The sequence below is a fragment of the Liolophura sinensis genome, chromosome 6 (genome assembly GCF_032854445.1).
Source record: "Liolophura sinensis isolate JHLJ2023 chromosome 6, CUHK_Ljap_v2, whole genome shotgun sequence".
Classification (NCBI taxonomy): domain Eukaryota; kingdom Metazoa; phylum Mollusca; class Polyplacophora; order Chitonida; family Chitonidae; genus Liolophura; species Liolophura sinensis.
Window position 1 is genome coordinate 8,452,904 of NC_088300.1, and position 72,089 is coordinate 8,524,992.

General features: G+C 41.8%; 2 protein-coding genes across 2 annotated transcripts; one reads left to right on the top strand and one right to left on the bottom strand.

The window, feature by feature from the left end:
* The first annotated feature begins 4,393 nt into the window (after window positions 1-4,393).
* On the top strand, window positions 4,394-33,185 carry LOC135468809 (N-acetylneuraminate 9-O-acetyltransferase-like). The gene is made up of 10 exons (XM_064747239.1): window positions 4,394-4,515; window positions 8,708-8,885; window positions 9,222-9,389; window positions 10,955-11,065; window positions 11,743-11,794; window positions 13,333-13,404; window positions 14,234-14,324; window positions 16,094-16,208; window positions 24,605-24,659; window positions 32,526-33,185. The coding sequence occupies exons 3-10, from the start codon at window positions 9,234-9,236 to the stop codon at window positions 32,552-32,554; spliced, it is 681 nt and encodes a 226-aa protein (XP_064603309.1). The 5' UTR covers window positions 4,394-4,515; window positions 8,708-8,885; window positions 9,222-9,233; the 3' UTR covers window positions 32,555-33,185.
* LOC135468808 (N-acetylneuraminate 9-O-acetyltransferase-like) lies at window positions 31,688-52,296 on the bottom strand. The gene is made up of 9 exons (XM_064747238.1): window positions 52,173-52,296; window positions 49,233-49,410; window positions 46,611-46,782; window positions 45,570-45,680; window positions 45,055-45,106; window positions 44,594-44,665; window positions 44,004-44,094; window positions 41,957-42,062; window positions 31,688-32,252 (listed from the first exon to the last, which is right to left on the bottom strand). The coding sequence occupies exons 1-9, from the start codon at window positions 52,255-52,257 to the stop codon at window positions 32,175-32,177; spliced, it is 945 nt and encodes a 314-aa protein (XP_064603308.1). The 5' UTR covers window positions 52,258-52,296; the 3' UTR covers window positions 31,688-32,174.
* Window positions 52,297-72,089: the final 19,793 nt, after the last annotated feature.

Genomic DNA, 72,089 nt, shown 5'->3' on the forward strand with positions numbered 1-72,089 from the left:
AACCTATACCAAAAGCTGACCCCTCACATACAGATTACGACTCAGATCGGCTAAGTATGTAGTGTTGACAGCTTTAAAGTTATAGTAAAAAGCACTCTAATAATAATAATAACTAGAACTGCAAAGCGGTTTCGGTCGGGGTCCACGTCGTTTGTTGTCAGAGTTATATCAGTAGGCTTACACTGTCAACGGTAGACAGAATAGCTATATTTTAGTGCAGAACGGCTTTGGGAGATCATTTACAGTGCAGCAGAAAGCAACAAGTCAATAAATTATATACCTGATAAGTGGCCGTTTAATTAAAGAACAAAACAATGGCGTTAATATCTGTTTCTGAAAAGATTAGCGAGAAAACTGTTCATCACAGCTCGAGAATTGTGTGCATGCTAACTCTAATAATTGTCGAGTTACATGCAAGATAATGAACTTTAAAATTTGTGAACATTGACATATTTCTACACTAACGCTAAAGACTAGTCTCGTTAACCATCCGCAAAAGGCAACTGGCTTGTGATCCAATCAGCGTCCTTTGACTCCAGTAAATATCGCCTAACGCCAGTCAAAGAGAAAGAATCGGACCAGTGTAAACATAGCTACTTAAAAATTGTCTCCCTTACAAGTGCAATGACTGTCGATAGCTTAGGCACTATCAGTTGTGAGCCCCGCAGTTTTAGCCCGGGTTAAGGCCGTTTGTTGTTGTAGTTATTCTACGCCATCAAACAGAAGACAGCATAACTGTATGCCATCGTGCAGCTGTTTCGGGAAATCATGGACAGTACAGGAGAAAGCATTTCGTGAAATACCATAAACCCAGTCCAGTTCTCATCTAACTGCATGTAAAGCAATAGAATTAACATCTATTACTAACCAAGAAACGGTGTTGTCATTTAAACGCTTCTAGCGAGAATACTACTGATCGCAGATCAAATCCGTTGACATATTTCAGAAAAGGCATGTCTTGGGCTACAATCTGGGGCAAGTTTCACGTTTCTAGCGCCCATAGTTCTCGAGTTACAGGTCATTGAAATTAAGTAACAAAGTTTTAGTTTTTTGACTATATCTCATAAAGTTACAAAGATATGCAAAAAATAATAGCAGAATCGGAATCAGTGGTTAAAAATACACCAGAATACGTTAAAAAAATTTAAATTTCAAAACTTTTTGTGACGTCATAGTTTCGACCAGTGGCGAAATTCCAAAGTTTTGACCGGAAGTGAACGATCTGCGCGATCTGACCCCTCACATACAGATTACGACTCAGAGTGGCTAAGTATGTAGTGTTGACAGCTTTAAAGTTATAGCAAAAGCAAAGGACTGAGAATAATAATAATAATAAGTACAAGAATAATATGCTTCCAAGCTTATAGCCTTACCATACCTGGTCCTTTTACCCCGCCGAACTTACAAAGTCACACAAGCTGGGACTGTGGTTAGGAACATGGACACTGGCCAAATGCTACGTTTATTTCAATACGTTAAACATCCATATATTAATCGTCGTCATATGACTGAAACACTGTCAAGTACGATTGTTAAACCCCAAGCATACATTTTTTCATTCTATATATTGACATAGAAATATTACTCTTAAAGGAAGAACTATCGATCAAAGGCCATGACGAGGTCATCACGCATGACGGACAAGCTGAGTGACAATAAGTTGAAAGACGAGTGCTTTACATGAGAATCGTAGCAGCTTCTTTACAAATACCACAAATATCACAATACCATGGCTCTAGGTTTATGCTGACGAAGACATTCTGAAATGAAGTACTAAGCCACTTAAGAATTTAGACTGGAACACAAGTCATCGCTTTAATATGATGAACTATAAGCCACTGAAGAACCACCTAAGCAACGCTTTTTGACATCTATTAGTAATGTCGGTTACGCAGGGAATCATAAAATGGTGGACTTTAATGCCTTCAATCTTTTTTTCTGATTGGCCTAAGACTGGATTAGATATAACGAAATGGGTGATACTATTTTCGGGAGAGGAATTAATCGAATATTTCATAATAACCCAAACATAACGGGTACATGCTTGCTTTATCAAAACAAAATCTGAATAACAAAAATGAGAGGTCAGCGTTTATTTTTGAATGTCAGTTGAGCTTAGAATTAGTTTTGGGCAACATTGCCGATGTCTTTTCTGGAGAATGACAGCTTAAGGTTACTCCTCATGAGTATATTGGTTTTACGTTCTCTCAAAATGTCTCTCTTTCATGCTCAGAAGTATTTAAGAACGGGCTTCATTATCCCGTCACGATTGAGCACGAGGGTGAAACTTATTTTACATGTTCTTTATGTGACAATATGATTATCTCTTATTATACCTTATTATGTTGAAATGTTGGTGTAAAAACGATGAGAACGAGTAACACATTCTTAAGTCATCAACACGTTCTTACACGTTCTTAAACATCTTTAAGAACGAGGGAATGCTAAAAATTAACTAATTCACTCTGTGCACATTTTGTTGATCAGGGTCGGGGATCAAAATGGAACCAACAATAACGTATCTGTGCGGTAATACCCGGAACAAATGAATTTAAGACAAGAAACTGTTGGAAATGAACATATTAATTTCAACCGGCATACAGCTTAAGTGTGTACCAAAAGTTGGTCGTATACTGTATCGAAAATTGGCATGGGAATGGCATGTCTACGTGAAAAACAAATAATACGCGTAAGAACGAGCAATAAGTATATCCAAAGTGATAGTTGCGTTAATTAGGCTTAATTGGCTTAGTACATGGGCTGAGAAGATAAGAATTGCTTATTAGCGATCAGGCTGCCATGAGGAATACATAAAGTTTTATTTTCATCCTCGTACTCAACGTGACCTATCTCTTGTTTTAAAGTAATTTAGCCCATACACTGATTTTGATCCGTTCTTAAATGGTATTGGGCAAGGAGTTTTTAAAAAAATGTTAAAAAATCATTTTATATTTAGCATATCTTTAGGTATCTTTTGGTAAAAAAAATTTAAAGGTTGAAAGGTAAAAAAAGTTATCAGGTTGGTTATTTAGGAATGTTACAATGAGTTTCATCCTCGTACTCAGTCGTGACCGATAAAATTAGTTGTTGGCGTACTGTCTACGCTGCCCTTATGAGACTGTGCACCGGTGCCGCACTGAAGAATCACCATTTTGTAGTTTTTACGCATGGTTCTGTATATTCAGTGTGTCTAACCTTTCATGTGTGACCTTACTTCTGCTAGCTGGCGGACTAACAGGCCCGTCATGGGCCGTCAGTACCATCTAACCATGCATGGTGTTATAGTGATAACCTGAACAACAATAGGATTCATCTTAGCTGTGTATAGGCAGCCTTTACCTTATTGCATGTTAAATGACAGTGATGACAATACAGTATTTTGAATCATTCTCGACCCGTCCGGTGACATGTAATAAATTGCAGTTAAAATGACTGCATTTTTAGTTAATTCAACCTAAACCGCAAAGCGTGTATAATTTGCTGCTGTTTAGCATTTACATGAACAGGTAGAATAAAACCCTAACTGAGGTAAATTGACAAGAGGCCGTGTTTCACAGGTCACGTTTACCCGTTTTGCCAGATATCACCATGTCAACGGGGTTTGTTTTGCTCCATGTTTTACGTCTTTATATCGTACCATTATTAAGCAATCTCAAAGTATGTGACCCAAAGTTTGGTAAATTATTAGAAGTGGCATGCCTCCTTCACAAGTTAACATTTTGGATAGGATATATACATAGCGTGGCTTTCTAAATGAGGTTAACAACTGTGGGATTAATAAAGAACTTTATTTGAAAAGGAATATTCATACACATTTTGAAAAGATGACCAATGAGTGGCAGTAAATTTATAATCATATTGAAGTGAACAACTCTTCGCAAGGTATATATCGATTTAGACTTGTGGTGGGAACATGCCTTGACACGTAACGGCTCACAGCTGCATCAATAGCTATTAGAAAGTGAGGGGGTACTATATGAACATATCGATTGTTAACACGCGGCTTTGTGTTAGTCCACAAATTACCATTAGAATAGGAAAGATCTTACATATAAAGTCATCCGTTTCACAAAGCGATCGTAACGTGCACCGAAAACAAGATCTAACCATGGCATAGATACAGATTAACATAAAGACACCACCGCTTCCAAAATTTCCCCTAAACTAAATTTTATCTACATGGATATGCACTCGTACTCCAGTACGCCGGTATTCCGAATATCGTTTCCTTCTAAAATATTAACAGAACTGTTAAAATGTGCTACATATCCTGCAACATTTGTAACAGTTGGCGCAGTTGACCAATCATTGTCATTAAACGCCTGCCAATCAATATAGCCTTAAGTAGGTGAATGAAACGTGTATATCTTTGTCGGATAAGGCGTCTTCGAAAAGCCAGTGTAACATTTAACACCGCCACACAAACCATGAAACTTCCCTTCACATGGAGCAGGAGAAAATTGCTGTTGTGTTTGGTTAGTGTTGCCACTTTGTTACCAGTGGTAATCGTTTTAGGTAAGTAAATGAAGCCAAAAGCTTTACCGGCTATAGAACGCATAAATCCTACCCATCTTTTACTGGTTCAAAAATACTTATTCTTGAATGGCTTTGTGTATGGAAGCATGTTGCGGAAAAATCCAGCATATACTTATACTTGGTTAAATAAGACGGCAAAGCGACATTTTCTGTTAAAATGTTGCCCCTCGCAGTGTGACGAATAGAGAATAACTACGCCATTTTTCCGTAAAACAGAGTAACTGACAGCTCATGTGGTTTCAGTTATCAAGTACCGGTACACTGAAAAATTAACCTGGCTGAAAAGATCTAGCCGATTTTTTTCCCTGAGCATACTGGACTCGGGAACTTAGAAGGCGACATTTCAGAATAAATTATCCTTATTATTCACTTAAATCTTTAGCTAACGCGCCAAACCGGCATTTTAAACTTAAGATATTTTCTTTCATGCTTCAACCCCATGCCCATCAACACAGTATGCTAATGTAACCCTACGCATACAAAAATGTTAATATTGTATAAAGCAAACGAGTAAATTACGTGTAGACTGATATTCCGTTTAGTGGAGCTGTAGCCTGTAAATATTTTCAAAATATAACCCTAATTAAAACAGCACATAGTTTACGGAACACAACACTAGCAACAAACGAATTTTTACGTGTAGACCAGGTATCAGAACTAACTTATATGGGTGTTTTCATAAACAAAGTTAACAAGTGTGTTGAACGATAAAAGTCATCAGCTGATTAGCAATCAGCCCCTTCTGTCATATAGTGTATTTGTGCTATAAACTTGTGCTCTTCTGCTTACTTATGTTACCTCCAAGGCTGTGTGACCCAATATCATGGACATAGTGGAGCCTCATTTGGTGGTATGGGTCATCATTTTAGCCTGAAAAAAGAACATGGTGGATCTGTGCTGCTGAACGTGTGTCACCTTCTCTCTGAATCAATCCACGGATTCAATACATCTACAGGTCCTGCAGCAACCTGCGGATGGTCGTGCGTTTCCGCCGGGCTCTGTTCGGTTTCCTCCCACCTTTATGCTAGTCACCGTCGTATAAGTGAAATGTTCTTGAAAGCTGCGTAAAACATCAATCAAATTAATAAATAAATAATACATCTGCAGAGGCCATTAAACTCTTCAAAAGTATTTATAAAGTGGGTGACCATCCTGTAAGAGTTTATCCATAGTAATATTTAATATCATGAGCGACCAAAAGGGGTAAAAATGTATCTGAATTCGAATGCGACATGAAAACAATGAACAGTGCTCTGTCGACACCAGCTCAAACCATTCCGTCGCTTGAGAAACAGTATACTGTGTGGGACATCAACCACACATAGTAAGTGCTTTGCTCAGCTTCGTTTCAACTTTAACTCAGAAATTCAAACATCAAGTGAAAAAATATTGGATGTAAATAAGCGTGTGCGTGAAGTCGAAGGAATGGGCGAGGACGTGCTTGAAATTCAAGAAAATGATCTCCCCAATATCAAACAAGGAATAACTTTTGAAAGAAATGAGTGGCTAAAAAAACTGGATTTATGATGACGAAAGTGGAATTATTATTACGGTTATCCGTGGTAAAACTGGAGATGATATTTCTGTTATTCATGAGCTGGTACGATCGGCATTGCTGATAAAATAAATCTGCGACCAGAATAAATTAAGCAGTCCGGGGGATCCGATTACCTGGGGATCCACATGGATGGAAAAACGTCACTGTGAGATTAGCTCAACTCCAGATTCTCCAAAGTGCTGGGAAACTGCAACTGGAGTGCAATTTCAATGTTATTCCTGACCTGCCATCCAATGTAAGCGCAAAGGCGCTATGATATTGTTAAAAAGTTAAATGGCATGCCTGGAGAAAGTTGTCTGGACACAAGAGGCCTCATACATAATTCTGAGGCCGAAGTGAAAGCCCATGACTGTGATTGCCGTAACCTGATAAATTTCTTAAAATAATACGCCTCTACAATTGATCCTGAATACTGTCTGTTTTCTTTCTGGATCATATAGCGGCTTGACACTTATATATCTGTTTATCTTTTTCATCCTTGAAAAAAATAAGCAATGTGCCATCTTCGTCGTATTTCTGATTCTATTAATACGCGCTGCAATTTCCTTCACGTCCGAGCTCACAAAAACTTTTTACAGTTTTAAACGCTGTCTGTAAGTAATAATACATTCTGCAAAGGTGTTTAATGCAAATGTAATAGAGGTATTTATGTAAATTATGCGCATGAAGAATTTCTACCTCTTTTTCGGGGAACTATATATTGCGCGGAAGTGCAAGGCCTTATAATGCGGTCCACGAAGATTTCATAGTGACTGCATGAAGTGACAACAATGATTGTAGCAGACGGCATGTACAACAGTAGTTCCAGCAAGGTGAACTGTGAGTCATGGGTCAAAGTCTCCAGCAGTGTAATAGCAAAATGTAATAACAAAAGTGATATCTAACTAGCGTAGATATCATTTTTATCAGTGGAGGAAATACTGGAATTTGAATATAATAAATAATAAAAGTAATTTCTGTAGCCGGTATGACTGAGTTTACAGACAGATGAATAAAGGCGGCTCTCGAAATGAAATAGACTATAGTCATCCGATACAGGCAATCCAATTTTAAATTATATTAGTTCAATAATCTTGAACAAAACTCCTGCAAAATCATGTCACATTTAATGGTGAAATATTTGATATATTCTATATATTGGTTTTGCAGACAAAAAAATATCCTAATTAAAAAGACCAAGTCTCTCATCAGTTCTATCATATTCCAGTTCAGGGAAGAAGCAACCGAGGAGAGATGTGTGTGCCTACCAGTAATTATCTCTTGCCATGTATTAATTTTAATTAATGTGCTTCCGTCTGCTGACCACATAGTTTTATTTTGCTATCTCTTTCCATGTTTATGTTCATTAGCATATATACGTGACTTAGTAAATCTTTTCAGTAAGTATATTAATGGTCAGTTCTCATGTTAACACCGATACTGCGAATCTGAAACAATTGTCTCTTTGTTTTTCACTACCGGTACTGCAAACTATCAACACTAAATCCAACCAACCACTCCATTTTGATGAATTCAAAAAGTTATCATTTAACCCTGTAGAACTTAACTATTTAGGATTGAGCCTAATAGATATGATTATACCCGGTAAAAACGTCGCATCAGTATGGGTGATTTTAAGACTCAACCATGGTGATTCAAAAACAAAAAACTATGATGCCATACTATCTTTTCCCAGTGATAACTAAACCCAATTGAATAGCATCTACGGATGTTAGCCTTATTGATTACACATGCTGAAGAAGCATTTACTATGTTCTCTGATAAATTTGTATCGGTCTATGATGACTGCTTCCCAGGAATAAATGGCAATATGAAAAACAAAACAAAAAAAAAACCACATATAATATTGGGTGATGGTTGGATAGTTAAACGCGAGGCAAATGAAGTGTATATTTAACTGTTCACATACCTAGATGACAGATGTTTTTCCCTCAGTAATATTGCTTACATATAAACGGTTTTTTTTCTCCTCTTTTGGGCGGAGCGGAAGACGACTGACGAAGAATAATTGGTTGATTAATAGGGTAGTTTTTCCGCGCAATGGCGACCCGGGTCCAAGCTGTATTGCCTGTTATTCTCTTACAATGAATGGTTGTCAGCTTACACCACACACTGATTTGTTACAGTATTAGCTTTTTGTAATTTGTATTTTCCCCACTGAATTACACGCATAGACAAGATGGAAATCAGCAGATCCACATAAAATAACAGTCTTAAACATTCACGCCGTTTTTGATGGCATGTAAATCTTCCAATCCATCACTGATGTAGTCTATCTTACCGCCAAAGCCAAATGAATGAAAGTGGAATCTGCTTCTCTTTGTAGATCACAGGTCTTTTCTGAAAATACAGGTCTACAGCCTGACGACTGCACATTTCAAGACGAAAACAAGTGTCAAATACGCCGTTCACACGGGCAAATTAGTTAAGCTGGCTTAAACGCGAAAGAGGCTTTGGGCCAGTTTGACGTCGCTCTTGTGAACGCAAAACTGGGGCATTTAGTCCGGTTTAGTCCGATATCCCCTGCTAGCGACATGGCTTTAAAATCCACAGCTCTAAATAATAAGCTGTTATCATAAACGGCAACAAGACTTGTTACTTTCTCCTTCACAGGTCCTTACTCTCATCTCAGTCTCATACCAAGACGAATTGTCGAAGCTCTGTTATTTTCAACTGACCTCCAAATCTCTTGTGCCGAGAGTCTGTTTCAGGAGATAACGTTAGTCGGGAAAGGTCACGGCACTCACCTCCTCCATTCAAGTGGCTGTAAGCTACGCAATACTACAGCACAGTAAGTTGTCTTATCTTTGCTTTCTGAAATCACCAGTTAATTATTCCACTTTGTTGAGGCCATACCACATTTTTTTATTAGATGACCCAAGGATCGTAGGGTGCATAACGAAGACGCACACAGCGGCCTCCACTTGTTGTAGAACCACGATTCCTGCCATTACACAAAAATATTGAAATCAGTTATTTAGTGCGTATCATATGCAGACATCGTTAAGAATTTTATAAAGGCCTTGAAAATCCCTTTGTCAGCTTTTATCGGAAGAATTAGATAATACCTGATAGTGTGATTGGGAAATCTTTGTATCTGTAATGATGATTCTTGAATACTTACCAGACTTGAGCGAAAATGCATCAAGCCGGGATTTTACATCGTGTTTATGGGCGACTCCAGGGTGAGACAACTCTTCGCTACATCCGAGGTATTTGGAACCATACAGGGACTTACTGCAAATTTCAGAAAGACGTATTATCTGAACTGGGTGGTGCAAAGCCCACAACTATGGTGAGTTCATATTTCTCTTTTTTAGCACTTGTTGTGGCCATGTTTTTCCCAGGGTGGGGTGCTGCGAATCAGCCATTCAAAATTATTGCTACTTAAAAGACGAGAAATTTGATTGTAAATTACGGCGTTATCCTGGATATGACGTATACATATTGGCGTTATAGAATTTATTTCACCGTTCAGCAAAATGTATGGATTTCAGTTCATTTTTCAAGTTAATGATAAAAAAGTATCATTGCTTTTTTAATGATAAAATGCTATTAAAGGTAAAAACATTTCGAAATACCACTAGTGGCTCACCGCACGATTTAAAGTGTACAGAAAAGCGAATTTAACGGATATCAACACAACTGAACAGGAGATAAAATCAGATAGTTTTTCTATACGATGATAGCATTTTCTCGCGAAAAACGATGGAATATATATTTGGTTTGATTGTAGCTTAACGTCACACTCAAGAACTTTTCACTTAACCGATGGTGGTTGCCCAGACGAAGTTACTGACGAACTTTCCCACATGTGACATATAGATGTATACACCATATTGGTGGAAGAGATGTGGTCTTCAAGGAACGTTAGACAGCGTCTCGGGCATAATAGCGATTCTGCAGTGTAATAGTTTACGTCTCAGCGGAAATGTTTTACTCGCGATTAAAATGATTTCTCCGGGATGTAAACGTTAAGGTTTTCTGGACAGTTTAAATGATTTTTTTTTCTGCGATGTAAACGGTTTCTCCGTTTCATACAGGTTTTCTCGGTGATGGTGAGGTTTTCTTCACAAAGGAAGGAATTCCTCGGTGGTGTAAATGTTTTCTCCGCGGGGAAAAGCTGTTTTCCACAGAATAAATGTTTTTCCCGTAGTTTACAGGTCTCTGTTAGATCAAAGGTGAGGAATATCTAAGACTGAGGCAAATGCTATCTTGTACCCCATGCGGAGAATACCATTCTATCGGGAGAAAACATTTACAACGCAGAGAAAAAGCTTACAAAGCGGGGAAAACATTTCTAATGCGAACAAAACCTCTCCATAAGTATTGACACCGCAGAGAAAACCTTTACAATGCCAACAAAACCTCTCCATAAGTATTGACACCGCAGAGAAAACCTTTACAATGCGAACAAAACCTCTCCATAAGTATTGACACCGCAGAGAAAACCTTTACAATACGAACAAAACCACTCCATAAGTAGAGAGAGAAAACCTTTACATTCCTGTTTTTCCAAGTATACAGTTGCATTTATTAATTTTATCTGATTGGTGTCTATGTTTGTGCAATTTCCTTTGTTATTTCTCCATACTGGTAAACTTTGACGGAAACATCGTTCAAGCGTTGTAAGGTTTGATAAAAGCGTAAATATTTCAAATGACAGTCATGGGGTACCGTTGTACTCTCGACTCTCATAGGCCTATCTTCTTTATATTATCTGTGTTGTTTGACTTGTTTGACACGAAAACGTGTCATGGACTATGTAATGTAAACTTTATCTAAGAAAGCACAAATAGTTATCACATTGCAATAAAAATGATTAAAGTTTTCCATTGGTCATGTTTGTGCTTTTGACAGGATTTTAAATGGAGACCCCGTGCGGACAACAAATTGATAGCTGACTTTAAAAACTGGTTATCCCTAATAGCTGAAGCCAGACCTGACGTCATCATCGTAGGAATGGGAGTGGTAAGAAGTGGGTCCAATTTCACAAAATTTTGTAAACCAAGCTTTCCAAATTTTTAACACTAGAAATCATACAACGCGATGGTGGCCCGTGGGCAGGTCTTTCAAAAATGTATCAAAATTAACGGCTAATACTTTTACAAATAAGTTAAATGAATGTTTGTTTATCGATGAATACCTCATATTCTATTTCTAGACGTTACTTCTCTTCACAGCATCGTCAGATAATAGTGAATATGGTAGGGGACTGAAAACTAGCAGTTATTATTAATAGTGAAATGTGATCCTCCGTGTCCGTGTAATCTTACTCTTTGGTAATTTATGTCGCGGTAAGCCTACTCTGTGATATCTAATATCCGGTGATCCACTTGTGATATCCCATGTCGGAGTGATCCTACTTGTGATATCCAGTGTCGGGTGATCCTACTTTTTGATATTCGATATCGGGGTAATCCTACTTTATGATATCTGATGCCACTGTGATCCTACTTTGTAATATCCGACGTCGGATTGAGCCTTCTCTGTGATATCCAATGTCGGAGTGATCCTTCTCGGTGATATCCAATGTCGAATGATCCGTTTGTAATATCCGATGTCGGAGTGGTCCTACTCTGTCACCTCCGGTGTCGGAGTGATTCTACTCTTCGAAGTCATATGTTTTCTCTGATTATAAATTTTAGTGGACCATGCGTGAAACCAATGCAACAGTGAAGGGGCAACAAGGATACAAAGGTAAGTTCCTGCGTAACACGGCTGCAATAGTACGGGATTATAGTCTCGCAATAGCTTCTCTGTTGTTAGTGTTTATAGTCACTGGTCAGGGATCCTTAAAGGGCCATTTCAACCAAGATTCTTTTATTGATGAATGGGAGAAGACAGGTGTCCTGTCCAGCAGAACACGCGTTCATTTATATACCATGCATGAGTTTTCTCAGATCTTTAAATAATCCTACTGATAATACCGAGTGCTCACAGAAACAAATTTTACGGCCATTTCCCTACAAATTCCTTTCGGGACGTCATTTTCCTTTCGGGACGTCATTTTTCCTGAAGTGACGTAATCTTTTGCACAACGGTGCGTAAATTTAATACCAGACATAAGCCTGACTGTAGGATTTAAAACTGATCTTAACTTTTAATACAACTTTTGAACAACCGGCCCCTGAGTAGGAGACGTCAACTGGAGTTTTTGAACCCACAGTAGCGTCAAATGGGGTAATATGGCGTCACACCATGAATTTGCACGGAAATGGCCGAACAGTCTGTTTTCTTGCTTTGAATTGCTACATAGCCTTTGAATTGCCCAGGAAGCTTAACATATCTTTATGTGATAACTGTTTGTACATAAACCACTTAGCAGGCACAATTCTTCACATTGTGACTGATTCGTGGTAAACCATTCAGCCGGCACCATTCTCTACATTGCTCTGTCTGATTCGTGGTAAACCACTAAGCAGGCACCATTTTCAACATTGCTGTCTCTGATTCATGTTAAACCACGTATAACGCACCATTCTCCACATTGCTGTCTCTTATTCATTGTAAATCACTTAGCAGGCGCCTTTCTCTATACTGTTGTCGTTGCTCCGCGGTAAGTCACGAGTAAACCTCTCAGCGCACATGTTCAGTGACTGGTTATTCCTGAAACCAATGTGTGTTTATCATGACCTCAAGTCTGTCAGCAATGCGGTGGCTGTTAGTTCAAGTACAGCTCATACAGACTTCCTCTCTAGTCGTAGGTTAGAAAGTCGTGAGTCTCCCTTGGACCCTGTCCGACTCCCACCCACTGTAATGCTGACCACCTTCGTATAAATGATATATTCTTCAGTGCGGCGTGAAACACGAATGAAATAAGTAGATAAATCACGTCCGCATAGTCTTCTCGCGTAAGACGGGTACTCTTATTGGGGAGAGCAGCTGCTTCGCTGTAGCACTTAATTGACTGAAATGTGCTACATGTATTTGAACTTATGTTGATTTATCCACCAAAGAAGCCGGGGTTAAACCTGAATAAATTAAGAGATACAACCTCTGACATAGCCTTTAACTGGGAGTCTGTATTTACCAGGCAACACTGACTTCATAGTGGTAATAACATAGACAGTCCAAGAATAATGAACACTGAAAGTTGGCGGTATGAATTATTGCTAGTGGCGGATACAACCTTGCTGTTTACAAAAAAGGAAACCCATGCCATTTTATTTTAAGCTTTTTTGTACGATTTGTTTTAAGTCACAGAGGAGCGCTAGTCGTTGTGTTTCATGTTCCAGATAATCTAACAGCCATTGTACCCTATATAAGAGAATTAAGGAAGCACAGTCACGTGATGTGGATACCTCAAGGTAAGAGCCGCATAAAGACCGGCAAAATCGAATTTCTTTCCAACAAGACCCTGGGGCACAGTATGTTTGTCATGCATATGTGTCAATCTAGTTTTCTTTTGGTTTAAAGACGAAAAGCTTAGATGTACAGCAGAAAGTTGTATGATCACGCGAACAGATAGATATCACTTAAGTAGTGGTTTTTAGTACAGTTGTATATGAAATAATGGAATCTTGAACAATAAAATATATGCTTTACCCCAAAAGAATCTTTCCAAATAACGTTTCACTGTTAGTGAAATTATGTGCCCGGTTTCCTACCATAATGCTGGTCGCCGTTGTATATGTGAAATATTTTTGAGTCCGGCGCTAATCCCCATAAACAAATTAATATCGCATTTATCTTGCAAAGCGTTCCTATGTACGTTTCGAATTTATCAGGCATCGTTTCAGTAGAATGGGACTTATTTCGCAGTCCTTGATATACATAACGCAGTCACTGATTGGCTCATTATTTCTGTCTAACCAACAATACTAAACCGGATTTGTCTCATACTCCCACTTAACTATCTCGTGTCCCGTGTTAATCTACTGCTTTGTATGTTCTCTATACGGCTTCGCAATTTACCGCATAGATCAACGGCAAAGACAATATTGGAGATCTGATTTTATCGCCTATTTCTTAACCTTCGGAGTTGAAAATTGGCCCTCCTATCAAGTCTTAAGTTAAGACATAGGTGCCGCAATGTGGATTTTTTGTATTGTATACCACAGAGGTCGATAAAATCCATCAGGATGCTTATCACCAAGTAACTAAATAAATAAATTTGATGAAATTCTTTATCTGCAGACCCTATAGACGAAGCAACTTTGGATGACCGAAGGCGTATGCTTTCCAACAAACTGGTGAATAAATACAACAAGATTGCAAAAGCTGTCTTGTAAGTGAAAGTTTTTCCTGGTGTTTTCAATCAGGTTCCGGGGGGCCTCCGTGGCTCGTTGGTTAGCGCGTTAGTGCAGCGTAATGACTCAGGAGGCTCTCACCAATGCGGTCGCTGTGAGTTCAACTCCAGCTCATGCTGGCTTCGTATTCGGCCGTTCGAATTCGTCTTCCAGCAACCTGCGGATGGTCGTGAGTTTTTCCCGGGCTCTTCCCGTTTTCCACCCACCATAATGCTAGACGCAGTCGTATAAGTGAAATATTCTTGAGCACGGCGTAAAACACGAATCAAATAAATAAATCAGGCCCTTGATCGTCAGTTGAGCAAGAAAGTTGTACTAGTTTTCATCAGTGTATATTTCAAATGTACTGAATTAACATATAGTGAGGATAATATAGCTAATAATAATTTCTAGAGAACCGGAGGTCGGTCAGGGTGTGATATAGGCCCATTTGTGTCTTTTTGTGATTATTCCATGTACTGAACGAACTTAAAGTGAGAATAATATAGCTAATAATAGTTTCTAGAGAACTGGAGGTCGGTCAGGGTGTGATATAGGCCCATTTGTGTCTTTTTGTGATTATTTCATGTACTGAACGAACTTAAAGTGAGAATAATATAGCTAATAAAAGTTTCTAGAGAACCGGAGGTCGGTCAGGGTGTGATATAGGCCCATTTGTGTCTTTTTGTGATTATTCGTGGGAAAATATTTATTACCCACACAAGAGTGAAAGTTTTCGGCATATGACAGCGGATATAGAGTCGGCCTACGACTTCTTAGTGCCCTGTCTTTCCAAATACAGAACAGTTAGCGACACAATGTAGGTTAAAATGTCTCCTTCTAGTTATAGACCTCACATTTCAGACTGTATAAAATGTTGAAATTTTTTATTTGAGCCCCGGTATATCACTTCATCACTAAACGTACATTTGTCTGAAAGACAATCTCAGTGAAATGGAAGGTCTAAGACTGTATGGTATTTTATATCCTGTAAGGCTAGTTTTTTCATATTATGTATGTGTTCCATTTTGCGAAGCGAAAAGCCATTTTAGTAGATTCTGCTTGTGGAGTTGTGGAGTCATACCTGCGCTCTGCAGGTAACTTCGGACATGTTTGGCCTAGAATGCTATGTATGTATGTTTAACATCGGATTTGTCGTTTCAGTATAAATTATATTTATTTATTTTATTTATTTGATTGGTGATTTACGCCGTGCTCAATAAGATTTCACCTATACCACGGCGGCCAGCGTTATGGTGGGAGGAAACCGGGTAGAGCCCGAGGGAAACCCACGACCATCCGCAGGCTGTTGCCAGAACTTCCCATGAGTCTAAATTATAGCTTTTGTCTTCAGTTCACAATGTTCAAACTATACAAACTGTTTTTCTAATACTATTCGTGAATAATTGTACACACCTTATGTGCAGTGTTTTCGTGCACAGGTATATTTTGCATGACAGCCATGATGGTACAGCATAAGAAGAGCTGAGTCAGTGTACATCATTAAAGCGGCTTTCTGTGAGAATAATGCATGATATATCCCGTTTGTAACCGATGATTAACATTTGTCACAGACATGTGCTTTCTATCTGACCTTGACCTTGTCTTCAATGGGTCAATTCTTTGTTTTACTGTGCCACCTTCTATATGTCAGAATCAGGACAAATAAAGACGTTCATCCATTTATTTAAACCGTATCCTATTCTCTGTGACTTAAACTGTCATAAGGATAAAAATTGTTTTACTTTTTGTTGTTCTTTGTTCACAGTGAGACAAACGGAATTCCAATATGGTGGTCATCGTTCCAAATTGCCCATCATTTCCGTTCATTTTTCGTGCCAGGAGACTGTATTCATCTCAAGTCAACCTTCGTGGATAAATACGTAAGTAAGGAATGGATTTAAATCCTGGGTGTGAAATTTTAACCCCGAGACTCTGGATTTAAATCCGTATTTGCTGTTGTCTCAAGAGTACCACGACTGTGCACGACTAAGCGGCATTTTGCATCGTGTGCGTCCACTGTTAAGTCATAATCTAAAGAGGGATACGTCACATGGTGTGTGTACACTGTTAAGACATAATCTAAAGAGGGATACAGCGTCACATGGTGTGCGTACACTGTTAAGTCATAATCTAAAGAGGGATACAACGTCACATGGTGTGCGTACACTGTTAAGTCATAGTCTAAAGAGTGATACAACGTCACATGGTGTGCGTACACTGTTAAGTCATAGTCTAAAGAGGATACAACGTCACATTGTGTGCGTACACTGTTAAGTCATAGTCTAAAGAGGGATACAACATCACACAGTGGTGATAATTCAAGGTCACAGTAAAGAGGGATACAACATTTTAAATACTGGGCTATAGGTTTTCCGTACCGCAAATTCATTGTGACAAGTTGAGATAATATATCTAGTCTCCTTCCGTTAGCTTGCTTTCTATGTTTGCCGACAATTATAATTATATATGGGGCACTGTAGGGTGCTACACGTGGGGCACTGTAGGGTGCTATATGTGGGGCACTGTAGGGTGTTACATGTGGGGCACTGTAGGGTGTTACAAGTGGCACACTGTAGAGTGCTACATGTGAAGCACTGTAGGGTGATCCATGTGGAGCACTGTAGGGTGCTACATGTGGAGCACTGTAGGGTGTTACATGAGGGACACTGTAGGGTGTTACATGAGGGACACTGTAGGGTGTTACATGAGGGACACTGTAGGGTGTTACATGTGGCACACTGTAGAGTGCTACATGTGAAGCACTGTAGGGTGATCCATGTGGAGCACTGTAGGGTGCTACATGTGGAGCACTGTAGGGTGTTACATGAGGGACACTGTAGGGTGTTACATGTGGGACACTGTAGGGTATTTCGTGTGGGACACTGTAGGGTATTTCGTGTGGGACACTGTAGGGTGTTACATGTGGGACACTGTAGGGTAATACATGAGGGACACTGTAGGGTGTTACATGAGGGACACTGTAGGGTGTTACATGTGGCACACTGTAGAGTGCTACATGTGAAGCACTGTAGGGTGATCCATGTGGAGCACTGTAGGGTGCTACATGTGGAGCAGTGTAGGGTGCTATATGTGGGGCACTGTAGGGTGTTACATGTGGGGCACTGTAGGGTATTAAATATGGGACACTGTAGGGTATTACATGTGAGACACTGTAGGGTGCTACACGTGTTACCGTAGGGTGTTATATGAGGGACACTGTAGGGTATTACATGTGAAGCACTGTAGGGTGATCCATGTGGAGCACTGTATGGTGCTACATGTGGGGCACTGTAAAGTATTACATGTGGGACACTGTAGGGTGTTATATGAGGGACACTGTAGGGTATTACATGTGGGACACTGTAGGGTATTACATATGGGACACTGTAGGGTATTACATGTGAGACACTGTAGGGAGTTATATGAGGGACACTGTAGGGTATTACATGTGCGACACTGTAGGGTATTACACGTGGGACACTGCACGGTATTACATGTGAGACACTGTAGGGTGTTACCTGTGGGACACTGTAGGGTGTTACCTGTGGGACACTGTAGGGTATTACATAAACGACCGAGCAGGGTGCTACATGTCTGACACTGTAGGGTGTTACATGTAGGAAAACACTGTAGGGTGCTACATGATGGACACTGTATGATGTTACATGTGAAGCACTAAAGGTTGCTACATGTTGGACACTGTAGGGTATTACATGTGGGACACTGTAGGGTATTACATGTGCAACACTGTAGAGTGCTACACGTGTTACCGTAAGGTGTTATATGACGGACACTGTAGGGTATTACATGTGGGGCACTGTAGGCTGCTACATGCGGGACACTGTAGGGTGTTACATGTGGGGCACTGTATGGTGCTACATGTGGGACAGTAGGGTGTTACATGTGGGACACTGTAGGGTATCCCATGTGGAGCACTGTAGGGTGCTACACGCGGGACACTGTAGTGTGTTACATGTGGGACACTCTAGGGTGCTACACGTTGGACACTGTAGGGTGCTACATGTGGGACACTGTAGGGTGCTATATGTGGGGCACTGTAGGGTGTTACATGTGGGGCACTGTAGGGTGCGACATGAGGGACACCGTAGGGTATTACATGTGGCACACTGTAGGGTGCTACATGTGGAGCACTGTAGGGTGTTACATGAGGGACACTGTAGAGTGTTACATGTGGGATACTGTGGGGTGCTATATAGGGATACTGCAGAGTGCTACATGTGGAGCACTGTAAAGTATTACATGTGGGACAGTGTAGGGTATTACATGTGGGACACTGTAAGGTATTACATGTGGGACACTGTAGGGTATTACATGTGAGACACTGTAGGGTGTTATATGAGGGACACTGTAGGGTATTACATGTCCGACACTGTAGGGTGCTACACGTGTTACCGTAGGGTGTTATATGACGGACACTGTAGGGTATTACATGTGGAGCACTGTAGGGTGCTACATGCGGGACACTGTAGGGTGTTACATGTGGGGCACTGTAGGGTGCTACACGTGGGACAGTAGGGTGTTACAAGTGGGAAACTGTAGTGTGTTACATGTATGACACTGTAGGGTGCTACACGTTGGACACTGTACGGTGCTACATGTGGGACACTGTACGGTATTACATGTGGGACAATGTAGGGTATTACATGTGTGACACTGTATGGTATTACATGTGGGACACTGTAGGGTATTACATGTGGGACACTGTAGGGCATTACATGTGGGACACTGTAGGGTATTACATGTGGGACACTGTAAGGTATTATATGTGGGACACTGTAGGGTATTACATGTGGGACAATGTAGGTTATTACATGTGGGACACTGTAGGGTGTTACATGAAGGAAAACACTGTAGGGTGCTACACGTGGGACTGTAGGGTGTTATATGTGGGACACTGTAGGGTGTTACATGAAAGAAAACACTGTAGGGTGCTACACGTGAGACTGTAGGGTGTTACATGTGGGACACTGTAGGGTGCTACATGAGGGACACTGTAGGGTATTACATGTGGAACACTGTAGGGTATTACATGTGGGACACTGTAGGGTATTACATGTAGGACACTGTAGGGTGTTACATGAAGGAAAATACTGTAGGGTGTTACAAGTGGGAAACTGTATGGTATTAAATGTTAGACAGTGTAGGGTGCTACACGTGGGACTGCAGGGTGTTATATGAGGTACACCGTAAGGTATTATATGTGGGAGATTGTAGGGCATTACATGTGGGACACTGTAGGGTATTACATGTGGGACACTGTAGGGTGTTACATTTAGAAAAACACTGCAGGGTACTACACGTGGGACTGTAGGGTGTTACATGAGGGACACGGTAGGGTGTTACATGTAGGACACTGTAGGATATTACATGTGGGACACTGTAGGGTATTACATGTGGGACACTGTAGGTTGCTACATGTGAACATTGTAGGGTATTACATGTGGGACACTGTAGGGTGCTACACATGGGACACTGTAGGGAACTACACGTGGGTCACTGTAGGGTGCGACATGAGGGACACTGTAGGGTATTACATGTGGCACACTGTAGGGTGATCCATGTGGAGCACTGTAGGGTGATCCATGTGGAGCACTGTAGGGTGCTACATGTGGAGCACTGTAGGGTGTTACATGTGGGACACTGTAGGGTGTTATATGAGGGACACTGTAGGGTGTTATATGAGGGACACTGTAGGGTGTTACATGTGGGATACTGTAGGGTGCCATATAGGGATACTGCAGAGTGCTACATGTGCAGCACTGTAAAGTATTACACGTGGGACAGTGTAGGGTGTTATATGAGGGACACTGTAGAGTATTACATGTGGGACACTGTAGGGTATTACATGTGGGACACTGTAGGGTGTTATATGAGGGACACTGTAGGGTATTACATGTGCGACACTGTAGGGTGCTACACGTGTTACCGTACGGTGTTATATGACGGACACTGTTGGGTATTACATGTGGAGCACTGTTGGGTGCTACATGCGGGACACTGTAGGGTGTTACATGTGGGGCACTGTAGGGTGCTACATGTGGGACAGTAGGGTGTTACATGTGGGACACTGTAGGGTATTACATGTGGGACACTATAAGGTATTGCATGTGGGACACTGTAGGGTATTACATGTGGAGCACTGTAGGGTGCTACACGCGGGACACTGTAGTGTGTTACATGTGGGACACTGTAGGGTGCTACACGTTGGACACTGTAGGGTGCTACATGTGGGACACTGTAGGGTATTACATGTGGGACACTGTAGGATATTACATGTGGGACACTGTAGGGTATTATATGTGGGACACTGTAGGGTGCTACACGTGTTACCGTAGGGTGTTGAATGAGGGACACTGTAGGGTATTACATGTGGAGCACTGTAGGGTGCTACACGCGGGACACTGTAGTGTGTTACATGTGGGACACTGTAGGGTGCTACACGTTGGACACTGTACGGTGCTACATGTGGGACACTGTAGGGTATTACATGTGGGACACTGTAGGGTGCTACACGTTGGACACTGTAGGGTGCTACATGTGGGACACTGTAGGGTATTACATATGGGACACTGTAGGGTGTTACATGTGGGACACTGTATGGTATTACATGTGGGACACTGTAGGGTATTACATGTGGGACACTGTAGGGCATTACATGTGGGACACTGTAGGGTATTACATGTGGGACACTGTAGGGTGCTACACGTTGGACACTGTAGGGTGCTACATGTGGGACACTGTAGGGTATTACATATGGGACACTGTAGGGTGTTACATGTGGGACACTGTATGGTATTACATGTGGGACACTGTAGGGTATTACATGTGGGACACTGTAGGGCATTACATGTGGGACACTGTAGGGTATTACATGTGGGACACTGTAAGGTATTACATGTGGGACACTGTAGGGTATTACATGTGGGACACTGTAGGGCATTACATGTGGGACACTGTAGGGTATTACATGTGGGACACTGTAAGGTATTACATGTGGGACACTGTAGGGTGTTACATGAAGGAAAATACTGTAGGGTGTTACAAGTGGGATACTGTATGGCATTACATGTGAGACAGTGTAGGGTGCTACACGTGGGACTGCAGGGTGTTATATGAGGTACACCGCAAGGTATTACATGTGGGAGATTGTAGGGCATTACATGTGGGACACTATAGAGTGCTACATGTGGGACACTGTAGGGTGTTACATTTAGAAAAACACTGTAGGGTGCTACACGTGGGACTGTAGGGTGTTACATGTGGGACACTGTAGGGTGTTACATGTAGGACACTGTAGGATATTACATGTGGGGCACTGTAGGGTGCTACACGTGGGACACTGTAGGGTGTTACATGTGGGACACTGTAGGGTGCTACACGTGGGACACTGTAGGGTATTACATGTGGGACACTGTAGGGTGCTACATGTGGGACATTGTAGGGTATTACATGTGGGACACTGTAGGGTACTACACATGGGACACTGTAGGGAACTACACGTGGGACACTGTAGGGTGCTACATGTGGGACACTGTAGGGTATTATTTTTGGGACACGGTAGAGTCCTACATGTGGGACACTGTAGGCTATTACATGTGGGACACTGTAGGGTGCTACACGTGGGACTGTAGGTTGTTACATATGGGACACTGTAATGTGTTACATGTGGAGCACTGTAAGGTGCTACACGTGGGACACTGTAGGGTGTTACATGTGGGACACCGTAGAGTGTTACATGTGGGACACTGTAGGGTGTTCCATGTTGGACACTGTAGAGTGTTACATGTGGGACACTGTAGGGTGTTACATATGGGACACGGTAGGGTGTTACGTGTCGGACACTGTAGGGTGTTACATGTGGGACAAGGTAGGGTATTACATGTGAGACACTGTAGGGTGCTACACGTGGGACTGCAGGTTGTTACATGAGGGACACTGTAGTGTATTACATGTGGAGCACTGTAGGGTGCTACACGTGGGACACTGTAGGGTGTTACATGTGGAACACTGTAGGGTGCTACATGTGGGACAATGTAGGGTGTTACATGTGGGACACTGTAGGGTATTACATGTGGGACACCGTAGAGTATTACATGTGGGACACTGTAATGTGTTATATGTGGGATACTGGAGGGTATTAAATGTGAGACACTGTAGGGTGTTACATGTGGGACATTGTAGGGTATAACATGTGTTACACTGTAAGGTATTACATGTGGGACACTGTAGGGTATTACATGTGGGACACTGTAGGGTGTTATGTGAGGGACACTGTAGGGTGCTACATGTGGAGCACTGTTGGGTATTACATGTGGGACATTGTAGGGTGCTACACGTGGGACACTGTAGAGTGCTACATGTGGGACACTGTAGGGTATTACATGTGGCACACTGTAGTTTGCTACATGCGGGACACTGTAGGGTGTTACATGTGGGACACTGTAGGGTATTACCTGTGAGAGACTGTAAGATATTACAACTGGGACACTGTAGGGTGTTATATGTGGGACACTGTAGGGTGTTACATGTGGGACATTGTAGGGTGTTCCTTTTGGGACACTGTAGAGTGTTACATGTGGGACACTGTAGGGTGTTACATGTGGGACACGGTAGGGTGTTACGTGTCGGACACGGTAGGGTGTTACATGTGGGACAATGTAGAGTATTACATGTGAGACACTGTAGGGTGTTACACGTGGGACTGCAGGTTGTTACATGAGTGACACTTTAGGGTATTACATGTGGAGCACTGTAGGGTGCTACACGTGGGACACTGTAGGGTGTTACATGTGGAACACTGTAGGGTGCTGCATGTGGGACAGTGTAGGGTGTTACATGTGGGACACTGTAGGGTATTACATGTGGGACACCGTAGAGTATTACATGTGGGACACTGTAGGGTATTACATGCGGGACACTGCAATGTGTTTTATGTGGGACACTGGAGGGTATTACATGTGGAGCACTGTAGGGTGCTACACGCGGGACACTGTAGGGTATTACATGTGGAGCACTGTAGGGTGCTACACGTGGGACACTGTAGGGTGTTACATGTGGAACACTGTAGGGTGCTACATGTGGGACACTGTAGGGTGTTACATGTGGGACACTGTAGGGTATTACATGTGGGACACCGTAGAGTATTACATGTGGGACACTGTAGGGTATTACATGCGGGACACTGCAATGTGTTATATGTGGGACACTGGAGGGTATTACATGTTAGACACTGTAGGGTGTTACACGTGGGACATTGTAGGGTATAACATGTGGGACACTGTAAGGTATTACATGTGGGGCACTGTAGGGTATTACATGTGGGACACTGTAGGGTGTTACATGTGGGACATTGTAGGGTATAACATGTGGGACACTGTAAGGTATTACATGTGGGACACTGTAGGGTATTACATGTGGGACACTGTAATGTGTTATATGAGGGACACTGTAGGGTGCTACATGTGGAGCACTGTAGGGTATTACATGTGGGATATTGTAGGGTATTGCATGTGGGACAATGTAGGGTATTACATGTGGGACACTGTAGGGTATTTCGTGTGGGACACTGTAGGGTGTTACATGTGGGACACTGTAGGGTAATACATGTGGGACACTGTAGGGTGCTACTTGTGGGACACTGTAGGGTGTTACATATGGTACTCTGTAGAGTGCTACATGTGGAACACTGTAGGGTATTACAACCCTCACAACTAGATGGCTCAGGCATTTATAGGGAGGGTTAACCTGTCCCCCTGTGCAAACATTACGATATACTGACACGTCGAATCGGACTGGCATTGTGGACGTCACGTACGTATCTGAATAGCTGAAATGCGCTTTCAATGGATACACGTATCTTATGATATATGTATATATATATATATATATCATCCAAATATTTATTTTGTCTGGAAACTTATTTGATATATAGCTTTCTAAAATGTGAACAAACACCGACACAGTTGTTGTGTCGTACAATCCACCATAATTTATGTTAGGCACTAAAAATGTGCAGCCAGTTATGAAAATCGAGCTCTGTAAGCTTTAAGTCATACTTGTCAAGTTGTGGCAGTGAGTTAAAGCGATCACAGGGCTGTAAATATGTGGAATTAATCGTTGAATGGATGTTGTTCCAGACAGCGATCGTATACTACAGTGTATGCTGATTGTTATCTTTCCGTGACAGGCCACATACGTGTATAAAAGAGATTTGTTCCCATGGTAGTAACAATAGCTTTGGCTTTTTTCTTTTCAGAAAAGTCAAATCTTAGTGAACTGGCTATGCAAGACTCAAAGGGGTCACACGAAAGGTGAGAGCTGTTGTGAATTATGACCCTCAAGGATTTAGGCGAACCTCATTTTAATATCTACAAACTTTGCCACCACCATATATATATATATATATATATATATATATATATATATATATATATATATATATATATATATATATATATATATATATATATATATATATATATATATATATATATATACGCTCATGCGCACTGTCATTGACTCCCTCCTTTAAAGTCTTTCCATTTTATAAAGTATTAGATGGAAATCAAGCCACCTTAGATGTAAAAGAAACTTTCTTCATAAATAAATACAACCCATGTCTCAATGGTAGTCATCGGCCCTAATATCGTACCTCATAATATCATGATATACCACATGCTTGTATAATTTATGTTGATTAATTTTGTCAAACCAGTCCACTTTTATTACTCATTGTATGTATATATATATATATTACTCATTGTATATGTACAAATATTATGTCACAGATTATCCGATCTGCTAATAAAGACGCATCGTCACTAATCGCCCTGCGGATAGACACTCTTAGGTACTTATTAATCTTTTGTTCGCTACTTAACAGCTTGTTCCCAGCAACAATTTATCCATGTATTATGCCATGTAACTAAACCACTGCCTGTTTTGACATGTACATAACATGTTCCTTAGTTACTGGTAACACATATCCTACATAAAAACCTCTGTGGACATTCATATTCATATTCCTTGAAAATAAATTTGATAAGTTTGAAACTGCAGTTGGAATATAACAGAATGTAGAAAGTTAAAAAGGCGTGTTATTATTTTTTTCCTATGTAAATTCTCCTCACCAACGGATCAGCGGATAAATACTTTGTCCTGAGTATGTAGCAGTATATAGTAGTCAATATCTGTAGTCTTCAAGAATATCTGTCTGCCATGACGACTGTCAGATTTCTGGCCGGACAGAAGGCCGTTGCCGTGACAGCCGTTATGGATAAGGAAACCACCGTATCCCATCACGTACCAGACCAAAGTTCTGACGTAAGTCCGTAGCCGAGCCAGCCATTATGAGGGGAGGGGGCCATTGTCTCGCCACGTACCAAACTGAAGTTCTGACGTAAGGCCGTAGCTGAATCAGCCGTTATGGATGGGAGAAACCGCCGTATCCCATCACGTACCAGGCCAAAGTTCTGACGTAAGGCCGTAGCCGAGCCAGCCGATATAAGGGGAGGAAACCAATGCGTCCCGACACGTACCAGACTAAATTTCTGAACTAAGCCCGTAATCGAGCCAGCCGATATGGGAGTAAAAAACGATCGTGTCTCGTCACATGTTTCACAACGATTGTGTTCAGTCAAGCTTTATAGACTCACTGTTTGACACTGAAAAAGATCGTATTCATGCAGTACAGCCTTACAGAAAACGATAAAGATTGTGTGCATGCAGTTCAGCCCAAAAAACTCACTGTTTGACACCGATATTTGATTGTGTTCATGCAGTTCAGCATTTCAGTGACTGTTTGACAAGGCTAAATATTCTGCTCAGTCCAGCTTTATAGACTGACTGTTTGACAAGGCTAAATATTGTGCTCAGTCCAATCTTATAGACTGAATGTTTGACAACACTAAATTTTGTGCTCAGTCCAATCTTATAGACTGAATGTTTGACAAGGCCAAATATTGTGCTCAGTCCAATCTTATAGGCTGAATGTTTGACAAGGCTAAATATTGTGCTCAGTCCAGCTTTATAGACTGAATGTTTGACAAGGCTAAATATTGTGCTCAGTCCAGCCTTATAGATTGAATGTATGACAACGCTAAATATTGTGCTCAGTCTAATATTAGAGACTGAATGTTTCACAAGGCTAAATATTGTGCTCAGTCCAATCTTATAGGCTGAATGTTTGACAAGGCTAAATATTGTGCTCAGTCCAATCTTATAGACTGAATGTTTGACAAGGCTAAATATTGTGCTCAGTCCAATCTTACAGACTGAATGTTTGACAAGGCTAAATATTGTGCTCAGTCCAATGTTATAGACTGAATGTTTGACAAGGCTAAATATTGTGCTCAGTCTAATCTTATAGACTGAATGTTTGACAACGCTAAATATTGTGCTCAGTCCAATCTTATAGACTGAATGTTTGACAACACTAAATATTGTGCTCAGTCCAATCTTATAGACTGAATGTTTGACAAGGGGAAATATTGTGCTCAGTCTAAGATTATAGACCGGAACCTTAACAAGGCTGAATATTGTGCTCAGTCCAGCCTTTAAGACTGAATGAATGACAACGCGAAATATTGTGCTCAGTCCATTCTTAGAGACTGAATGTTTGACAAGGCTAAATATTGTGATCAGTCCATTCTTATAGACTGAATGTTTGACAACGCTAAATATTGTGCTCAGTCCAATCTTATAGATTGAATGTTTGACAACACTAAATATTGTGCTCTGTCCAATCTTATAGACTGAATGTTTAACAAGACTAAATATTGTGATCAGTCCAGCCTTATAAACTGAATGTTTGACAGGGCTAAATATTTTGCTCAGTCCAGCCTTATAGACTGAATGTTTGACAAGACTAAATATTGTGCTCAGTCCAGTCTTATAGACTGAATGTTTGACAAGGTTAAATATTATTTTCAGTCTAATCTTATAGATTAAATGTTTATCAAGGCTAAATATTGTGCTCAGTCCAATCTTATAGACTGAATGTTTGACAAGGTTAAATATTGTGCTCAGTCCAGTTTTATAGACTGAATGTTTGACAGGGCTAAATATTGTGCTCAGTCCAGCCTTATAGACTGAATGTTTGACTAGGCTAAATATTGTGCTCAGTCCAATCTTACAGACTGAATATCTGACAACGTTGAATATTGTGCTCAGTGCAATCTTAAAGACTAAATGTTGACAAGGCTAAATATTGTGCTTAGTCCATTCTTATAGACTCAATGTTTGAAAAGACTAAATATTGTGCTAAGTCCAATCTTATAGATTGAATGTATGATAAGGCTAAATATTGTGCTCAGTCCAGCCTTTAAGACTAATGAATGACAACGAGAAATATTGTACTCAGTCCATTCTTATAGACTAAATGTTTGACAACGCTAAATATTGTGCTCAGTCCAATCTATAGATTGAATGTTTGACAAGACTAAATATTGTGCTCAGTCCAGGCTTTTAAGACTGAATGAATGACAACGCGAAATATTGTGCTCAGTCTAATCTTATAGACTGAATGTTTGACAAGGCTAAATATTGTGTTCAGTCCATTCTTATAGACTAAATGTTTGACAAGGCTAAATATTGTGCTCAGTCCAATTTTATAGATTGAATGTTTTGACAAGGCTAAATATTGTGCTCAGTCTAGCTTTATAGACTGAATGTTTGACAAGACTAAATATTGTGCTTATTCAAGTCTTATAGACTCAATGATTGACAAGACTAAATATTGTGCTCAGTCCAATCTTACAGACTGAATGTTTAACAAGGCTAAATATTGTGCTCAGTCTAATCTTATAGACCGAATATTTCACAAGGCTAAATATGGTGCTCAGTCCAATCTTATGGACTAAATGTTTGACAAGGCGAAATATTGTGCTCAGTCCAATCTTATAGACTGAATGTTTGACAACCCAAAATACTGTGCCCCGTCCAATCTTATAGACTAAATGTTTGACAAGACTTAATATTGTGCTCTGTCCAATCTTATAGACTGAATGTTTGACAAGGCTAAATATTGTGCTCAGTCCAATCTTATAGACTGAATGTTTGACAAGGCTAAATATTGTGCTCAGTCTAATCTTATAGACTGAATGTTTGACAAGGCTAAATATTATTTTCAGTCTAATCTTATAGACTGAATGTTTATCAAGGGCTAAATATTGTGCTCAGTCCATTCTTATAGACTGAATGTTTGAGAAGGCTAAATATTGTGCTCAGTCCAAGATTATAGTCCGGAAGTTTTAACAACGCTAAATATTGTGCTCAGTCCAGCCTGTAAGACTGAATGAATGACAACGCGAAATATTGTGCTTAGTCCATTCTTAAAGACTGAATGTTTGACAAGGCTAAATATTGTGCTCAGTCTAATCTTATAGACTGAATGTTTGACAAGGCTAAATATTGTGCTCAGTCCAATCCTATAGATTGAATGTTTGACAACGCTAAATATTGTGCTGAGTCCAGCTTTATAGACTGAATGTTTGACAAGGCTAAATATTGTGTTCAGTCCAATCTTATAGACTAAATGTTTGACAACGCGAAATATTGTGCTCAGTGCATTCTTATAAACTGAATGTTTGACAAGGCTAAATATTGTGCTCAGTTCAATCTTAAAGACTAAATGTTTGACAAGGCTAAATATTGTCTGTAGTCCATTCTTATAGACTTAATGTTTGAAAAGACTAAATATTGTGCTCAGTCCATTCTTATGAACTGGATGTTTGACAAGACTAAATATTGTGCTTATTCCAGTCTTATAGACTGAATGATTGACAAGGCTAAATATTGTGCTCAGTCTAATCTTATAGACTGAATATTTCACGAGGCTAAATATTGTGCTCAGTCCAATCTTATAGACTAAATGTTTGACAAGGCTAAATATTGTGCTCAGTCCATTCTTATAGACTGAATGTTTGACAACCCGAAATACTGTGCTCCGTCCCATCCTATAGACTGAATGTTTAACAAGACTAAATATTGTGCTCAGTCCAATCTTGTAGACTGAATGTTTGACAAGACTAAATATTGTGCTCTGTACAATCTTAGAGACTGAATGTTTAACAAGACTAAATATTGTGCTCAGTCCAATGTTATAGACTACATGTTTGACAAGCCTAAATATTGTGCTCAGTCCAATCTTACAGACTGAATGTTTGACAGCACTAAATATTGTTCTCAGTCCATTGTTATAGATCGAATGTTTGACAAGGCGAAATATTGTGCTCAGTACAATCTTATAGTCTGAATGTTTGACAACGCTAAATAATGTGCTCAGTCCAATTTTATAGACTGAGTGTTTGACAAGGCTAAATATTGTGCTCAGTCCAATCTTATAGACTGAATGTTTGGCGAGACTAAATATAGTGCTTAGTCCAGCGTTATAAACTGAATGTTTGACAACGCTAAATATTGTGCTCAGTCCAAACTTACACACTCAATGTTTGACAAGACTTAATATTGTGCTTAGTCCATTCTTATAGAATGAATGTTTGACAAGGCTAAATATTGTGCTCAGTCCAATCTTACAGACTGAATGTTTGACAAGACTAAATATTGTGCTCAGTCCATTCTTATAGACTGAATGTTTGACAAAGCTAAATATTGTGCTCAGTCCAATCTTATAGACTGAATGTTTGACAAGGCTAAATATTGTGCTCAGTCCAGTTTTATAGACTGAAGGTTTGACAAGGCTAAATATTGTGCTCAGTCCAATCTTATAGACTAAATGTTTGACTAGGCTAAATATTGTGCTCCGTCCAGCCTTATAGACTGAATGTTTGACAAGGCTAAATATTGTGCTTAGTTCAGCCTTATAAACTGAATCTTTGACCAGGCTAAATATTGTGCTCAATCCAATCTTACAGACTGAATGTTTGACAAGACTAAATATTGTGCTCAGTCCAATCTTAAAGACTGAATGTTTGACAACGCGAAATATTGTTCTCAGTCCAATCTCACAGACTGAATGTTTGACAAGACTAACTATTGTGCTCAGTCCAATCTTACAGACTGAATGTTTAACAAAGATAAATATTGTGCTCAGTCCAATCTTTTATACTGAATGTTTGACAAAGCTAAATATTGTGCTCAGTTGAATCTTACAGACTGAATGTTTGACAAGGCTAAATAATGTGCTGAGTCCAATCTTATAGATTGAATGTTTAACAACGCGAAATATTGTGCTCAGTCCAATCTTAAAGACTAAATGTTTGACAAGGCTAAATATTGTGCTCAGTCCAATCTTATAGATTCAATGTTTGACAAGGCTAAATATTGTGCTCAGTCCAATCTTATAGATTCAATGTTTGACAAGGCTAAATATTGTGCTCAGTCCAATCTTATATATTGAATGTTTGACAAGGCTAAATGTTATGCTCAGTTTAATCTTATAGACTGAATGATTGGCAAGACTAAATATTGTGCTCATTTCAATCCTATAGACTGAATGATTGACAAGGCGAAATATTGTGCTCAGTGCGATCTTATAGACTGAATGTTTGACAACGCTAAATATTGTGCTCAGTCCATTCTTATAGACTGAATGTTTGACAACCCGAAATACTGTGCTCAGTCCAGCCTTATAGGCTAAATGTTTGACAAGGCTAAATATTGTGCTCAGTCCAGTTTTATAGACTGAATGTTTGACAACACTAAATATTGTGCTTGGTCTAATCTTATAGACTGAATGTTTGACAACGCGAAATATTGTGCTCAGTCCAATCTTATAGACTTAATGTTTGACAGCAGTAAATATTGTGCTCCGTCCTATTATATATTTATGTATTTTTTATTTGATTGGTGTTTTACGCCGTACTCAAGAATATTCCACTTATACGAGGGCGTCCAGCATTATGTTGGATTGAAACTGGGCACAGCCCGGGGGAAACCCACGACCTTCCGCAGGTTGCTGGGAGACCTTCCCACATACGGCTGGAGAGGAAGACAGCATGAGATGGATTTGAACTCACAGCGACCGCATTGGTGAGACTCCTGGGTCATTACGTTGTGCTAGCGCGCTAACTAACCCAATCTTATAGACTGAATGTTTGACAACGCAAAATATTGTGCTCAGTCCAATCTTATAGACTGAATGTTTGACAAGGCTAAATATTGTGCTTACTCCAGCCTTATAGACTGAATGTTTGACAAGGCTAAATATTGTGCTCAATCCATTCTTATAGACTGAATGTTTGACAAGGCTAAATATTGTGCTTAGTCCAAGCTTATAGACTGAATGTTTGACAAGGCTAAATATTATGCTCAGTCCAGTCCTACATACTGAATGTTTGACAAGGCTAAATATTGTGCTTAGTCCAGTGTTATAGACTGAATGTTTGATAATGATAAAGAATTTGCTCTAACAGTACATCACTTGTATATATATTTGAAAAAATAGCAAAACACAAACACAAATCTATTCTGATCACGGCGTCCTGTATATATTCAATGGAGATTCTCGTGGACTCAGCAATCCATTTTGATCACTGCGTCCTGTATATATTCAGAGGAGAGTCACGACGACTTGGTAATTCATCTTGATCGCTGTGTTTAGAGGACAGACGCAGAAATTTGGTAATCCACCCTGTCACTGCGTCCTGTATATGTTCAAAGGTGAGACACGGAGATTTGGTAATCCATCCTAATCGCTGCGTCCAGTAGCCACAGAGACTAGTTAATACATCCTGGTCATTACATCCTGTATCTGTTCAGAGGAGAGACACAGAGACTTGGCGACCCCGTCCCGAGTATTTGCATCCTGTATCTACTCAGAGGAGTAACTGGTAACACAGCTGACTGCCCACAGTGATTCAGACAGTTTACATCTCGCAACAATTTTTATTATGCGATGCGTTTCTCTGGTTTTGGCAAAGCCAGTTCACCAGTATTTGACTTTTCTGAAATAAATAAGATAATATAAAATAAAGCAAAATAACAGCCTGCATGAGTATTGAACAAAACAGTGAGATCAAAAGTGTATGTCACTCATGGACTGTGCAACATATTATTCGTTTTCCAGCTTTAAACTTTGACAAAAAGGGCTGAATTAAATTCCATTAAGTTGAAAATATCTACTAAAATCTTGTTGTTTTCACGCGATTAATTCATTGATTGATATTAAAGCCATTGTGAAGAATTTCTACTTATCGGACACCTATCTGGTTTATTAGTACTGGCAAACGCGATGTATTCGGAGTAGTGAAGTCAGGTACTGCCAAGCTTATTGACAAAGACACAGCTGCAAAAACCATGAGCTGGGGATTCGAACACGTGACCTCATAAGTCAGATGCCGAGGGTTGCAACGAGCCAACCCAATAACTATCTAGGCCACCAAGACGTAGTGTGACTGTGTGTATAGGTTTGTGAAACTCCTCGCTGAAAAGGAAACCATACCTGGCTAACTTTCAAGATGTTCTGAAATGTCTGCACATGGAACAAGCTAGTTGCTGCCCTGAATACGTCTACATGTACCCAATTTGGGGATTGTTATGTGAACAACTGCCGTCAGCTTCTAAATTTAGCTTGCCACTGTTTACATATGCTGAGTTCAGGGCCTGCTGTCTGCCTCTGCTTTAGAATGTTCCAGAATACGCTCAGTTCGGGGCCTATTTGTTTACAACAAGTGTTCAAGAATTTTCTTTAATTCTAGAAAATTCCACCAGTCTGTATAAGAACTATGAAAGCAGGTCAAAGAGAAGAAAGGAGAATTGTTGAGAGTTTTGGATGCTTTCGCTGTGTATTACTTTAGTAGGCCTTTTGTGCTCAATTTTTGTGTTTTTATAGCCTCTGGCTTTGTTATATCACTTATTCAGTCTGAACTTGTATGTTTAATTTGTGCTCTTGTGTACACAGTGCTTATTAGTACACGGACCCTGTCTGTGGAATTTTGTGTATATTTCGTCATACACTCAGTTATACTGTGGACTTTCCCCTCTTGTGAATATTTGGCTCAGTTGGTTAGCGCGCTAGCGCAGCGTAATGACCCAGAAGTCTCTCACCAATGCGGTCGCTGTGAGTTCAAGTCCAGCTCATGCTGGCTTTCTCTCCGGCCGTATGTGGGAAGGTCTGTCAGCTACCTGCGGATGGTCGTGGGTTTCCCCCGGGTTCTGCCCGGTTTCCACCCACCATAATGCTGGCCGCCGTCGTATAAGTGAAATATTCTTGAGTACGGTGTAAAACACCAATCAAAAAAAAAAAAAAAATCTTGTGAATATTGCCTCTGTCCATTTTTTAAGCATTGTGGAGTTGGTTAGCGCGCTAGCGCAGCGTAATGACCCAGGAGTCTCTCACCAATGCGGTCGCTGTGAGAGTATATGCGTCCGTTTGGACTTACGTCGTAACAGGATCCTTGAAATGATTGTGGATCAAGATGCCAATCTTATGTGGTTGATTGTCTATGTATGTTGAACATGGTAATGGAACCAAAACGACCGTACGTGTTCGTGACTAAATGTGTAGCAGTAGTAAAACAGCTCCTGAAACATGGAGGTCATATGTCGCAAAGTATGATGAAGGTGTGCTAAAATCGCTAAGAGAGCCTACAGACCATATGTTACTATGTAAGTGAGGTAAAACTGCTCATGGAACATGAAGGCCAAATCTCGCATAGTATAATGTAGGTGTGCTAAAATCGCTAAGAGAGGCTACAGACCATATGTTACGATTTAAGTGAGGTAAAACCGCTCATGGAACATGGAGGTCAAATATCGCATAGTATCATGTAGGTGTGCTAAAATTCGACAGACCATATATTACGATGTAAGTGAGGTAAAACCGCTCGTGGAACAGGGAGACCATACGAGGCTAAATTTGCAATTGCGCTTACAATGTACAGCTAACTCTGTAGTTCTGCCAGCACCATATATGGAGCTGTGAGGCCACATGTAGGCAACTGTGTAGTCAACTGAGCTAAACCACTCATCAAAGCGGGAGACCGTACATGGATAGCTGTGCCGGTGTGCTATTCTGAACAATGGCATATTATGTGTACATATCTTGATCTTGAGTTTCTGAGTAATGAGAGAATTTCAGTGAACGTTACCAGTTATTACTGCAAAACTGGTGTTTCAGGGTTATTCCATCAGCACCTAAACTCTCACTAAATTTATTAAATTTTACAATGAGTGTTATCTTCTTGTAAATAAATATGGACTGTACCCAGAATCTCTGGCATTCTTTGTCATAACTGTGTCTAATTCTCCATGTTAACTGGGGTCTAGTGGTTGTCTATTCATCGTGCTGCAATACATCGCCAGGCTGGATGTATGTGAATAGTTACAATCAAAGCGCAACAGCGATACATACTCTGATTATCGAGAACTTATAAACTAACCTGATAAACGATACAGCTTTAATTTATTCGCCTACAACATTCTTAATGTCTTTCTATTATCAATGAAAACTATTGACTGCTTTACTTGAATCCGTTCTAATTTAGTACTTTATACATTCTTAGTTCTTCGGTGGCTTGTGATGAACATTGTTTATGGAATTAGCCTTGCGATTATTAACTCGGAACGTCCATCTTGATACCGGCCCAGATAGCACTGTTGGTAGAGCCCCCGCTTCGGGAGCGGTAGATCCAGGCTCGAGTTGCACCTAAGAGTTCAAAAGAGGAAGTTGTAACTTCCTCGCTTGGCGTTCGGCATGAAGGGGATAGTGCAAGGACTGGTTGACCCGTATCAGTATAATGGCTCGGGCTGGGCGTCTTACTTGCCTTCGGTAAGGCGTCTCAGTGAAACAGCTCTAGATAAAAGAGTGGTGGAAATCCGTCTCGCTACAAGGAGGCACATTACAAGCACTCTTAGGATTCCTTCGTCGTCATATGACTGAAAAATTGTTAAGTACGACGTTAAATCTCAAGCACTCACTCACTCACTCCATCTTGGTTGATGTCTAGATGATAAAACAACTTATGAAACCAGATATGTGGCTAACAGTACACGGGTGCTAACTCCATCCATGAAACTGGTTACCAAATGTGGGCAACTTTGCAGGTGTGCTGAAACGGCTCATGGAACAAGACGCCATATGCGAGCAACTTTGTAGATGTGCTGAAATGACTCATGCAACAAGACGCCATATGTGAGCAACTCTGTAGGTGTGCTGAAACGGCTCATGGAACAAGACGCCATATGTGGGCAACTTTTTAGGTGTGCTGAATCGTTTCATGGAAAAAGACGCCATATGTGGGCAACTTTGTAGGTGTGCTGAAACGACTCATGGAACAAGACGCTGTGTGGGCAACTTTGAAGGTATGCTGAAACGATTCACAGAACAAGACGCCGTGTGTGGGCAACTTTGCAGGTGTGCTGAAACGGCTCATGGAACAAGACGCAATATGTGAGCAACTCTGTAGGTGTGTTGAAACGACTCATGGATAAAGACGCAATATGTGGATAACTTTGTAGGTGTGCTGAAACGACTCGTGGAACAAGACGCCGTAAGTGAGCAACTTTGTAGGTGTGCTGAAACGGTTCATGGAACAAGACGCCATTTGTGGGCAACTTTGTAGGTGTGCTGAAACGACTCATGGAACAAGACGCTGTGTGGGCAACTTTGTAGGTGTGCTGAAACGATTCACAGAACAAGACGCCATATATGGGCAATGGGCAAATTTGTAGGCGTGTTGAAACGATTCATAGAACAAGACGCCAAATGTGGGCAACTTTGTAGGTGTGCTAAAACGACTCGTGGAACAAGACACCGCATGTGGGTATTTGCGTAGGTGTGCTGAAACGACTCATGGAACAAGACGCCGTGTGTGAGCAACTTTGTAGGTGTGCTGAAACGACTCGTGGAACAAGACGTCATATGTGGGTAAATCCGTAGGAAATACAGGAAATATAACCGTGAGATCAGTGGAGTTTAACTGTGATAAGCTGTTCATGACCCCAGGTGAAGAAATGTGAATAACCTGTCATGGAACTGAGAGACCATATGTGGCTAACTGTGCAGGTGCAATAAAACAGAACCGTGAGGTCAGCGGAATTTATCTGTTAACTGTGTTGAACCGTTCATGAAGCCAGGTGACGAAATTTTGATAATTCTGGACGTGCTCTATATCCCTGTCATGGAACTGAGAGACCATATGTGGCTAACAATACAGGTGTCCATAAACTGCTCTTAAAACCAGACAAGATAAGTTGCTAACTGGGCAAGCATATTAAAATTGGTAACAGAACCTGGAGACCAATGCTTGGTAACTGTGTAGGTGTGCTTAAACTACTCAGAGAACAAGAGACCATGTGTGGTTTCCCTCTGCTATACCTGGTTTCCTCCCACCATAATGCTGACAGCTGTTGTATAAATGAAATATATTCTTGGGCATGGCGTAAAACCCCAATCAAGTAAATGCATAAATATACCACATGCGGTTAACTCTGAACGTGTGTTAAAACCAGTCATGGAACAAGAGATCATATGTGGATAACTTGCAAGTGTCCATAAACAGATGGTGGTGACACTGCTCATGGAATCGGGATACTGTATGTGTCTAACTGCGTAAGTGTGGTAACACTGCTCATGCAATCGGGATACGGTATGTGTCTAACTGTGTAAGTGTGGTGACACTGCTAATGCAATCGGGATACTGTATGTGTCTAACTGTGTAAGTGTAGTAACACTGCTCATGCAATCGGGATACTGTATGTGTCTAACTGTGTAAGTGTGGTAACACTGTTCATGGAATCGGGATACTGTATGTGTCTAACTGTGTAAGTGTGGTGACACTGCTCATGGAATCGGGATACTGTATGTGTCTAACTGTGTAAGTGTGGTAACACTGCTCATGGAATCGGGATACTGTATGTGTCTAACTGTGTAAGTGTGGTAACACTGCTCATGCAATCGGGATACTGTATGTGTCTAATTGTGTAAGTGTGGTAACACTGCTCATGCAATCAGGATACAGTATGTGTCTAACTGTGTAAGTGTGGTGACACTGTTCATGGAATCGGGATACTGTTTGTGTCTAACTGTGTAAGTGTGGTAACACTGCTCATGCAATCGGGATACTGTATGTGTCTAACTGTATAAGTGTGGCGACACTGCTCATGGAATCGGGATATTGTATGTGTCTAACTGTGTAAGTGTGGTTACACTGCTCATGGAATCGGGATACTGTATACGTCTAACTGTGTAAGTATGGTAACACTGTTCATGGAATTGGGATACTGTATGTGTTTAACTTTGTAAGTGTGGTAACACTGTTCATGGAATCGGGATACTGTATGTGTCTAATTGTGTAAGTGTGGTGACACTGCTCATGCAATCGGGATAATGTATGTGTCTAACTGTGTAAGTGTGGTAACACTACTCATGGAATCGGGATACTGTATGTGTCTAACTGTGTAAGTGTGGTAACACTGCTCATGGAATCGGAAAACAGTAAGCCACAAACTGTGTAAGTCTGGTAACACTGCTCATGGAATCGGGATACGGTATGTGTCTAACTGTGTAAGTGTGGTAACACTGCTCATGGAATCGGGATACGGTATGTGTCTAACTGTGTAAGTGTGGTGACACTGCTCATGGAATCAGGATACTGTATGTATCGAACTGTGTAAGTGTGGTGACACTGCTCCTGGAATCGGGATACTGTACGTGTCTAACTGTGTAAGTGTGGAGACACTGCTCATGCAATCGGGATACTGTATTTGTCTAACTGTGTAAGTGTGGTAACACAGCTCATGCAATTGGGATAATGTATGAGTCTAATTGTGTAAGTGTGGTAACACTACTTATGCAATCGGGATACTGTACGTGTCTAACTGTGTAAATGTGGTGACACTGGTCATGGAATCGGGATACTGTATGTGTCTAATTGTGTAAGTGTGGTGACACTGCTCATGCAATCGGGATACTGTATGTGTCTAACTGTATAAGTGTGGTGACACTGCTCATGCAATCGGGATACGGTATGTGTCTAACTGTGTAAGTGTGGTAACACTGCTCATGCAATCGGGATACGGTATGTGTCTAACTGTGTAAGTGTGGTGACACAGCTCATGCAATCGGGATACTGTATGTGTCTAACTGTGTAAATGTGTTGACACTCCTCATGGAATCGGGATACTGTATGTGTCTAACTGTGTAAGTGAGGTGACACTGCTCATGGAATCGGGATACGGTATGTGTCTAACTGTGTAAGTGTGGTGACACTGCTCATGCAATCGGGATACGGTATGTGTCTAACTGTGTAAGTGTGGTGACACTGCTCATGGAATCGGGATACTGTATGTGTCTAACTGTGTAAGTGTGGTGACACTGCTCATGCAATCGGGATACGGTATGTGTCTAACTGTGTAAGTGTGGTAACACTGCTCATGCAATCGGGATACGGTATGTGTCTAACTGTTTAAGTGTGGTGACACAGCTCATGCAAGCGGGATACTGTATGTGTCTAACTGTGTAAGTGTGGTGACACTGCTCATGGAATCGGGATACTGTATGTGTCTAACTGTGTAGATGTGTTGACACTGCTCATGGAATCGGGATACTGTATGTGTCTAACTGTGTAAGTGTGGTGACACTGCTCATGGAATCGGGATACTGTATGTGTCTAACTGTGTAAGTGTGGTAACACTGCTCATGCAATCGGGATACTGTATGTGTCTAACTGTGTAAGTGTGGTAACAGTACTCATGCAATCGGGATACTGTATGTGCCTAACTGTGTAAGTGTGGTGACACTGCTCATGGAATCGGCATAATGTGTGTGTCTAACTGTGTAAATGTGGTAACAGTACTCATGCAATCGGGACACTGTATGTGTCTAACTGTGTAAGTGTGGTGACACTGCTCATGGAATCGGGATACTGTATGTGTCTAACTGTGTAAATGTGTTGACACCGCTCATGCAATCGGGATACTGTATGTGTCTATGTGTATAAGTGTGGTAACAGTGCTTATGAAATCGGGATACTGTATGTGTCTAACTGTATAAGTGTGGTAACACTGCTCATGGAATCGGGATACTGTATGTGTCTAACTGTATAACTGTGGTGACACTGCTCATTCAATCGGGATACTGTATGTACTTAACTGTATAAGTGTGGTGACACTGGTCATGGAATCGGGTTACGGTATGTGTCTAACTGTGTAAGTGTGGTGACACTGCTCATGCAATCGGGATACTGTATGTGTCTGTCTAAGTGTGGTGACACTGCTCATGCAATTGGGATACTGTATGTACTTAACTGTATAAGTGTGGTGACACTGCTCATGGAATCGGGATACGGTATGTGTCTAACTGTGTAAGTTCGGTAACACTGCTCATGGAATCAGGATACTGTAAGCCACGAACTGTGTAAGTGTGGTGACACTGCTCATGCAACCGGGATACTGTATGTGTCTAACTGTGTAAGTGTGGTAACACTGCTCATGCAATCGGGATATTGTATGTGTCTAACTGTGTAAGTGTGGTAAAACTGCTCATGGAATTGGGATACTGTAAGCCACGAACTGTGTAAGGGTGGTAACACTGCTCATGGACTCGGGATACTGTATGTGTCTAATTGTGTCAGTGTGGTTACACTGCTCATGGAATCGGGATACCGTATATGTCTAACTGTGAAAGTGTGGTGACACTGCTCATGGAATCGGGACACTGTATATTTGTTCAACTGTATAAGTGTGGTGAGACTGCTCATGGGATCGGGATACTGTATGTGTCTAACTGTGTAAGTGTGGTAACACCGCTCATGGAATCGGGATACGGTATTTACTTAACTGTATAAGTTAGGTGACACTGCTCATGGAATCGGGATACGGTATGTGTCTAACTGTATAAGTGTGGTGATACTGCTCATGCAATCGGGATGCTGTATGTGTCTAACTATGTAAGTGTGGTGACACTGCTCATGGAATCGGGACACTGTATGTGTGTAATTGTGTAAGTGTGGTATCACTACTTTTGGAATCGGGATACTGTATGTGTCTAACTGTGTAAGTGTGGTAACACTGCTCATGGAATCGGGATACTGTTTGTGCTTAAATGTATAAGTGTGGTAGCACTGCTCATGGAATCGGGATACTGTATGTTTCTAACTGTGTAAGTGTGGTGACACTGCTCATGGAATCGGGACACTGTATGTGTCTAATTGTGTAAGTGTGGTAACACTACTTATGGAATCGAGATACTGTATGTGTCTAACTGTGTAAGTGTGGTAACACTGCTCATGGAATCGGGATACGGTATGTGTCTAACTGTGTAAGTTCGGTAACACTGCTCATGCAATCAGGATACTGTAAGCCACGAACTGTGTAAGTGTGGTGACACTGCTCATGCAACCGGGATACTGTATGTGTCTAACTGTGTAAGTGTGGTGACACTGCTCATGGAATCGGGACACTGTATGTGTGTAATTGTGTAAGTGTGGTATCACTACTTTTGGAATCGGGATACTGTATGTGTCTAACTGTGTAAGTGTGGTAACACTGCTCATGGAATCGGGATACTGTTTGTGCTTAAATGTATAAGTGTGGTAGCACTGCTCATGGAATCGGGATACTGTATGTTTCTAACTGTGTAAGTGTGGTGACACTGCTCATGGAATCGGGACACTGTATGTGTCTAATTGTGTAAGTGTGGTAACACTACTTGTGGAATCGGGATACTGTATGTGTCTAACTGTGTAAGTGTTGTAACACTGCTCATGGAATCGGGATACTGTTTGTGCTTAAATGTATAAGTGTGGTAGCACTGCTCATGGAATCGGGATACTGTATGTGTCTAACTGTGTAAGTGTGGTGACACTGCTTATGGAATCGAGATACTGTAAGCCACGAACTGTGTAAGTGTGGTAACACTGCTCATGAAATCGGGATACTGTATGTGTCTAACTGTGTAAGTGTGGTAACACTGCTCATGCAATCGGGATACTGTATGTGTCTAACTGTGTAAGTGTGGTGACACTGCTCATGAAATCGGGATACTGTATGTGTCTAACTGTGTAAGTGTGGTGCAACTGCTCATGCAATCAGGATACAGTATGTGTCTAACTGTGTAAGTGTGGTAACACTGCTCATGAAATCGGGATACTGTATGTGTCTAACTGTGTAAGTATGGTAACACTGCTCATGCAATCGGGATACTGTATGTGTCCAACTGTATAAGTGTGGTGACACTGCTCATGCAATCGGGATACGGTATGTGTCTAACTGTGTAAGTGTGGTGTCACTGCTCATGGAATCGGGATACTGTATGTGTCTAACTGTGTAGGTGTGGTAACACTGCTCATGGAATCGGGATACTCTATGTGTCTAATTGTGTAAGTGTGGTAACACTGGTCATGGAATCGGGATACTGTAAGCCACGAACTGTGAATGGGTTTGAAAATCACTCCCGGAACTGGGATATAATATGGGGCAAACTGAGTTTAATATATCTATTTATTTCATTGGTGTAACGCCGCACTCAAGAACATCTCACTTACAGGACGGCGGAAACTCACGACCAGTCGCGGGTTGCTGCAAAACCGTCCAAAACTGAATTTAAGAGGGAAGGCTTCATGAGAATCTACTGTATAACAATTCTGACAGTAAGCTCAAATAATCATAAAACAAAATGGATGTACAAGAACAGCTTAACTAAACTTACGTATTTGTCAACGATGGGGTATATATGAACACAGTCCCGATAAAACGAATGGAAATGTCGAGCAGATTGGAGAGATGACCACCATATTGGAATCTTCTCTGTTTCACTGTGAACACATAAAGATAACGAGAATACCTGTGTTATTTACACATTCAACCGGAAACCGACATTATTGAAGTCGATATGACCCGACTAAGAATTGACACTGAGCTGGAAACGAACATTAAGAGATCCTATATCACACGACTCAACCGTGCTAGACTGAACTAATAAAGTTGCAATTTACTGTCAGCTTACTTAACAGTGGAGATGATCAGTATGACCTGACTCGAGATTGGTCTTGGGTCTGCAGATCATATCTTTTGCTCTGCAACATAACTTGATAAGTTATGGAAGGGGATATCCGGGAAAACTCCATGTGTACAACCCATGTACTGCATGAGACCAACTGCTATGTCAGCACTCTGTTACCTCTGTCGGCTAGCGACAATATGGCTAGTGGTATGTGGGGGGGGGGGGGTTGAAATTGGTTTTTAAATTTATTTTTAAAACCAATTCTGTCAACGGGGTAAGCCATATATGTGCCTAACGGGGCGGGTCGCTTTACCACTAACGGGGCCAGCCACATAGGTGGCAATGCACCGTGTTAGTGACAAATGCGACTAACCACGAATGCGACTAACCACGAACAATATAGCTGTTGGTCGATAGAGGCATGGTGGTAACAGCGCACTGATATAGAAGCCAATAACATGCAGTACATAGGGTTGTACGCATGGAGTTTTCCCGTTACAGGTATGCGTAACTCTAATGTAAAACACTAATGAGTCAGTGTCCTCATACATTTGACTAACATCAGCACAGGTAATAGACACGACCAGTGTAAATGCCGTATTGAGAAACGTTGAACTTTAATCAACCTACAATCAGGTAAAAACAGTTAGACAAAGTTAAAACCACTTTTAAATGCCTTGTAGCAATTTCCAGCCTTAGTTTTGTCGCTAACCGGGTCTTGTCAACTCAAATACTGAGCGCTAAAGTCATATGGCTGCCCAAATATAAAGTATTTTTGCGTTATTACAGAATGACATGAGTATCAGGTATTTTTCTCAATAAGTAAGTTACAAGCTTTTAGTTAATCCCACGCCCAGCGCTGTACGTAAAGTGAATGTTTAAAAATAACAAAAAAAAAAATAAAAAACTGAAAAATGAGGTGCTGTCAATTCAGTGGAAATGGAGGATGCGCACAGAGCTCGGTAAACTTCATGCGTAAACAAACAAAGTTGATTACGCGCGTAAAAGAAGGACTTACGGCTCTCTCGTGACAGGATCGGCCAAAAAGAGGCGTAAAAGAGAGCTCGACAGGTTGACGAGCAAGTCTAGAGTTTTAAATAGTGGTCAGTTTGAACGGTGGAGTACACTGAAGTAAGAAAAGTGTTTCACGAAGCACGAAGATGTCGCAAAACTACTGCTTGATAGGTGGGTGCAAATGTTGTTGTGGGCACGAGGTGTTCGTGTTGTGGGCACTTCGAACAGACACACGTTTTTGACTCTTAGTTTAATAAGAAGATTATTCGCAACCTTTTCTTAATGCTGTTTAAGCTGCAGCACTCTGCATGTATCTACGAGTACGTCGACTGATCGAAAGTCTGTATCATAGGGAACTTTCCGAGCGTTGCGCATATGCTTTGGGTCCTTCCAGGGCATATTAATAAGACAAAATGGCCCGCCCTCTTTGTGTTGAATTCAAATAACGGAAACAACTTAATTTGTTTGAGACTTTCCAATGAACCACTCCAAACAACGCTGGGTGAGCTTCATGTTTCAGTTTTAATTCTTTGCAAAAAACAGGATTCGCGGTCTGTTTACACCCTTTGTTTGGTGCATTTCAAATAGTTCAAAATGTCTGACGTTATATGACACTATGGCCTCTGTTAGGTACGATACATAATACTAAAGTGAGTAAAGGTGGGTAATGTTTAATTTGACGTCATGTAAGCGTGTAAGTTACATAGACGACAGGAAAGTACTGATATTGTATACTCACAAGACATCTCGTGCTATCGTGTTGTATCTATCAACAAGCCTGTTGGACAACATGCGTCTTCTTTCATCCAAAGTCTTTTCGTTCACGGGATCTGGTGACAAAACCAGCAGATGGTTTACAAGTATTTCTTTATTGCTAAAAATATAGTTGCCTTGGATACACCCCAGTTTCTTTTTTAAATATGTATTTACCTTCTACTTGTAATTTCACTTCTCTAAAATCGAATGGAATGTGTTTTGCTAACACTGTTACCGTACAGGGTTACAGGCCAGCATCTCAGACTTAGAGAACAAGTGCTTTCCGCACGTCCCCAGGGAAAGTTACACGTTAGTCACCTACGGTGACGGACTGAAACAATTCAGTATCGAGTGACAGTTATTACTCCACGTTGGTAAAGCAATAATCAGACATAAGGTCCCATTTGTGCTACATTTGTTCTTTCGTTTTGCTCAAAGAGTTTCACCCCACTGCACAAAACCACATTAAAGAATCAAATATTTGTAAAACGAATCCGTTTATCACACGATTACATCGGTCCAGTCTAGACACCTGTAGGCCACTGGAAACCAAGAACTAAGGCAGAGTCTTACCTTGAGGGATCCAGACTACATGACTGTGTTTCCTTAATTCTTTGAAATACGGCACCAAAGCTGATAGATTGCCTGAAATACGGAAAGGAGGCCCAGCTTTTCAGAACTTCCTAACTTCAGTAAATACACAGGTCGCTAGTTTTCTTTTAAACCAAGTTCAACATGGTATGTTGGAAAAAAACATTTAAGTAATATCTACCAAAGTATGGTAAAAACACATTAATTTGTTGAACAAAAATAATTAAGAATTTTCAAGATACCGGGAAATCAGTTCGGACGTTATTCACTTTGAGCAGAGGCCTCTTACAATTGAAAATATATTGATTTTGCCGATCTGTTGCACCATATACCGATACAGCTGGCTTACAGCTTACAAATCGTGTAGTGACGGATAATGTTGAAGGTTACAATACTTCCCTGGCGTTTATTCCATATGTGTAGAATATTACAGTAAAACTAACCACGGTAGGACTCTTCGCCTTCCACTGACGCATTACTCTCACGCATGCGCCACTAAAACAAAAAGATTATATTTTTTTATTTATTTGCTTTGTGTTGAAGGTTGTCAAGAATAACTTTTACACGACGCCCATCAGATTTATGAATGGAGGAAATCGGATAGCCCGGATCAAAACACCACCCTTCCCTAAGTAATTACCAAATCTACCGACTTAATGCTGCGGTCGACCACGCTATCTCATTGTTTAAGTTCCCGATGATCCTGATAAGTCATCGATGGCCCTAAGGTTATTAGGCGTGTAAATTAGACTGATTAACTCTGGGTTTTCTAAACCTCATTAGTCAGTGTTTTGGTGTCAAAGTCCAATTCTGCATTCTTGAGTTTAATTTACTTTTTATTTTTACTGCTTCCATTTAAGCAAAATACATAACTAAATAAGGTACCCCACACAATCATGGATCCTTTTATTGGTTATGTGGATTTTTGTGTATTTTTTGATTGAAGAGGTATTCTTACCACGCCCATTCCCGCAATGATGACGTCAGGTCTTTCGTCCGGAGACAGGGATAGCCAACTTTTCAAGTCAGACGTCCATATACTGTTTATGTGAGGTCTCCACTTGAATTCCTTACATGGAGAATAATGTAAGGCTATAGATAATGTATTATCGTTTAAACGTACCTTGCCTACATGTACTAAACCACAGCATAGTAACAATATCAGAAATCAAATGTAATTATCAAAAGAACAATCGCAATACTGAAATGTTTTTTCGTATGTAAATACACACCAGTGGTGTCATAAAAACAAAGACTTACGCAATTTAATTAAGAGTGCACACTGGAAAATTAACAGCAAGATTCAGTGACGCTTCTTGCTTTTACAGACTGACATATATATACAATAATCCATTAAAGGTGTTTCTCTGGTCATCGTTTATTCAGCCCGTATTCCATATTCCACACTTTTATTCCAGCTTGTAATGATACACTTATTTTGTCTCGCATGCAGCTCTGGTCGGCAAACTTCTCCTGACATATATCAAACAATTTCACACCACCAAGAATTGAATAGGTTTATGCAATATCTTACATCAGATTAATCACATTAATTGCATTCATTGTTCGCCACCTTCAGGTTCGAATATGCAATACAATATTCCGAAAAGAATACAAAGCAATCATAGGACAGAGCCATTTGCAGACACCACGAAGCACTCATCGCCTACACGGCATAATCTGCGCTCATCGAGAACACAAAGCACCACGTAGACAGCCCCATCTGTGCGTATCAAGAATATGAGGCACTTACCATGTAATTGTATTGCCCTGAACTTCATTTTTGTGAAATCATTTTATACAATACCATTTCTAAACATGTAACACAGTCAGTCTAATGGTAATATCAGCAGATTCCGGTGAAAAATATTCACTATGTAATACAAACAAATTCTAATCGTCAGTAATTCATTTTTCATATTTCCTCCTCCACCGAAAATTGAAATTCTGCTTATTCTGATAATTGTGCTTACAACATTTTGATCAATTTTGAACTTACCACTGTCATGGGATGCACCCGACTTAGCCGGGATATTTCGTCATGTATAAATTTTAAGCACGTTGTGGCTGTATGTGACCACATTTCCCGGAAGTAGCAGTAGAGTTGTCTCACCCTGGAATCCCCCACAAAGACAATGTGGAATCCAGGCTGCACACATTTCCAGGCCAGCCTGTTAAATATTCATGAATCACACTGATTTCCATTAGTCTTGCGGAACACTGTACATATCTGAACGTTAATTTGTATCTTAGACAAGACAATGCGCAACTCTTGATCGATCCCACACACTGTACGCTGACGATTTGGTAAGAACCATTGTGATGGCTCATCTGCTCTTTACGAGAAAAGTCTAATCAAAACTGTGTTTTAGAAAACAGTATTTCTTTTCCTCATTTTTATTAGTATTTGTATATTTAAATATTTCATCTGACATCTATTTCAGGGAAGTACGGTGCCTTATCAGACATCTAACAAACGCACAGGGTAGACCAGACAAAAGAGAAGGAGAAGTACGGTACCTTACCAGACACCTGGCAAACCCACAGAGTAGACCAGACAAATCAGTGGAAGTACGATACCTTACCAGACATTTGACAAACCCCCAGAGTAGACCAGATAGATCAATGGGAAGTACGGTACCTTACCATACGTCTGACAAACCCCCAGAGTAGACCAGACAGATCAATGGGAAGTACGCTACCTTACCAGAGGTCTGAAAAACCCCGTGAGTAGGCTAGACAGACGAAGGAAAGTAAGGAACCTGACCAGACATCTGGCAAACCCCCAGAGCAGATCAGACGGAAGAGGAGGGGAAGTGCTACACCTTACCAGACATCTGACAAAGCCCAAGTGGGGCACCAGATATCTGACAAACCCCCAGGGTAAACCAGACCGAACAGGGGGAGGGGTAAAGCACCTTACCAGACATCTGACAAACTTCCAGAGTAGACAAGACAGAAAAGAGGGGGTGTACGGCACGTTACCAAACATCTCACAACCCCAGAGTAGACCAGACAAGGAGGGGGGAGGGGGGGGGGGCACGGCACTTTATCAATCATCAGACAACCCCCTAGAGGAGACCGGACAGAAGAGGGATGGGAGATATGGCACCTTACCAGACATCTGACAAACCCTCAGGGTAAACCAGACAGAATAGGGGAAAGGATACGGCACCTTACCAGACATCTGGCAACACCCAAATAGAACAGACAAAAGAGGAGTAGAAGTATGGCACCTTACCTGACATCTAACAAACCCCCAGAGTAGATTAGACAGAGGAGCAGGGGAAGTACGGCACCTTACCAGACATCTGACAAACGCCCAGAGTAGAACAGAGAGAAGAGGAGGGGAAGTACGGCACCTTACCAGACACCTGACTAACCCCCAGAGTAGAACAGACAGAAGAGCAGGGGAAGTACGGCACCTTACCAGACATCTGACAACCCCCAGAGTAGAACAGACAGAAGAGGAGGGGAAGTACTGCACCTTACCTGACATCTAACAAACCCCCAAGAGTAGATTAGACAGAGGAGCATGGGGAAGTACGGCACCTTACCAGACATCTGACAAACCCTCAGGGTAAACCAGACAGAATAGGGGAAAGGATACGGCACCTTACCAGACATCTGGCAACCCCCAAATAGAACAGACAGAAGAGGAGTAGAAGTACGGCACCTTACCTGACATCTAACAAACCCCCAGAGTAGATTAGACAGAGGAGCAGGGGAAGTACGGCACCTTACCAGACATCTGACTAACCCCCAGAGTAGAACAGACAGAAGAGCAGGGGAAGTACGGCACCTTACCAGACATCTGACAACCCCCAGAGTAGAACAGACAGAAGAGGAGGGGAAGTACGGCACCTTACCAGACATCTGACAACCCCCAAGAGTAGATTAGACAGAAGAGGAGGGGAAGTACTGCACCTTACCAGACATCTGACTAACCTCCATAGTAGACCAGACAGAAGAGGAGAGGGAGTACGGCACCTAACCAGACATCTGACAAACCCACGGAGTAGACCAGACAGAACAGGAGGGGAAGTACTTCTGTATACCTGATAAACTCTTAGACATAAGGCCACAGCGAGTCCAATGAGAGATGACATATGTGCGGGTCAGGGGCAGCTTTCACAAAACTGCGTAAGTCATATTTCTCGTAACTTTTTTTGGTAAAAACCGTCGTCTAGGCTATAGTGGCAAAGGCGACGTCATTTACAAGACAAGGTTTCGAAAAATTGATTTACGTTTTGTGACAGAGGGCCCTGGGGCCCCATTAGTAAAAATAATGTAGTCTAAAGTGACTACAGTGGGGACCTGCCAACCGGCCGGTAGCAGAACCTTATCTTCATTTTATTGGCGTCAAATGTGTCTTTCCCAGCTCACCGTGATAACGTCACATTAAAGACAGTACGAGGTTACAATAGAAACTACCATAATACATTGTAACGGGTGGACGTTACGACACAATCCATTCTTGACGTAACAATGGCTCGAGGTTTCACACTAGCGTCACCGCACAGGACTAAAACATATGCCGCCTCCCCATTGCCTACGCGCGGTTATATGGCACTTGTTGACGTCAGAAAGGATAAGTAAATACATGTATATGAAAACTTACTCCTGTGTAATATTTGACAGCTTACAGCCGCTTGAATAGAGGAGGCCAGTGTCGTGACCTTCCCCGACTAACGTTATCTCCTGAAGCAGACTCTCGGCACAAGAGATTTGGAGGTCAGTTGAAAATCTGTACACATCTTGATTGCTTCTTAGTACCCTGTACTCCTGCAAATAAGGACCTGAAACGACAGAGCGCAAAACGTGTGAGGTATATATCAGAATTCTGTTATATGCCATCCAGCCGACTACATTGATTGATTGGAACAAATGCATTATGTTTACGAACGTTAACGTGTACATGCACATATACACGCATGCACACACGCATACGTGAAGTATAAATGTATTAATCTGAAAAGTCAATCTCGCTCTAAAGCCTGAGTTCCACCTTGGCTATATGATTTATGTTACATGTACACGGTACATTTCTGAACATAATGTAACATTTTGTGCCATAGCATATTAATGGTTTCCCCTGTAGGCCTGTCCATGAACATGCATGACCATCGCCCACGCCTTCGACGAATGTGATTCAAGGGCTACAGACAAGGGGCGTAGGCGATGCCGCATGACCGAAAAACTAAAACAGAGCACATTGAATATGTCCGGAGATTTGTTTGCATGCCTACGTTCACAAAAGCCATAGCATGCATGCGAGATCGTCGTGTCGAATTCAGGCGAAAATAGGCCAGCTTCAGTTTCCACATACTCTGGGCAGTACTGCCCCATTCATAGAGAATGCCTATAGTCGTAGGGCTGTCTTTCGTCTCTGTGACTTTATCTAGTTTTTGTCCCGAAGCACGCGTAGCAAAGGCTCATATAGTCGTTCGGATTACTAGAGCTAGTGCAACTTCTCTTAATGTATGCACAAAATTATCCTAATAACGAACTCAATGAGACGAGACTGAAGGTCGCAAGTCGATCGAAGAGAGGCCCATAGACCTGTATAGGTATCGAGTGAGTTCACTCATTTAGCAGTCATATTCGTTAGATACAGTAAATATGGCGAGACCGAATTTCTAATTTTTATGAAAGCTGCCATGTGGAAATATTAAACGTTAAAGTTTATCTACACTGAAAGCTTTTGATTTTCGTTGTCGTATATGATATACACTCAGCATTAATGATAGATCAACTCAGTCTTTATAACTGTCAGCGAGCTTTTCAAATGATTTCACATGATTTAGTTGGATGTAAATCGACGTTTTGCGAATGGGAGGTGTTTAGTTCACAATTGTCTGACACTTTACTCAGTTTTTATTACTCATAAGCATTGCTCTTTTTATTGTTTTATTGAGGTGGAGATGGGGTTTTAGGGTATGAAAGAGAACACAAACAGTTCATTTCATCGGCTGTAGGCACACAACAGCAACGTTATGGATTAATAAGACTGAATTGATTTTTATACTTTTCTACGAAGTGCTTTCAATTACCTTAGTCACATTTCTTTAGAATTTTCTTTCCAACTACATCACGTCCGATGCAAAAAAAAATGGAAACAGTTGTTGGAGAGAGTTGATGTATGGCCAGCAAGGGATGCATAGTGCACTAAGTCAAGTGTAAACAACATGATGAAATATATTTCACTCAGGAGGTGAAAGGTTTTTCACGAAAAAGACATAGTTGTATCTGCTACATTCTACATATGTAGGCCTAAATATAGTTGTATACAGTTGTATTGTTTCGGTTTTGAATGTGTACAGTAGGAGGTTATATAACATGATACTGGACTCCAATATGATTTCAGACAAACGTGATAATCATTTTATAAGCATTATTAATATGCATGTAATTCCTTGTCCGTTGTTTTCATCTCCCTCCTGTTTTGTTTATTTTCTGGGGTTTTTTTTACTTTATATGCCATATATTGTTACAGAATTGAAATGAAAAAATAATTATATAGTACAGGTGGTTAAATGGTAAAATCATTTTGATGTATATATCTGGACAAAACCATGCACCATACCTCCCTAGGTAACAACTGCAAGAAATATTCTTGAGTACGGCGTAAAACTCCAATCAAATAAATGTTAACATATCTATATAGTTGGAGAATATTTGTATAGGTATAAAAAAAATTACCTGTCACATTCAAATCTCCTATCAAAGAAAACACAATTTAATGAAACTGTAAACTTTTTGATGGTTGAGTTAAACGTAGTAAACCTCACAGGTTGATACCAGATAAATTTATTAGTTCCAATAAAACTGATTTATTGGTCGAATTGAAAGTTACTTTAAGATGCTATAACAAGCTGAAAATGCTAGGGAATCTTAATCCTGTTTTTGGGTATAAATAACCGGCGTCACCAACCGTGAACCATGACTGTGATAACGTTAACTAATGACGGCTGAACAGGAATATGAATTAGCTTTTATGTTATTTGTACACTGATATTGTCTACTTTCAGCCTAGGAAATTGTGCTCTATATTTGTCGACTATTTCTACTAAGGTAACTATTTACAGCACTACAGACTGCTGTGACAAGCTGAAAATGCTAGGAAATCTTCATGCAATTATAAAGGTAAGAATTTGTTGAGATATTCAGTCTCCTCTACAACTGTTTATTTAATTAACTTCAGCCTTGCCAGGTATGTTGTTGGGTACCGAAAAAGTGTAGTGCTAGTATTCAAAAACATATATGTACAAATTTGGCAATGATTTCATCAAAAATGGCAACGCACTGTGTTAATGTTAAAACACCAGCTTAAGAATTCCAGAGGGACCAGTCGAAATTGTGTGGGAATATTTTCCATAGTGAACCGGGATACATTAAGATTTTCAATGGGCGATAGACGATAGGCCTTTATATCCATGCAGGAACACTTTACACATGCCTCTTTCTGTATATTTAACTGATCATTCACTGCACAGGTGTATGGCTCAGCAATGCAGGATTACATAGTCTTGTCAGTAAGATGATTCCGAATACGACTTACCTGTAACAGCGATCCCAATGTATAGTAAAATACACACACCTACAACACATGAACAAAGAATAAACCGTCTCAGATGTGGATGCATACTTAGTTCTGTGAGCGTTGTTGGTGTATTAGGTCTGTATTTCCCCATAGCACGCAGTGTAATTCACCGCTGTGTAGAGGTACAGATCACGCACAGTGCACCCATAAAGACCCGTAACTCTTCGTGTGTATTCATGCTCATCTAAACTATGTAAATATCCACTGGAAATAATTCAACACAGACTTAATCATATATGTGTGTCATTAATATATATATATACGGGATAAGTAGTTAACGGTTTTTTAGCTGTAATATGTAAAACGGAGAAACGGTTTCTTTTTTATTGCTTAGTATGCAGTTTAGGATGGGTAGTAACATATCAAAGTCCAAAAAAATTCTCAACCTGCAGTGATGACGTCAATAATGATCACTGTAAAAATAACCCTGTTATGGAGACAAACCAAAAGGGGGCCGTGAGTGCCCGAGCTCGTCAGTTTTCTTATACTGAACTGTCTGTAGCAGCCAGATGACAACAGTTCACCATTCCTGAATATAAACTGTGAGCACAACTAATGGTCCTATTTACCACCGGTTAGTTGTAAAGGTGCAAATATAAGATTCTTGCACATATGTAAATGAACAATATTAATGGTTTAAAGTACTAAAAACTATTACCAATGAAAAAAGTCTATACAGAAAGCGCTGATTCGAGGAGGTACGACATCTGTAAGTGGTCCTAAACCCAGCATTTCAATGAGAGTAAATCATGTACAGTGTGAGAGAACATGTAGGCCTACTTAGACCGTTCTTGCTACCGTGGTGAAAACTATTAGAGCATTTCCGTCTGGACTTGGTCGTATAAGTTCTGTATTTATTTACATGTGTTGCAGTATCAGTTTTCAACAGTCTGTGTGGCTGTTGTTGCAAGTCTCGCTGTTCGTGGGTCGATATATATTGGAGGCCCTCACCTATTCAGTAGGACATCATGACATGCGTGTGAATTTGTTTCTGACTTTTCAAATTGAATAACTCAATCTGCTTGTGTCAGCAATTAATTTACTTCTTTTTAGATTGCCTTCATAACCTTTTAAACTCCATACTTTTAACTTTGTTCGTTCAGTGTTAAACCCTCTGCTAATTTGCATCTAATCAAACATTAGTATGGAATACTAATTAACAAATGTATTGAATATATAAACAATAACTCATCAGTGGCATTTCAGTTAATGGTCTTAAGAAACGTTAATGGGACCACCCATTTTAATCTGAATAAGAGATGATATAACCGATGGTTTAAACAACCTAATTGCTTTCTAGTGTTATAAACAACAAGCGCAATGTTCAGTTTGCATACAATCTCTCGGCAGTGAACCATTCGCCTACATGTAGAGTTCCAAATGGCTATTATACTTCTATTTCATCACAGTACTAAAAGTCTACCATTGTATAAAAAGCACGTAGAAACGAAATACCAAATTAAAGCATTGATTTGACAAAGTTTATAACAGAACACAAAACTAAATGTCGGAATACTAAAATACTCCTAGATTATTCAAAATTCTGCAATTCGGAAAAATACTTAATTGGTCATCGGTCTTGTGTACATTCATTTAAACAAGAAATTGGTCAGGAAAGGAACATTTACTTCACATGTACATTGAAACATTGTAGGCCTTCCAAAAAACCCTGCGATTTACATAAAACTGAGAGGAATTTATATAAAATATATAGTAATGTAGGCACTCAGAGAAATAGTCGTTATTTTATTATAAACTTTATTTCGGAATTGGAAAATACCATAGCATTCAAACAAATCATCTTTTACATCTTAACAGGCACTAAGAGAATTAGTTGGGAATGAACATAAATGCATGTATACATATTTGGAAACAGAAAATGTATAGACATTAGATTAATAACTAATACATTCTGCAGAATCTATATGTAAACATTTTTAACTAAGAGCGAAATGTTTTTTCCTGATCACATAATGGTAATAGCCAAAGCAAAATGCACAATTCAGACATTGCTCAAACAAGAATATCGAACATACACGTGCTCATGCAATTTGTGTCTCTTTTTCGTTGATGGTGTTAGCACACTATCTGAGAATAATCGTTATAGACAATTTATTTCTGAATTGTTATTTACTGCTGTAGAAGGTCTGGTTAAAGTCATCCACGACTGGGCTGTTTTTGGATGTGCGGTGTACGTAACTAATAAACTCATACAACGCTGTTGCCACAGGTACTCGCAGATCTGATTCTGGAATGAGGAAGGGGATGCTTTCTTTGTTGTTAACAGGTGTCGTGTTAATGTCCACATGTTTATTTTTGCTTGCATACACCCCAACATTTCCATGAGCTTGTTCTTTTTAGTTTCAAAGAAATTCAGTTGTTTTGATCATACCTGAGATATATTGGTGGGAAATGTGTGATATATTTGGTTCCCCCCCAAAACAGTCAATTTCTGGGGTCCAATAGTAATACATTATTTCCAGTGATATAATGGCAATTAAAAGGTCTTGTTTTTTCAATGATAAAATGTCTCCGGCGGCAGACTCCCTGCTTATTTACGGCGGCCCCCAAACCCCCTGGACGCCCTATTGTCAGATCCTGGCTAATGCCCTGCCCTCGGGGCTGTCGAGACACAGCATGGGGGTTGCCCTGGGCACCTCCCCAGAACATCATTCGGAAAGAGCGTTTTTCAGCTCTTGCCTCGCTAGTTTTCGGCCGCGATCTATAAGCTGTTTTTTCGTGCTTTCATCGATCTCTACGGCGTTGAATGTTTTACGAGACTTAGCGCGTATCTCCTGCTTCAGATCAGAGTAGTTATTGAGCTCCTGAACGACTTGCCTGTACTCTACGTCCGAAATAACACCATCAGATAAGGCCGTAGATACCTGCGCACGGATGCTGTTAAGTTTAGCCTCAGCCAACAGCCGTATATCGTTATGTTTCTTGGCCTTTGCGTGAAGTCGGCGGCTAAGGAATTTTCCGGCGGCATTTAAGACACCGCAAGCTAGGGCCTCAGCTTCCATGGCCAAGACAGCAGGGGCTGCAATCATTGTTGTGAGTAGTCCCACACCTGCAACCCCTAGTCCCAAACCGGCCGTGAGCATGGCCGAATCAAGGGCCTCGGCGGCTAAGACACCGCGCCGGTACTTTTTGTACAGGGCCCGGCGGAGATCTCGCTCAGATTCAAGCTGCCTCCGTATTTCGCTGACATACTGCAGGCGATGGGCGTGCGCCACGCCCTCCGGGGGATTTTCAACCATCGGCGCGGTCGGGGTCAAGGGATGGTCATCCTTCGGCTCTTCATCCGTGATCGCTGGGTACAGTCCCATATTGTCCGCCCTACGAATCAACAACGCCGGTAAGCTCTAAATCGTCATCAGGAGTACTAACACGAAAGCTTATAAGTTTTATACCGGACTCTAAATAGATGTAATCGAGTTTGGCATCGCTCGCTACAAAGACCCGTATATCCTCGAGAGAGCTCCGGATGACTGGGTCGCCCTGGGCCGGTAATTTGATCATAAGTCTGAGCTCCTTTCCATTGTGCTCTGCAGGCCACTTTAGTCTCACACCGGTAATCAAGGTGGCACGGCGATGAGAGGCCGCGCCAAGTATGATGTTGAAGATAAGTATAGATCCAGGGTTTATTTCTAGCATGGACAAAGATATACTTGTTCGCCCTATAAGAAGTGCGGAATCTACACCTTCGCCCGCAGATAGTGCTAAGCCACCTCTTACACCCTTAGCTAGATAACACTTGCTGACTGGTACCCACGACACGAAAGAGGTTTCGGAGTTAAAAACTTTTTTGACCTTGCTTATATCGGCCTGGACCGTCATCGGGGTCACCTTCACATCTATAAACCAATCGGGGTCGCGAGCTCTGGCAAGAACAAAGCGGTCTTTAAAGCGAATTAATGAGAGTTTTTGTTCTTCAATCACCTCAGAAGGCGACCTGCGCTCTTGCTCTACAGAGGATGAGACATCTTGAAGGGAAGCAAACGTGGCAGGTTCTGCTTGCCCCCCCTCCCCCCCCGTAATCTTTTTGCGGCTGTACTTGCCACTTTGAAACTGGAAGGCGTAGATTTTACCTTCCTGGCCTTGAAGTTCGAACTCCGACACATCTGCCAAGTCGCTTAAAGACAGGCACGCAGACCTGGGACCGGCTGCGTCCACCATACTCATTGTATTTCTAGGGTAGCACTGAGGTACTCTGCATTAATATACTTGCCGTTTTTGTCTAAAAGTGCCACGGTCAAGTGCGTTATATAGTCGGCGCGCAAGGCTTTGTACTGTGGGTTGGGAAATCAAACCGTCTTCCCGCAGTTCATCCCTTCACCAATCACGGCAATGGCCTGAAGTAGTGTTGAACCGCCACCGAAATCTGAGGTTATTCTCACGTTTTCTGAGGTGCTCAGTTCATCCAAATGCACGAAGACTTCTTTGTGTGTGACCAAGTTAGGTAGATTTTCACCCTCCATAGTCCCCCCTATGGGCGCAATCCCGTCGGAGAACCCTAAGATGGGGGCAAGCTCTTGGAGTATTATGAAGACATTTCTAGGGAGGGTAAGGACTAAGCGGCCCGTGGCTTCATTCAATCCCAGAGAAATCCCATGCGGGCGGAATATGTCCTTGTCTAGCGTACAGACATTGTAGTAGCCCGTCGGCACTTCAACGCGTTTGCCCTCAAGCAAGAAGCCCACTCCGGTGGGGATATTCACCCAGGCTGGGTAGAATGTTATCTCGCGAAGGGCGGTTTTAAGGCGGCCGTCGAGGTTGTTAAGGGCATGAGGCAGCGTGTGCTGTGCCCCATTTAGAATGTCAGTCAATGTGATGAACATTTTAGCCACGATGAACAGCGAGGCTTACAGGTTCAATAGAGAGGCCACTTACAAGGCCGGGGCATTTCATAGTATCCAAACCCACACAGAGCAGCTCAGGCGATTTGACATCTACATCGATGAAAAGAAGACCTTTCCAGTCCAGTTCACAGATATGTTGGCCAAGTACCGGCTGCAAAAGATAACCAGCAATGACATTGTTTGGGCCTGGAACACCAATCCTATGCAATTCTGGCAGAACCAAGTGAACTTCGCGGTCTGGTGCGCAACCACGGGCTGTGGCGTCTCTGCAAAAGACAATCTTCTCGCCCCCGACCAACGAATAAGGGCCCTGTACACGTTCCATGTGTATTACCCAGTTAGGCGGGTCTTGGAAGAGATCCAGCCCCCCCCCCCCCCTGCCGCAAGACAGAGCGTGGGCGACATTCGAAAACCCCTACGTCAAGAGGGCCTATGAGAGGATTTGTAGGGAGTTCCGCGTAGATGCGCACACAGACTGGAGGCGCAGGGGGGTGAATCACGGCCTCGGAGTGGCATATTACTATGTCACGAGAGCGGGCTACAGCCCCATTTTCGATGGGACCTTCGATCCGAGCAGGATGTCGTTCTCTAAAAAGCCTACAGCGCTCCACGTCGACTACATCGAGCAGGACGCCGAGGAGGCTTGGGCGGCGTTCATTGTCGACACACCCCAAGGATTCACGCAGCCGGGCGTAGAGCGCCTAAACGATTCCATCCGGACATACGTGTGGGCTATTCTAGGCGCCCAAGCGCAAACAAGGGCGCGTATTCTAGGCACGGGCACAGCCTTCGACGCGCAAAAACAGCTATCAAACGCTACCAGGACGTGCTACAGTATGCCGGGAGCGCTGTAGACTTTGTGTATGGCATAGGCCTATATATGGCCCCCAGCGACATGCTTCTGCAGATCGGCCATGTGGCGAACTACAACAACAAAATCGTCGTGGCCACAGAGGACCAGAAGCTAGGCGCCAATGAGGGTGTGAACGCTAAAGTGCCGCCCACTTTGCACAAGCGCGCACCTTCCCACGGGATCGTTGAGCCACAAGAAAGCGTCCCACCACCCACCTCTCGCGTTCAGCATGTTGGTGCCGCCGGAGGCCAACTAGAACCCCTATTTCCAAAGCAAAAGAATCACGATGCGGAGAAGACAGCCATCGTCGTCGCTGGGGTTGGTATCGGCTTACTGCTGCTGTGGACTATGCGTTAAATACTTGCGAACAGCCACGAGCATTAGGCCACCTACTGCGACGACTAGAGCCCAGACATTATCGGCCAGCCACCCAGCCGCTTTCCCGAGAAGGTTCAGTAGCCAGGACACGATACTGTCAATAATACCCGGAATCGCAGCGTCAGCCTTCCCAGCCAGCTTGCCAAGGGCGCGCGCCAGTGACTGGAGATGCTTTTTCACCCATTCTTTAAGACCACGCCCGTCGGATGGAGGTGGTGTTGGCTGGATGCCCCCGCCGGACCCGACAGTCAGCGCCAACTTTATCGCTAGCCCCAGTGTCGAGATCGCCATCCCAATTTCCGTGAGAATGGAGACCACGGTTATTCCCTGCTTCCGGAAGAGGGTGCGGACGCGCTCGGCCAGACTGGTATCCTTGTGTAGGATGCGATCGACCGTCTGCTTGATGCGGCGTATTTGCGTGCGCAGGGCTTCGGCAGTTAAAGAGGCTGCTTCGAGCCGGGCCACCCTCTCGTCCTCGAGATTCCTTATCCGCTCTTCGATCCGGCTCCGGGAGAATTCATCAGGGGCCTCCCCCAACTTTCGTTTTTCTTTTGCGATGTCCTTATCGAGACTTGACAGCTTGGCGAGGTTATTCGCGTGTTCGCCTTCCGAGGTCTGCAGTGCCTTGTCAAGCCCCAGAAGTTCTCGCATGGGAAGAGGAGGGTCGTTTATCGTTTCAAGAGCCCGCCTGACCTCACTATCCGTCAAGCTGGTTGGCTCAAATCCTCCAGCTCCATGGTATCTGCCTCGCCGGCCGCTGCACCGAGTTCTGAACTCGCTGTCTCCCGGGCTGCGACTGCTGCCGGATGCAACGATGTCTGTTCTTTTCTTTTCCAGTCTATAAAGCCCAGCCCCCCTTCCCCCCTAACAACATTAACCCCTCCTTTAGTGGCGACTGTTGAGAGGGCTAGTGGTTCACCTGTTCGTTTGTTGATGATGTCCAGTGTGGGGTGGGCCGCGAGTCGCAGACGCCCTTGGACAACCTTAAACTTCGTGTAATCGCCAAAGAGGGGGGTAAGGCTGCGATCCACCTTCGCCAATCATTGGTGGGATACTTTCTTCGCCTCTGGGGGTTTCTGGCGGCTGGAAATAAGGCAGACCAGAGTGCCCATCGGAGGCAGTCGTCGTCTTTGTTCTTCACGTTGATGACTGCTTTCTTGTTACTCACGGCTGCAGGTAGGGGGATGTAGGACCCGCCCCTCAGCGGCTGATACCTTGCAATGTCAAGCCAGAGTGTTTGCACGCTATTTACAGCCCACCCTGACCCTCGCTGCGTCCATTTTTCCAGCGCCTCCTGGATGGTGGGGAAGACCTTATCTAGAGCCCCGTCAATGTCACCGACCTCTAGGAAGGCCTCCTTTTTGCTGCGGAGTACTGGGCTGGTATACTCTTCACTGCCATCGGCGTGGGCCTTTCGCAGCCGAACCCTGAGGCCTAGTTGGAACTTAACCCCGTTGAGTGCCAGGATCTCTTCTTCTAGCTTCTGGAGAATAATGGCTCGAATTTCTTCTAAGAAGGCTATTGGGTCCGTCCAAACGCCTTCGGGTACGCCCATCTGCCAGGCCCGGAGGAGATTCCTTATAGCCCGGCCGGTGTTAGTGAATTCTAGTTTCATTTCGCCCAGTATTCCGCCTAGCAATTCATCCAACTCCTTGTTACTGAGGAGGTTCTTGGCGTCTTGTTTCAACTCCTCGTTACTTCAGGAGTTCAACTCAGCCACAGCCGTTTTATGCCTGTCGAGGATCCCCTGCAATTCTTCCAAGGCATTGCGGGACCGTGGGTACTTAGGCCGCACACCTAGGAGCGTCTCAAACTCCCCCCGTAGTGCTCGCGCTTTTTGATGGTGCCTCATTGTACGCGCCGATATCATCATTATACTAATAAAAGCATCTCTCTAATTGTAAATTTCGATAGCCGCCAGCCGTTTGAACTCATCCAAGAAAGTCTTGAGCCTCCGCTGTGTTTCACGCATCTGGACCCTATTATATCCGCAGGCCATGCAAAGCTGAAATCGGTTTTTAACACCCCGACCACAGCTAATCCATGGCAGGGTACCAAGACCCTTGCGCAGACGGTTTAGGTGAACCCCACAGTACTCCCCCAGACAACTCTTACCACAGAGCTCCGTGGAGCCTATGGGTAGCCACCGGCAATTATTATAACCCTTTGGCATGTTGTTGTTGTATACACAATTGGTGTAGAAGCATATCTGAGCAATGGGTATGTCTAATAGAACTCCAGATGGGAGGTGGGGCCTCTATTTTGTTCTGGGGAGGGCCCCAAGGGGGGCGTGCGCCAGAGCCTATAGTGTGTATACTAGAACTTCTGGACCTCGCCGGGAATAGGGGCTGGGGGCCTCTATTTACCAAATAGAGGGTGTGCCAGAACCTATACTCCACCTTCTACTCCTTTATTATTAACTGTGTCTTCTTGTGGATCAATGGATGGACCCAACACATTCAATGTCCCATCACCTCTTCTCGTGATAACGTTGCTTTTCATTCCATTCCCGGTGAAAGCAACTGTGACGTCCCGATGTCACAGATAGATTTCACATTTCTAACCAATGTGTAGCACATCCAATTGGCCTATTAGCAACAATACTGCTTATGATTGTTGAATTGCCTCTTTTTGGTTGACAGTTTGGAAAGGTCTGTTGGTGTTGTCATGTGGTTCGTTCGAGACAGGCTTTGAATTTCTTTAATCCAACTTTCTTGTTATCCAAGGTATATGAACAGTTGACGGAATAACAGAGTTTGTGGGCTTATCAATCCTTGAAATGGTTCCATTTTTTGGTTTACAAGGCTATCGAACAAATCAATATTTTTGGTACACATTATACATGCTGGACGATCGAGTGTTAGTGATTTCACACGATTATTATTGAATATTTCTGAATAATGCTGATCTTTTTTGCATCTCGCATAAAGTCTTCTGCAATAATAACTGGGTCTCTACATGGGAAATTACGGGCCATGTCTGTCTACCTCTGTATTACTTGTAAAAATGTAGAGATAATCCATTGGTTCTACACTTGTTTCTCAGCCCAAAGAAGTCCAAGGCGTCGATAGAGAACAACTTTTTGCTTTCATTTCTTGTAAGATTGATGAGTTGCACAAAAAGAACACCTTTTTGGTCACACAATGACACAACCGGCCATAGATGTTGATCAGCATCTTGTGATCATCCATACAGATTTCAGGAGAATCTACAAATTCTCCCAGACTGGCGCTAATGTATTTTACCCTTCACCTAAAGAATGATATAGCAGTTTTGCGTCAGTTCAGATTGCGAACGTGCTGTGTAGAGTTAATATATTGAATGCAGCAATACCTGTGGGAGACGTAATACGGCCAGAAATATCAAGATTTCCCAATGACGAGGCAACAATCCATGCTGCTTCATAATAAATAGTTTTTATCAGAAGCAGTTGCATAATTCGGTGAAATTACTTCTCTGGAGTAAAAGAGGCGGAAAATCGGAGATAACGAATAATTGCAAGACTTTTCGACCATTTTTGAATTTGATTGGCGAAGCGTTTATGGATTCTGATCCATACACAATACTGTATACTTAACAAAGGTAGATAAACACATATATATGAATTTTGATCGATATTTGCATCCGTCCATAAGGCTTATCATCCAGATATTTTCACTTTGCAATCGCAGCGTCCAGCTTGGAAGTCTAGTACTCCTTACGATAATAGCAGGCTTTCCAAGTTTTTGGTATAAATGCCTTATTATTAATGAACTAAATGGCAAAAGATTTATTGAAATCTGTAATTAAGCAGATGACTAATAAAGGTTGGTGGTTTCCGTGCTTCTCCCTTTTTTCCCATGACACTACACCTATGTAGGCCTATATGACACGCTCTGAGATCTATAGGCCATGTTCCCAGCCTATAGCTTTCACATTAATCGCTTTGAATGGTCATATTTACAACCTGTCATGTCGCCTGCGCTGTGTTCAAAGTATCAATGCTGTAAGCGACGAAAAGAGGTTTTCCGTGATTTTAAAGTGATTAACAATGCCTATAACCTAATTATGCTGTAATAATAAACACCATAATGTCATAATTAACACAGATACAACAAGAAAACGTATACCTATTGTCCGCTATGAGGCGCTGAACTAAAATCTCATGAATTCAATTATTAGACTGGCCGATCATGTAGTGCGCATGAGTATGGAGAGATGAAGAATTAAGGGATGGAACTAGGGATGGAACTAGGTATTTCCCTTGCCTTTGGGACTGCTGTGCCCCCTAATTGTAGTAGGCCTACTGGGTGCTGAGAACGTCTGCGGGCCATTCTTAGGTTTGAAGGCAATCCCCAGCGCTGGGCTTGCCAAGCTACACACAGGTAGTTTGATGTCCCCTGAATCGATTTCGATCATTTAAGACGTCGAAAACCGAAGAAAAACGTTAGAATTGAGTGATCAAATATGGAAAATCTACTGCACAACGATCGAGCCACAGTTGACCTTGTAGACATGTGGGAATTCTCTAGCTGACCGTCACTGTGGTACATTCCCTTTTAGACATGTGGGACTTCTCTAACCCAATGCAGAAGATGTTTATTTTTTCTTGATGCAGCAGGTTGTCATACTAACTGTAGAGAGTCGTTTGGCTGCCCTACAACGGCAACACGGGGCTCAGTTCACAGCTCAGCTACAGGCCGCTGTGAGCGCTGCATGCTGTGCACCACTGTCTGGCGGGACTTAAATCCTGTGACGGGAACCTGGGCAAAATTTAAATTGGAATTTCTATGAGTTACCAATCGCTGGTTCCATTCAATGCAATTCAAGCCTTATATTTATTTTTGCAGGTGATGCTTTTTGAAAACATGAAAGATTGGCTCGATTGCTATTTTCACTGGTGTTGAACGACAGACTGTTCTGGTTACTACCACTCACAATCCGCTGGCCCGACTGCATGGTTCCGCCTGTTGTAGCCGGTATCGGTCCATTTTGCTATTAAAATGTATATTCTATGGACTGCGAAACCGTGCCAAATTCTCCACGGGTACCACCATCATTCCATCGATGTCCAATTTGGTGGTCGGTGCTTGAGCGAAAATCGGTCATCGTATCATCCAGTTGCTGTGCTATACACGTTTTTCAAGGAACTATGGAGCTTCGTTATGTTTCGAAATATTTGTTACAAAACTGTTTTGCTTGTATGATTTTGAGGGTGCTATATCAGAGGTGAATACATGTAGGGGTAATTATAGGATGAGTCATACCATGGCTTCTGGAAATGCTTTGCAGGGCTTTTCAGTACATGATCCCAGCAAGTTTTTTATGGAACTAGTTACCATAATATTTTCCGTCGTTTACAGAATATTATAGTACAAATATTGTACATTGGGAACATTTACTGTGACAGTAAAGTCGCAGGACGACGGCGCTTTTGCTCGCATGGCGGAAGGGATGGGTGGTGGTGGTGGTGGGGGGGTGAGGTTCGAGGGAGGGTCGCCCATGCAACGCAAAACACGCAAAGGTTTCTCCGAAAATGAGGCTGTTTTAAGTGGAAGAGTTCACATTAGAAAGTGTTGACGATGCGCTGTGTTTAGTTGCGGACTCTGCTGCTGAGGTTTTAGGTGTAGCTGTTAGAACAGCAGCTGAGCGAGCTTGGCGATTTTAACGGCTCTAGAATCGGACATACGTCCGTACTACAACATGCTTTTTGTGTGGACCACCAAACTAACTTACCTTCTGATGCCTGTCCTGCGTACAGGGTATTATCCCTTAAATGTAGTGTGATCTAGATATCAGCACCTAGATCTTGGCAATGTAGGTAATCTACATAGAATGGACTCTATGTGTGTTGTTTTAACATGTTTTACCATAGTAAATCACAATTTTTGTACAGATTACACTTAAATTTAACCTAGCCAGGTTCAATAATAAACATTTAACATTTTACATTCTTCGGTTACATATATAAGTGCCATGAGCGGTCTTGGAAGTGTTTTAAAGGTTACGTTTGCACCGGCGCGTACCTGGCTATCACACGGTTCTCTTACAGTCTCAGATTGTAGGTTGGTACTGGTAACATTCCAGAGCCATCGTAGCTTTGCCGATGATACACGCCTCGAGTAAACCTTGATGCCTCAGGTCACCAGTGAGTTTTCCACCATTACGGTCACTTCGTAATAACATTTAACTCCAAGCCGTCACCTGCTAGTCACAGAGCCTGTCGCGACCTTCAACCAAAAGTTAACGTCTGAATTTTGTCCTCAAGAAATTTGATTTTTTGTAAATAAATGAACTCGGATTGTGAATAACAACATTGATACCTTTACGTGATAGTGTTGTGACATATAGAAATTACAAAAAAAAAAAGAAAGAGTGTGAGGCCGTAATGCTTAGAGCTCCCACCTTCTCCTATTTTATAAACGTTATGTTCAAGTCAGCTTGAACTCGATAGTGGACGAGTGAAGGTTTTAGTATGTCCTGCCCAGTTCTGAAGTCAAACTTGACGAGGTATTACATCACAATTTATCCAGTGTTTTAACGTTTGATGTTCCAGAAACCAACCCTGAACCCGGAACACCAGTAACATCTGGTGATCTTGCCGGGGTTGATTTATCATAGTTGTAAACATAACCAATTGACGACGAGAAAACTCAGATCCTGACGCAGTGATAAATGTTGTCCCGCTGATTGTAGATGATGGAAATGCAGGCCAGGAGCACCCTAACGATGGTACAAGTCACCACCACCATGACTCAAGATCTGAGACCGTTTCCCTGTATCGCAGAGAGTTGACACTGGTCAAATCATGAAGCTAAGCAACAAAAACTGTTTATGCCAGTCTCAACAGGCAAACTGACATGGGCTTGGAAAAGGGGAATTCCGAGAAGAACGTCATAGAAGCTATAATAAAGGCCATTAATCTAGGGGTTGGCCTGCGACGATACTTTGAGAGATGTGGTGACCTGAAGCTGTCAAAAGTGAGAAAGATGTCGCGGTTCACTATGATGAGAAGTGAGAAAGATGTCACTGGTCTCTATGATGAGAAGTCCAGAACTGAATTGTATGAGCAGCTTGTAACCTCAGCCCAAAAGCCACAGGAGAAGGCGCTAGACTTTGTCACCAATTTAAAAAACTTGTGACAAAGTATCCTATATGCCTCCAAAGATGAGGACTCGGCTCTGAGATGTGATTCTGTGCTCAGACATGAGTTAATGCCGTTGTTACAAGACAGGAGCATTACAGACGAAGACCTCTTAGAGTAAGGGGCCCACTGAACTAGAGCGTCGACAGGAACTGGGAGGACAAGGGTTACAACCTAAAGGGTATAGTGTGTCACAGCCTGAGGGTAGCACTGACAGCACCCCTAGTGATCCACAACCGAAGAAGAAGGAATTTTTATGGTCAGCGGAGATTAGTGAATTGAAAGCAGACATTGCGAAGCTAATGTCAACGTCAGCAAACAGGCAGTTATCGGATAAGTCAACAGGAGGGAAGGAAACAAACCGCACCGGATGTCCTCACTGCCGTAAAAGTGGCAATGTGTGTTTCAGGTGAGCAGTCCACAACATTATAAGGTAGACTGTGATCAACCAGTTCCAAACAGACCCAATGAGGTAAACTAGATTTGGCCATGACCAAGGGGGAAGTTGTGGCCATGCTGAATAACGAACTTCGTACTGAATGTAAGACTGTAAATGAAACATGCAATTAACTATGAGGTATAGTTTGTGAGCTGTCACCAAAGGATAGAAATCGTCTTGTAAAATTGGCTGGTGAGAAATGCGAATTGAAGCGTATATTGGGTGGTCTAGGGACAGAAATCATGTGGGACAGCGGGTCACAGGTTTGTATAATGTTAAAACAGTGGCTAGATAAGAGTTTACCCAATGTTGATACCAAGTCTGTACAATAGTTAGTGGGATCTAAAGACAGCCTTAAGCTGACAGCAACAAATGGGACAGTCATTCCATTTGAAGGTTGGATAGAAGTATCATTTCAGTCATTGTCAGCTGACAAAGTCAGTGTTTACTTATCCCTCAATTGATCGTCAATAACCCTGATATTAACTTGCTCATCACTGGATAAAATATAATTGAACACTACATGAAGGGTGTCAGTAAGTGTAAATTGGGAAAAACAAAATTTACTAGCTTGTCAGTTTATAAACCAGTCTGTGCCTCATGTCAGTAATGTAAAGGCAAAGGAAATCGTCCAGCTCTTGGAGATTCATGGTAGTGACATTGGCACAGTCAAGGTGTGCAAAGGTTATGTTATCATACCCAGAGGCACAACAACACCCATTAAGAATTGTTGATAATGACATAAATGCCATATTAGAACCTAGTGTGGAAGAAGTTTAGCTTGATGGCTTACAGGTTAATGAGACTCCAGTAACACTTCAAAAGGTCTCTATGGTCAGAATTAAGGTCAGTGTTAGCAACACTACAGCACTTTTTTCAGTGCGAGGATGACATGGGCTGCATCAAGGAACTGGAAATGGACATAAACTTAGTAGACCCGGCTCCATTTTAGTGGAGTTATATTTCCATATCATTCATTCCCTTCGTGTGAATACTTGCAGGACCTTATCAGACGTGGATGGATCCAGAGGTCCAGATCAGCCTATTCGTCAACAGTTGTTTGTGTAAGACAGACTGATGGAACGTTACGGCTATCACCACTAGGGCGTCTCACGTGTGTCATGTGACTCAAGATCGTACACAGCACATTTCACCCCTGATGGATTGTACGAGTGAACCGAAATTCCAGTTGGGCTAACAAATGCACCGGCATCATTTCAACGATTGATGAACGCCTGCTCAGAAGGACTTTCCCACATCAGCCTGCCATACCAAGGTGAGATCATTGTCTTCAGTAAAGCTTTTGAACAGCACATCAAGAAGGTTCAAAGTGTACTTAGGCGTTTGAAGAAGTTTGGAGTAAAAATGAAGCCATCAAAGTGGAAGCTCTTCCGGAACGAGGTGAAGTACCGTGGCCACACTCTCAGTGCAAGTGGATACCGGATTGACTCAGCTAACATTGAGGCAGTGCAGATATTGAAAGACCAGCAACCCACAACGGTAAGAAAAGGATTGGGCTTCATTGGGTATTACCATCGGTACTTACCTGACTTAAGCCGTCGAGCCAAACGACACTTTGACTTGTTGAAAGGGAATGGACCTACAGTTAAATCAGTTAGAAAGCAGAAGAGTAATCAGATACCGTCAAGTACCAAGATCACCTGGATCCTTGGCCATCAGTCAGTGTTGTAAGGCTTGATCGACTCGCTCGTGAGTTTTGAACAGTGATAGGTAGAACAGTATTAGGTGTGTTGGAAAATGATAGGGTTTTAGATATGCAGAGGGATAGGGTCAGACGTTCAGGTGATATAGGACTGTCGGTCTTGACGCTTATATTAATGTAATGACCTATCTGAACACTGAGGAATTTTCCATAATACACAAGAAGGCTTCGCCTTAACGTCTGGGAGCAGCGTTGTACCAACTTTAGGATGATGTGAGAGATATTGTTTACGGCTCTCGTACGTTAAGTCTAGCTGAAACTAACTATCACATGTTTGCTGGTAAACTGAAGTTTTGGCACATAGATGGTGTTACGACCCAAACTGTCTGTATTATAAAGAGATGGCTTGTTCGAAATACACGACAGTTTAGCCGCACAAAAAGGTAACCAAAACCAGCTGATTTTATTTTACAACAATTTATTAGCTTTAACAAGAACAGATAATAAGACTTATACAAATACTAAAGTACTTAAGTTTAACAAGAAAGGATAGCAGTATCTATACAAATACTAAAGTACTTACAGTGTCAAGTCCAAACGGACGCATATATTCCACAATATATACCACACAGGCATAAATGCTCAGAGGCAAATTCACAAGAGGGAAAATCCACAGTATAACTGAGTGTATGACGAAATATACACAAAATTCCACAGACAGGGTCCGTGTACTAATAAGCACTGACATAGACAATCAGAAATGGAGCTGTTGTGGAACAGTTCGTTGTTCCTCGAGTCTACAGGAAGATCATTCTACGAAACCGGGAGTGCCACTTTAGCCCATCGGCACCACCGCTCCCATGAAGGTTGTATCCATTGATTTTCTTTACCTAGAGCAAAGCCGAGGTGGATACGAATACCTTTTTGTTGTTATTTATGTCCTACAACCAACCAATCAGCTGAAGGAGTTCGACAACGCCCTACTTCACCAGCTGGAGGTGATAGCAGGTATCACTCCAAGCTGTACAATGCAATATAATTCTCAAGGGAGCCGCCAGGTGGACAAGTTTAACAGGACTGTGCTGAATGTGCCCCGAGCCCTAAATGAGGAACACAAGTGTAATAGGAAAGTCGACCTTCCAAGGCTAGTTCACGCATACAGTCGCACTCGGCATGAAAGGACAGGACTTTTGCCTTTCCGTCTCTTGTTCGGATGTAACCATAGGATCCAAATGAAACTTATGTTTGGACTTGGCAACAAAGGAGGCTCTGAAGATCATGCAACATACGCCCGAAAGTGGTCAGAGTGGATGCGGGAAGTTTACACCTTGCCACGAAGTGCGCGGAGAAAACTGCAGGGAAGATATAATCGCGGTGCGAGATTTACCTACCCGAAGCAAGGAGAACGAGTCCTTGCACGAAATCCTACTGCACGAGGTGGTCCACGGAAGCTGATATCCCTAAAGAAGATGTTGTTCACATTTGTATGGGAGATGGGTGAACCCAGTATATAAAGCAAAGACAGAAACATGTGTTGGTCGTACTCGATGTCTGCATCGAAACTTTTTGTTTCCAATAAGGACTGCAAGACAACACTCCCAGGGTTCCGACAAAGCACCTCACTAAACTTACCAAGCAGAAAGTAGTTCCCAGTCCTACGCATTGTGAATCGGAAGCATACAATGCGGCCGATACAAGTTTTGTTAATGTCTGTGTACCTCAACAGTGCATAGACTATAAAGTATCACTTGATACCCGACAGAACTTCGGGGAGAAGAATTTACCGGAGTAACAAGTGATAACAGACCGTTACCACAACGAGAGTATGTCTGTCAGTTTTATTACTCACTGTCTATAAGTTGACGTTCTTTCAATTGTCATAAGTTTTTTCTTTCACTTTTCAAAATTTTGTAAATGTCGAGACGACATTTGAATTTGTAGGGGAGTGTGTGAATGTTTAGATCCCCCACCCTCATTATGTACAAGTTGGACATCATCATGATACTGGACGAGTTATGGGTTTGGTATGTCCTGCCTCTTCCTGCCGTTAGACTTTACGAGGTGTTACATCACAATTTATCCAGTGTCTTATTCCTTGATGTTTCCAGAAACCAATCCTAAACCCGGAATACCCGTAACAAGAGCAAAGGATCAAAGACCACGACAAGGTGTCCAACACCACGTGTGATGGTGTCTTCAACACGCCATTGGTGTTGGACACCTTGGTGTGGTGTTGGGGGATCCTTTTTCTCTTCACAGAGCATTTTCGTGTCACTTAAGTGGGAAACAGGCCCCCTAGGTCTACTCTGTAAAAATCCTCGCTCTATCCACAGCTCGAAAGTCGTGACCTTTGCCACACAAGCCACTGCTTTATGCACGCTTACTACACATTTATTTGCAATGTTGCGCGCGCGTAATTTGCCCTTATCATATCATAATGTCTTCATGTCATCATGTAAATTTCCCTCGCCGTCGACCAGACATGTGCATACAATATCTTCTGGCGTAAGGCCGTAACTGGCTCAGCGGTTGTTGGAGGAGGATCCCGGAGTGTCACGGATTACCAAATTACTGACGAACTTTACAACAGATGACATAAAAGAGAAAAACCGTCAACTTATTATTGGGAGTGAATAATTTTGTGAAAATAATGATTAAGCGTAATAACTGTCTCTGACGCATTCTTCTGAGCCGTAACGGGGACATGGTGAAGGAAGAGACAAGGAAGGAAGGGAAGAAAAAAAAAGAGTTTTTTTGCCAGAGTTTAGAAGTCGGGGAGCCAAGTTTAAAGGTCGGTGTCACGAGTTTTTCAGTCGGGGTCCATGGCCCAGCTGTTGGAAAGTGTATTAGCTAATACTTGTATGAAGTCATATATTTAAGATTTAGCAAAATTGAGCAATCAATGCAGTTGTCCGAAGTCAAAGTATAAGACCAGTAGATTTAGTTCATGTTTCATTTACTGTTACGTAATTATGATGGGGCAAAGTACAAAACTGAATACTTGGCTTAAAGTTAAATCTGCTATTAAGTCTTTGAAACAGATTTGAACAACCGGGCCCAGAGTTTGAAAGTTGGGGCCCCTACTTAATTGACCGTTTGCAATGATAGTTGTTGCGCCAGTGAAATATATGTAGCAGGCTACTGCCTGGTCGTTAATGCCAGTATGCAAATGAGCAACTACTGCAGCTCACGAATTATTATGTTCTGCCAAATTTCATCTTATACGACAGGAAAAGCCATCACAATCACGATTTATAGCATAATTCAACACTCCTATACCACTGAAAGTGTAAACATAATTCTTCACTTAAAGAATTAGATTTTCTCTTTTAATCTTTCCCCCATTCTCCAATTTTTAAAATATTTTTCACCATGTCACTTTTACGGCTCCGTAGAACTCTATACAGCTTGAAAGGTTGAAACGATTACCGCCACCTGTCTTCAGGGGGAGGGTGCCAGCCAGGTTAAAAATGTTGTAGTTGTTTTTTTCCTTCTTCCTCGTTAACGTCAATCATGGTCATTACGACATCGCGACGTTCCAAAATCTAACAAAGACATGCCATGGCGCTTTGAGCAAATTATGGGCACAATCATCAATATCACCAAGAATTAAGTCCGATAACTTTCAGTTCCATATCAAAAGCCTTTGTAATTCATGTTTTTAATAAGCTTACAACTTCCCCAGAGACCAACTGAACATTTCTCAGTTGTTGTAGTCGTTTATCAACGTCGGATTTAATCATAGATTCTTTGATAAAGATGGAGATTGTGCTAATTTCAAGCAAACACTGATTGTATGACGACGTTAAAGATTGGCTCAGTACAGTTTTACAGACTGACTGTTTGACAACGATAAATACTGTGCTCAGTCCAGTCTTATAGACTGACCGTTTGACAACGATAAATACTGTGCTCAGTCCAATCTTATAGACTGACTTGTTTGACAACGATAAATACTGTGCTCAGTCCAATCTTACAGACTGAATGTTCGACAAGGCTAAATATTGTGCTCAGTTCAATCTTATAGACTGAATGTTCGACAAGGCTAAATATTGTGCTCAGTCCAGTGTTATAGACTGAATGTTTGACAAGGCTAAATATTGTGCTCAGTCCAGTCTTATAGACTGAATGTTTGACAAGGCTAAATATTGTGCTCAGTCCAGTCTTATAGAATGAATGTTTGACAACGCGAAATATTGTGCTCAGTCCAGCCTTATAGACTGAATGTTTGACAATGATAAAGATCGTGCTTTGTCCAGTATTATAGACTGATTGTTTGATAACGATAAATATTGTGCTCAGGCCCAGTATAAACTGACTTTGACAACGATAAAGATTGTGGTGTCTAGTGTTATAGACTGACTGTTTGACAGCGATAAATATTCTACTCAGTTCAGGATGAACTGACTGTTTGACAATGACAAAGATTGTGCCGTCTAGTATTATAGACTGATTGTTTGACAAGGAGATATATTGTACTCAGTCCAGGAAAGACAGACAGACTGACAGTGATAAATATTGTGCTGTCTAGAATTATAGACTCACTGTTTGACAACG

Coding starts and splice junctions, on each gene's coding strand:
- LOC135468809 (XM_064747239.1), top strand. CDS start 9,234: ATGCATCAAGCCGGGATTTTACATCGTGTTTATGGGCGACTCCAGGGT. Junction 13,405..14,233: donor CGTGATGTGGATACCTCAAG/GTAAGAGCCGCA, acceptor CTTTATCTGCAG/ACCCTATAGACGAAGCAACT. Junction 16,209..24,604: donor CAACCTTCGTGGATAAATAC/GTAAGTAAGGAA, acceptor TTTTCTTTTCAG/AAAAGTCAAATCTTAGTGAA.
- LOC135468808 (XM_064747238.1), bottom strand. CDS start 52,257: ATGCATCCACATCTGAGACGGTTTATTCTTTGTTCATGTGTTGTAGGT. Junction 49,411..52,172: donor CATTGGGATCGCTGTTACAG/GTAAGTCGTATT, acceptor CTGTCGTTTCAG/GTCCTTATTTGCAGGAGTAC. Junction 45,681..46,610: donor GGGTGCATCCCATGACAGTG/GTAAGTTCAAAA, acceptor TCTCCATGTAAG/GAATTCAAGTGGAGACCTCA.